Source organism: Hemiscyllium ocellatum, chromosome 47, assembly GCF_020745735.1.
Source record: "Hemiscyllium ocellatum isolate sHemOce1 chromosome 47, sHemOce1.pat.X.cur, whole genome shotgun sequence".
Taxonomy (NCBI): Eukaryota; Metazoa; Chordata; class Chondrichthyes; order Orectolobiformes; family Hemiscylliidae; genus Hemiscyllium; species Hemiscyllium ocellatum.
This window is the reverse complement of record NC_083447.1, coordinates 28,367,193-28,439,281: the sequence shown is the minus strand read 5'-3', so window position 1 is coordinate 28,439,281 and position 72,089 is coordinate 28,367,193.

Below are 72,089 nucleotides of genomic sequence, written 5' to 3'. Positions count from 1 at the left end.
CACTGGGCACAAACACGGCTGTGTCCTCAGTACCCTACTGTACTCCATGTCCGCACATAGCTGTGTGCTCAGCCCCCTACTGTACTCCCTGTACACACACATCTGTGCCCTCAGCCCCTACTGTACTCCGTGTACACACACGGCTGTGTGCTCAGCCCCCAACTGTTCACCCTGTACACACACAGCTTTGTCCCTCGGCCCAGACTGGAGTCCCTGTACGCATACAGCTGTGTCCCTCAGCCCCCTATTGTACTCCCTGTACATACACGACTGTGTCCCTCAGTCCCCTCGTGTCCTCCCTGTACACACACGACTGTGTCCCTCAGGCCCATACTGTACTCACTGTACACTCACGGCTGTGTGCTCAGCCCCATACTGTACTCCCTGTACACACACGGCTGAGTGCTCAGCCCCGACTGTACTCCCTGGACACACACAGCTGTGTCCCTCAGCCCCCTACTGTACTCCCTGTACACACACAGCTGTCCCCTCAGCCCCTTCTGTACTCACTGTACACAAACGGCTGTGTGCTCAGCCCCGACTGTACTCCCTGTGCACACACAGCTGTGTCCCTCAGCACCCGACTGTACTCCCTGTACGCATACAGCTGTGTCTCTCTGACCCCTACTGTACTCCCTGTACACGCACAGAAGTGTCTTTAACCCCCTACTGTACTCCATGTAACACAAGGCTGTGACCTCAGCCCACCTTAGTACTCCTTGTACACACACAGCTGTGCCCTCAGTCCCCTACTGTACGCGCTGTACACACCCGACTGTGTCCTTCAGTCCCTATTGTACTCCCTGTACACACACGGCTGTGTCCCTCAGCCCCCTACTGTAATCCGTGTACATACATGCCTCTGTCCTCAAAACCCTACTGTACTCCCTATACACGCATGGCTGTGTGCTCAGTCCCCAACTGCACTCCCTGTACACACACGACTGTGTCCCTCAGCCCCTACTGCACACCCTGTGCACACACGACTATGTCCCTCAGCCCCCTACTGTACTCCCTGTACACACATGGCTGTGAGCTCAGCCCCCAACTGTACTCACTGTACACACAAGACTGTGTCCTCAACACCTTACTGTACTCCCGGTACACACATGGCTGAGTTCCCTGTCCACGACCTAACACCCTGTACAGACACAGCTGTGTCCTCAGCCCCCTACTGTACTCCCTGTACAAACACGACTGCATCCCTCAGCCCCTGACTGTACTCCCTGTACACACAGGGCTGGATTTTCAGCCCCCTACTGTACGAAGTTACAAACACGGCTGTGTCCCTCAGTCCCCTCCTGTCCTCCCTGTACACACACGACTGCGTCCATCAGCCCCTACTGTACTACAAGTGCACACACGGCTGTGTGCTCAGCCCTCTACAGTACTCCCTGTACACACGCGTCTGTGTCCTCAGCACCCCACTGTACTCCCTGGACACCCATTTCTGTGTCCTCAGCAGACAACTTTACTCCCTGTACACACACGACTGCATCCCTCCGTTCCTGCTGTGCTCCCTGTACACACACGGCTGTGTCCCTCATCCTCCTACTATACTCCCGGTATACCCAATGCTGTGTCCTCAACCCCCTACTGTACTCCCTGTACACACACGACTGCATCCCTCAGTCCCCTACTGTACTCCCTGTACACACAGGTCTGCGTCCTCAACCCCCTACTGTACTCCCTGTACACACACAACTGCATCCCTCAATATGCTACTGTACTCCCTGTACACACAGGGCTGTGTCCTCAGCCCCCTAGTGTACTCCCTGTACACACACGGCAGAGTCCTCAGCCCCAATTGTTCTCCCTGTAAATACGGCTGTGTCCTCTGCCCCCTAGTGTACTCACTGTACACACAGGGCTGTGTCCTTGACCCCTTACTGTGCTCCCTGTACACACATGGTTGAGTTCCCTGTCCCCGAATTAACTGCCTGTACAGACACAGCTGTGTCCTCAGGACCATACTGTTCTCCCTGTACACACGCGACTGCATCCCTCAGCCCTCTACTGTACTCCCTGTACACACAGGGCTGGATCTTCAGCCCCCTACTGTACACTGGTACAAACACAGCTGTGTCGCTCAGTCCACTCCTGTCCTCCCTGTACACACACGACTGTGTCCCTCAGCCGCTACTGTACTCCAAGTGCACACACGGCTGTGCCTCAGCCGCCTACTGTACTCCCTGTACACACACGGCTGTGTGCTCAGTCCCTGACTGTACTCCCTGTACACACACAGCTGTGTCCCTCAGCACCGACTGTACTCCCTGTACGCATACAGCTGTGTCCCTCAGCCCCCTACTGTACTCCCTGTACACACACAGAAGTGTATTTAGCTCCCTACTGTACTCCCTGTACACGCATGGCTCTGTCCTCAAAACCCTACTGTACTCCCTGTACACACACGACTGTGTCCCTCAGCCCCTACTGCACTCCCTGTCCACACACGACTGTGTCCCTCAGCCCCCTACTGTACTCCCTGTACAGACATCGCTGTGTGCTCACACCCCTACTGTACTCCCTGTGTACACACAACTGCATCCCTCAGCCCCCTACTGTACTCCCTGAACACACACAGAATTGTCTTTAGACCCTTACTGTCCTACATGTACACACAAGGCTGTGTCCTCAGTCCACCACAGTACTCCCTGTAAACATACAGCTTGGCCCTCAGTCCCCTCCTGTACTCCCTGTCCACCCATGGCTGCCTCCCACAGCACACTACTGTACTCCCTGTACAGACACGACTGCATCCCGCAGCCCCTGACTGTACACACTGTAAACACACGACTGCATCCCTCAGCCTCCTATTGTACTCCCTGTACATACAAGGCTGGATCTTGTACACTGGGCACAAACACGGCTGTGTCCTCAGTACCCTACTGTACTCCATGTCCGCACATAGCTGTGTGCTCAGCCCCCTACTGTACTCCCTGTACACACACATCTGTGCCCTCAGCCCCTACTGTACTCCGTGTACACACACGGCTGTGTGCTCAGCCCCCAACTGTTCACCCTGTACACACACAGCTTTGTCCCTCGGCCCAGACTGGAGTCCCTGTACGCATACAGCTGTGTCCCTCAGCCCCCTATTGTACTCCCTGTACATACACGACTGTGTCCCTCAGTCCCCTCGTGTCCTCCCTGTACACACACGACTGTGTCCCTCAGGCCCATACTGTACTCACTGTACACTCACGGCTGTGTGCTCAGCTCCATACTGTACTCCCTGTACACACACGGCTGTGTCCCTCCGCCCCTACTGTACTCCCTGGACACACACAACGCAGTCCCTCAGCCCCTACTGTGCTCCCTGTACACACACGGCTGTGCCCCTCATCCTCCTACTATACTCCCTGTACACCCAATGCTGTGTCCTCAACCCCCTACCGTACTCCCTGCATGCACAAGACTGCATCCCTCAGTCCCCTACTGTACACCCTGTACACACAGGGCTGTGTCCTCAACCCCCTACTGTACTCCCTGTACAAACACAACTGCATCCCTCAGCCCGCTACTCTACTCCCTGTAAACACACGGCTGCGTCCTTCAGCCCCCTACTGTTCTCCCTGTACATTCACGGCTGTGTCCTCAGCCCCCTACTGTCCTCCCTTTACACACACGACTGTGTCCCTCATCCCCTACTGTACTCCTTGTACACACACGGCTCTGTCCCTCAGCCCCCTACTGTACTCCCGGTACACACACGGCTGTGTCCCTCAGCCCCCTACTGTACTCCATGTACACACACGGCTTTGTCCTCAACCCCCTACTGTACTCCCTGCACACACACGGCTGTGTCCTCAACTCCCTACTGTACTCCCTGTTCCCACACGACTGCATCCCTTAGCCCCCTACTGTACTCCCTGTACACACATGGCTGTGTCCTCAACTCCCTACTGTACTCCCTCTACAAACACAACTGCATCGCTCAGCCCGCTACTGTACTCAGTGTACACAAATGGCTCTGTCCCTCATCCCCCGACTGTACTCCCTGTCCACACACGGCTGTGTCCGCAGCCCCCTACGGTACTCCCTGTACATCCACAGCTGTGCCATCAACCCCCTACTGTACTCCCTGTACACACGTGGCTGTGTCCTCAGTCCCCTACTGTACTCCCTGTACACACACTGCTGTGTCCCTCTGCCTCTCCTGTACTCCCTGTACACACATGACTGCGTCCCTCAGACCCCTACTGTACTCAGTGTACACAAATGGCTCTGTCCCTCATCCCCCGACAGTACTCCCTGTAAACACACGGCTGTGTCCTCAGGCCCCTACAGTCCTCCCTTGACACACACGACTGTGTCCCTCAGCCCCTACTGCACCCCCTGTACACAAAAGGCTGTGTCCCTCAGCCCCCTACTGTACTCCCTGTACACACACATCTGTGTACCTCAACACCCTACTGTACTCCATGTACACACACGGCTTTGGCCTCAACCCCCTACTGTACTCCCTGTACACACACGGCTGTGTCCCTCTGCCTCTACTGTACTCCCTGTACACACACGACTGCGTCCCTCAGACTCCTACTGTACTCAGTGTACACAAATGGCTCTGTCCCTCATCCCCCGACTGTACTCCCTGTAAACACACGGCTGTGTCCTCAGCCCCCTACAGTCCTCCCTTGACACACACGACTGTGTCCCTCAGCCCCTACTGCACCCCCTGTACACAAAAGGCTGTGTCCCTCAGCCCCCTACTGTACTCCCTGTACACACACATCTGTGTCCCTCAACACCCTACTGTACTCCATGTACACACACGGCTTTGGCCTCAACCCCCTACTGTACTCCCTGTACACACACGGCTGTGTGCTCAGCCGCCTACTGTACTCACTGTACACACACAGCTGTGTGCTCAGCCCCCTACTGTACTCCCTGTACACACATAGCTGTCCCCTCAGCCCCTTCTGTACTCACTGTACACAAACGGCTGTGTGCTCAGCCACGACTGTACTCCCTGTACACACACAGCTGTGTCCCTCAGCACCCGAATGTAATCCTGTACACATACAACTGTGTCCCTCAGCCCCCTACTATACTCCCTGTACACACACATGAGTGTCTTTAGCCCCCTACTGTACTCCATGTACACACATGGCTGTGTCCTCAGCCCACCACAGTACTCCCTTTACACACACAACTGTGCCCTCAGTCCCATACTGTACTCCCTGTATGCTCACGACTGCATCCCTCAGCCCCCTACTGTACACCCTGTACACACAGGGCGGTGTCCTTAATCCCCTACTGTACTCCCCGCACACAAACATCTGCATCCCTCAGCCCGCTACTGTACTCCCTGTACACACACGACTGCGTCCATCAGCCCCCTACTGTTCTCAGTGTACACAAAGGGCTCTGTCCCTCAGCCCCCTACTGTCCTCCCTTTACACACACGACTGTGTTCCTCAGCCCCTCCTGCACTCCCTGTACACACAAGTCTGTGTCCCTCAGCCCCCTACTGTACTCCCTGTACACACACAGCTGTGTCCCTCAGCCCCCTACTGTACTCCATGTACACACACGGCTGTGTGCTCAGCCCCCCACTGTACTCCCTTTACACACATGACTGCGCCGTCAAAACAATACTGTAGACGCTGTGAACCCAAGTCTGTGTCCTCTTCGGCCTACTGTACTCCCTGTACACACACGGCTGCATCCCTCAGCCCACTACTGTACTCCCTGTAAACACAGGGCTGTATCTTTAGCCCTCTACTGTACTCCCTGTACACACATGGCAGTGTGCTCAGCCCACTACTGTACTCCCTGTACACACACAGCTTTGTACTCAGCCCCCTACTGTACTCCATGGACACACACAACTGTGTTCTCAGCCCCCTACTGTACTCCCTGTACACACACAGCTGTCCCCTCAGCCCCTTCTCTACTCCCTGTACACAAACGGCTGTGTGCTCAGCCCCGACTGTATTCCCTGTACACACACAGCTGTGTCCCTCAGCACAGGAGTGTAATCCCTGTACACATACAGCTGTGTCCCTCAGCCCCCTTCTGTTCTCCATGTACACACACGACGGTGTCCTCAGCCCACCACAGTACTCTCTGTGCACACACAACTGTGCCCTCAGTCCCATACTGTACCCCCTTTATGCACACGACTGCATCCCTAAGCCCCCTACTGTACTCCCTGTACACACAGGGCAGTGTCCGCAGCCCCCTACTGTACTCCCTGTACACACACGACTGTGTCCCTCAGCCCCTACTGTACTCCCAGTACACACACGACTGTGTCCTCAGCACCCTACTGTACTCCCTGGAAACACATCGCTGTGTGCTCATGTCCCCTACTGTACACCCTGGACACCCACTTCTGTGTCCTCAGCAGCTCAATTTACTCCCTGTACACACACGGCTGTGTCCCTCATCCTCCTACTATACTCCCTGTACACCCACGGCTGTGTCCTCAACCCCCTACTGTACTCCCTGTACACACATGACTGCGTCCCTTAGTCCCCTACTGTACTCCCTGTGCACACAGGGCTGTGTCCTCAACTCCCTGCTGTACTCCCTGTACACACACAACTGCATCGCTCAGCCCGCTACTGTACTCCCTATCCACACACGGCTGTGTCCGCAGCCCCCTACTGTACTCCCTGTACATCCACAGATGTGCCATCAACCCCCGATGGTACTCTCTGTACACACGTGGCTGTGTCCTCAGTCCCCTACTGTACTCCCTGTACACACATGACTGCACCGTCAACCTCCTACTGTAGTCGCTGTGAACACACTTCTGTGTCCTCTTCAGCATACTGCACTCCCTGTACACACACAGCTGTGTGCTCAGCCCGCCACTGCACTCCCTGTACACACACAGCTGTGTCCCTCAGCAAAAGTCTGTAATCCCGGTACACATACAGCTGTGTCCCTCAGACACCTACTGTACTCCCTGTACACACACAGAAGTGTCTCTCAGACCCCTACTGTACTCCATGAACACACACGGCTGTGTCCTCAGCCCACCACAGTACTCCCTGCACATACACAACTGTGCCGTCAGTCCCCTCCTGTACTCGCTGTACACACACAACTGTGTCCTTCAGCCGCTATTGTGCTCCCTGTACACACACGACTGTGTCCCTCAGCCTCCTACTATACTCCCTGTACACCCATGGCACTGTCCTCAGCCCCCTACTGTACTCCCTGTACACACACGACTGTGTCCCTCAGCCCCTACTGTACTCCCTGTTCACACACGACTGTGTCCCTCAGCCCCCCACTGTACTCCTTGTACACACCCGGCTGTGTCCCTCAGCCTCCTACTATACTCACTGTACACACAAAGCTGTGTCCTCTTCACCCTACTATACTCCCTCAAAACCCACTTCTGTGTCCTCAGCAGCCCATGTTACTCCGTGTACACACACAACTGCATCCCTCAGCCCGCTACTCTACTCCCTGAACACACACGACTGTGTCCTCAGCCCCCTACTGTACTCCCTGTACACACGCGGCTGTGTCCTCAGACCCCTACAGTACTCCCTGTACACACACGACTGCATCCCTCAGCACCCTACTGTACTCCCTGTCCACACACAGCTGTGTCAACAGCCCCCTACTATACTCCCTGTACATCCACAGCTGTGCCATCAACCCCCTACTGTACTCCCTGTACACATATGACTGCGCCGTCAACCACCTACTGTCGTCGCTGTGAACCCACTTCTGTGTCCTCTTCAGCCTACTGTACTCCCTGTACCCACACGGCTGCATCCCTCAGCCCACTACTGTACTCCCTGTACACAGAGGGCTGTATCTTTAGCCTTCTACTGTACTCCCTGCACACACAGGGCTGTGTGCTCATCCCCCTACTGCACTCCCTGTACACCCACAGCTGCCCCCTCAGCCCCTACTGTACTCCCTGTACACAAACGGCTGTGTGCTCAGCCCCGACTCTACTCCCTGTACACACACAGCTGTGTCCCTCAGCACCAGACTGAAATCCCTGTACACATACAGCTGTTTCCCTCAGACCCCTACTGTACTCCATGTACGCACTCAGAAGTGTCTCTCAGACCCCTACTGTACTCCATGTACACACACGGTTGTGTCCTCAGCGCACCACAGTACTCCCTGTACACACATAACTGAGCCCTCAGTCCCCTCCTGTACTCGCTGTACACACGCGACTGTGTCCCTCAGCCGCTATTGTACTTCCTGTACACACACGGCTGTGTCCCTCGGCCTCCTACTATACTCCCTGTACACCCATGGCTCTGACCTCAACCCGCTACTGTAGCACCTGTACACACACGGCTGTGTTCGCAGCCCCCTACTGTACTCCTTTGAAACCCACTTCTGTTTCCTCAGCAGCCCACTTTACTCCCTGTAGACACACGACTGCATCCCTCAGTTCCTACTATACTCCCTGTACACACACGACTGCATCCCTCAGCCCCCTACTGTACTCCCTGTACACACAGGGAGGTGTCCCTCAGTCCCATCCTGTCCTCCCTGTACAAACACGACTGTGTCCCTCAGCCCGTACTGTACTCCCTGTACACACACAACTGCGTCCCTCAGCCCCTACTGTACTCCCTGTTCACACACGACAGCATCCCTCAGCCCCCTACTGTACTCCCTGTACACACATGGCTGTGTGCTCAGCCCCCTACTATACTCCCTGTACACACACTGCTGTGTGCCCAGCCCTCTACTGTACTCCCCGTACACGCACAGCTGTGCCCTCAACCCCTACGGTACTCCCTGTACACACACGGCTCTGTGCTTATCCCCGACTGAACTCCTTGTACACACACAGCTGTGTCCCTCAGCCCCCGACTGTACTCCCTGTACACATACAGCTGTATTCCACAGCCCACCACAGTACTCCCTGTGCACACACAACTGTGCCCTCAGTCCCATACTGTACTCCCTGTATGCACACGTCTGCATCCCTCAGCCCCCTACTGTACTCCCTGTACACACACGGCTGTGTCCCTCTGCCTCTTCTTTACTCCCTGTACACACACGACTGCGTCCCTCAGCACCTACTGTACTCAGTGTACACAAATGGCTCTGTCCCTCATCCCCCGACTGTACTCCCTGTAAACACTCGGCTGTGTCCTCAGCCCCCCGATGTTCTCCCGGTACACACACGGCTGTGTCCTCAGCCCCCGACTGTACTCCCTGTACACTCACGGCTGTGTCCTCAGCCCCCTACTGTCCTCCCTTTACACACACGACTGTGTCCCTCAGCCCCTACTGCACTCCCGGTACACACAAGGCTGTGTTCCTCAGTCCCCTACTGTACTCCCTGTAGACACACGGCTGTGTCCCTCAGCCCCTACTGTACTCCCTGTACACACACGACTGCGTCCCTCAGCCCCCTACTGTACTCAGTGTACACAAATGGCTCTGTCCCTCATCCCCCAACTGTACTCCCAGGAAACACTCGGCTGTGTCCTCAGCCCCCCGATGTTCTCCCTGTACACACATGGCTGTGTCCTCAGCCACCGATGTTCTCCCTGTACACTCACGGCTGTGTCCTCAGCACCCTACTGTCCTCCCTTTACACAGACGGCTCTGTCCCTCAGCCCCTACTGCACTCCCTGTACACACAAGGCTGTGTCCCTCAGCCCCCTACTGTACTCCCTGTGGACACACGACTGTGTCCCTCAGCCCCCTACAGTACTCCATGTACACACACGGCTTTGTCCTCAACCCCCTACTGTACATCCTGCACACACACGGCTGTGTGCTCAGCCCCCTACTGTACTCCCTGTACACACACAGCTGTGTCCCTCAGCCCCCGACTGTACTCCCTGTACACGTACAGCTGTATTCCTCAGCCTACCACAGTACTCCCTGTACACACACAACTGTGTCCTCAGTCCCATACTGTACTCCCTGTATACACACGACTGCATCCCTCAGCCCCCTACTGTACTACCTGTACACACAGGGCGGTGTCCTTAACCCCCTACTGTACTCCCCGTACACAAACATTTGCACCCCTAAACCCGCGACTGTACTCCCTGTACACACACGGCTGTGTCCTCAGCCCGCTACTGTACTCTCTGTCCATCCTCAGCTGTGTCCTTAAACCCCTACTGTACTCCCTGCACGCACACGGCTGTGTACCTCTGCCTCTACTGTACTCCCTGTACACACACGACTGCGTCCCTCAGCCCCCTACTGTTCTCAGTGTACACAAATGGATCTGTCCCTCATCCCCCGACTGTACTCCCTGTAAACACACGGCGGTGTCCTCAGTCCCCGATGTTCTCCCTGTACACACACGGCTGTGTCCTCAGCCCCCGACTGTACTCCCTGTACATTCACGGATGTGTCCCCAACCCGCTACTGTCCTCCCTTTACACACACGATTCTGTCCCTCAGCCCCTACTGCACTTCCTGTACACACAACGCTGTGTCCCTCAGCCACCTACTGTACTACATGTACACACACGGCTTTGACCTCAACCCCCTACTGTACTCCCTGCACACACACGGCTCTGTGCTCAGCCCTCTACTGTACTCCCTGTACACACACGGCTCTGTGCTCAGCCCCCCACTTTACTCCCTGTACACACACGACTGTGTCCCTCAGTCCCTACTGTACTCCCTGTTCACACACGGCTGTGTCCCTCAGTCCACTCCTGTCCTCCCTGTACACACTCGACTGTGTCCCTCAGCACCCTACTGTACTCCCAGTACACACACGACTGTGTCGTCAGCCCCCTACTATACTCACTGTACACACATGGCTGAGTGCTCAGCCCCCTACTGTACTCCCTGTACACACACTGCTATGAGCCCAGCCCTCTACTGTACTTCCTGTACAGACACAGCTGTGCCCTCAACCCCTACAGCACTCCCTGTACACACACGGCTCTGTGCTCATCCCCGACTGTACTCTCTGTACACACACAGCTGTGTCCCTCAGCCCCCGACGTGCTCCCTGTACACATACAGCTGTATTCCTCAGCATACCACAGTACTCCCTGTACACACACAACTGTGTCCTCAGACCCATACTGTACTCCCTCTATGCACACGACTGCATCCCTCAACCCCCTACTGTACTACCTGTACACATAGGGCGGTGTCCTTAACCCCCTACTGTACTCCCCGTACACAAACATCTGCATCCCTCAACCCGCGACTGTACTCCCTGTACACACACGGCTGTGTCCTCAGCCCCCTACTGTACTCCCTGTACATCCTCAGCTGTGTCCTTAAACCCCTACTGTACTCCCTGTACACACACGGCTGTGTACCTCTGCCTCTACTGTACTCCCTGTACACACACGACTGCGTACCTCAGCCCCCTACTGTTCTCAGTGTACACAAATGGCTCTGTCCCTCATCCCCCGACTGTACTCCCTGCAAACACACGGTTGTGTCCTCAGCCCCCGATGTTCTCCCTGTACACACACGGCTGTGTCCTCAGCCCCCGACTGTACTCCCTGTACACTCACGGATGTGTCCCCAGCCCGCTACTGTCCTCCCTTTACACACACGACTGTGTCCCTCAGCCCCTACTGCACTTCCTGCACACACAAGGCTGTGTCCCTCAGCCCCCTACTGTACTCCCTGTAGACACACGGCTGTGTCCCTCAGCCAACTACTGTACTACATGTACACACACGGCTTTGACCTCAACCCCCTACTGTACTCCATGTACACACATGGCTTTGTCCTCAAACCCCTACTGTACTCCGTGCACACACACGGCTTAGTGCTCAGCCCCCTACTGTGCTCCATGTTCACACGCGGCTGTGTCCCTCAGTCCCCTCCTGTCCTCCCTGTACACACACGATTGTGTCCCTCAGCCCCTACTGTACTCCCATACACACACGACTGTGTCCTCAGCCCCCTACTATACTCCCTGTACACAAATGGCTGTGTCCCTCAGCTACTACTGCACTCCCTGAACACACAAGTCTGTGTCCTTCAGCCCCCTACTGTACTTCCTGTAGACACACGGCTGTGTCCCTCAGCCTCATCCTGTACTCCATGTACACACACAGCTTTGTCCTCAACCCCCTACTGTACTCCCTGTACACGCACAACTGCATCCCACAGCCCCCTACAGTACTCCCTGTACACATAGGGCTGTGTCCTCAGCCTCCTACTGTACTCCCTGTACACACACGACAGCATCCCTCAGCCCCCTACTGTACTCCCTGTACACATACGACTGCATCCATCTGCCCCCTACTGTACTAACCGTACACGCACAGGGCTGTGTCCTCCGCCCCGACTGTACTCCCTGTAAACACACGACAGCATCCCTCAGCCTCCTACTGTACTCCCTGTACACACACGACTGCATCCATCAGCCCCCTACTGTACTAACCGTACACACACAGTGCTGTGTCCTCCGCCCCGACTGTACTCCCTGTAAACACACGACAGCGTCCCTCAGCCCCCTACTGTACTCCCTGTTCAGCCACGACAGCGTCCCTCAGCCCCCTACTGTACTCCCTGTACACACATGGCTGTGTGCTCAGCCCCCTACTGTACTCCCTGTACACACATGGCTGTGTGCTCAGCCCCCTACTGTACTTCCTGTACACACATAGCTGTGCCCTCATCCCCTACGGTACTCCCTGTACAGACACGGCTCTGTGCTTATCCCCGACTGTACTCCCTGGACACACACAGCTGTGTCCCTCAGCCCCCGACTGTACTCCCTGTACACATACAGCTGTATTCCACAGCCCACCACAGTACTCCCTGTGCACACACAACTGTGCCCTCAGTCCCATACTGTACTCCCTGTATGCGCACGACTGCATCCCTCATCCCCCTACTGTACTCCCTGTACACACGCGGCTGTGTCCCTCTGCCTCTACTGTAATCCCTGTACACACACGACTGCGTCTCTCAACCCACTACTGTACTCAGTGTACACAAATGGCTCTGTCCCTCATCCCCCAACTGTACTCCCTGTAAACACTCGGCTGTGTCCTCAGCCCCCAATGTTCTCCCTGTACACACACGGCTGTGTCCTAAGCCCCCGACTGTACTCCCTGTACACTCACGGCTGTGTCCTCAGCCCCCTACTGTCCTCCCTTTACACACACGACTGTGTCCCCCAGCCCCTACTGCACTCCCGGTGCACACAAGGCTGTGTCCCTCAGTCCCCTACTGTACTACATGTACACACACGACTTTGTCCTCAGCCCCCTACTGTACTCGCTGTACACACACGATTGCATCCCTCAGCCCCCTACTGTACTCACTGTACACAAATGGCTCTGTCCCTCATCCCCCGACTGTACTCCCTGGTAACACACGGCTGTGTCCTCAGCCACCGATGTTCTCCCTGTACACTCACGGCTGTGTCCCTCAGCCGCCTACTGTACTCCCTGTGGACACACGACTGTGTCCCTCAGCCCCCTACTGTACTCCCTGTACACATACAGCTGCATTCCTCAGCCTACCACAGTACTCCCTGTACACAGACAACTGTGCTCTCAGTCCCATACTGTACTCCCTGTATGCACACGACTGCATCCCTCAGCCCCCTACTGTACTCCGTGTACACACAGGGCGGTGTCCTTAACCCCCTAATGTACTCCCCGTACACAAACATCTGCATCCCTCAACCCGCGACTGTACTCCCTGTACACACACGGCTGTGTCCTCAGCCCCCTACTGTACTCCCTGTACATCCTCAGCTGTGTCCTTAAACCCCTACTGTACTCCCTGTACACACACGGCTGTGTACCTCTGCCTCTACTGTACTCCCTGTACACACACGACTGCGTACCTCAGCCCCCTACTGTTCTCAGTGTACACAAATGGCTCTGTCCCTCATCCCCCGACTGTACTCCCTGCAAACACACGGTTGTGTCCTCAGCCCCCGATGTTCTCCCTGTACACACACGGCTGTGTCCTCAGCCCCCGACTGTACTCCCTGTACACTCACGGATGTGACCCCAGCCCGCTACTGTCCTCCCTTTACACACACGACTCTGTCCCTCAGCCCCTACTGCACTTCCTGTACACACAAGGCTGTGTCCCTCAGCCGCCTACTGTACTCCCTGTAGACACACGGCTGTGTCCCTCAGCCACCTACTGTACTACATGTACACACACGGCTTTGACCTCAACCCCCTACTGTACTCCCTGCACACACACGGCTGTGTGCTCAGCCCCCTACTGTACTCCCTGTACACTCACGGCTGTGTCCTCAGCACCCTACTGTCCTCGCTTTACACACACGACTCTGTCCCTCAGCCCCTACTGCACTCCCTGTACACACAAGGCTGTGTCCCTCAGCCGCCTACTGTACTCCCTGTGGACACACGACTGTGTCCCTCAGCCCCCTACTGTACTCCCTGTACACATGCAGCTGCATTCCTCAGCCTACCACAGTACTCACTGTACACAGACAACTGTGCTCTCAGTCCCATACTGTACTCCCTGTATGCACACGACTGCATCCCTCAGCCCCCTACTGTACTCCGTGTACACACAGGGCGGTGTCCTTAACCCCCTAATGTACTCCCCGTACACAAACATCTGCATCCCTCAACCCGCGACTGTACTCCCTGTACACGCACGGCTGTGTCCTCAGCCCCCTACTGTACTCCCTGTACATCCTCAGCTGTGTCCTTAAACCCCTACTGTACTCCCTGTACACACACGACTGTGTCCCTCAGCCTCTACCGTACTCCCTGTTCACACACGGCTGTGTCCCTCAGTCCCCTCCTGTCCTCCGTGTACACAAATGGCTCTGTCCCTCAGTCCCCTCCTGTCCTCCCTGTACACACACGACTGTGTCCCTCAGCCCCTACTGTACTCCCAGTACACACACGACTGTGTCCTCAGCCCCCTACTATACTCTCTGTACACAAATGGCTGTTTCCCTCAGCTCCTACTGCACTCCCTGAACACACAAGTCTGTGTCCGTCAGCCCCCTACTGTACTCCCTGTAGACACACTGCTGTGTCCCTCAGCCTCATCCTGTACTCCATGTACACACACGGCTTTGTCCTCAACCCCCTACTGTACTCTCTGTACACACACGAATGCATCCCTTAGCCCCCTACTGTACTCCCTGTACACACAGGGCTGAGTCCTCAATTCCCGACTGTACTCCCTGTACATAAACAACTGCATTGCTCAGCACCCTAGTGTACACCCTGGACACACATGGCTGCGTGCTCAGCCCCCGACTGTACTCCCTGTACACACACAGCTGTACCTTCAGCCCCTTCTGTACTCCCTGTGCACAAACGGCTGTGTGCTCAGTCCCGACTGTACTCCCTGTACACACACAGCTGTGACCCTCAGCACCTGACTGTAATTCCTGTACACATACAGAAGTGTCTTTAGCCCCCTCCTGTACTCCATGTACACACATGGCTGTGTCCTCAGCCCACCACAGTACTCCCTGTACAGACACAACTGTGCCCTCAGTCCCCTACTGTACTCCCTGTATGCACACGACTACATCCCTCAGCCCACTACTGTACTCCATGTACACACAGGGCTGTGTCTTTAATCCCCTACTGTACTCCATGTACACACACAACTGCATCCCTGAGCCCACTACTGTACTCCCTGTACACACACGGCTGTTTCCCTCAGCCCCCTACTGTACTCCCTGTACATCCTCAGCTGTGTCCTTAAACACCAACTGTACTCCCTGTGCACACACGGCTGCGTCCGTCTGCCCCTACTGTACTCCCTGTACACACACGACTGCGTCCCTCAGCCCCCTACTGTACTCAGTGTACACAAATGGCTCTGTCCCTCATCCCCCGACTGTACTCCCTATAAACACACGGCTGTCTCCTCAGCCCCCGATGTTCTCCCTGTACAAACACGGCTGTGTCCTCAGCCCCCGACTGTACTCCCTGTACACTTATGGCCTTGTCTTCAGCCCCCGACTGTCCTCCCTGACCACACACGACTGTGTCCCTCAGCCCCTACTGTACTCCGTTTACACACACGGCTGTGTCCCTCAGCCCCATACTGTACTCCCTGTACACACACGACTGTGCCCTCAGCACGCTACTGTACTCCCTGCACACACATGGCTGTGTGCTCAGCCCCCTACTGTACACCCTGGACACCCACTTCTGTGTCCTCAGCAGCTCACTTTACTCCCTGTACACACACGGCTGTGTCCCTCATCCTCCTACTATACTCCCTGCACACACAGGGCTGTGTCCTCAACTCCCTACTGTACTCCCTGTACACACAAGACTGCATCCCTCAGCCCCCTACTGTCCTCCCTGTCCACACACGGCTGTGTGCTCAGCCCCCTACTGAACTCCCTGTACATCCACAGCTGTGTCGTCAACCCCCTACTGTACTCCCTGTACACACGCAGCTGTGTCCTCAGTCCCCTACTGTACTCCCTGTACACACATGACTGCGCCGTCAACCCCCTATTGTAGTCACTGTGAACCCACTTCTGTGTCCTCTTCAGCCTACTGTACTCCCTTTACAGACACGGCAGCATCCCTCAGCCCACTACTGTACTCCCTGTACACACAGGGCTGTATCTTCAGCCCTCTACTGTACTCCCTGTACACACATGGATGTGTGCCCAGCCCACTACTGTACTCCCTGTACACACATGGCTGTGTGCTCAGCCCCCTACTGCACTTCCTGTACACACACAGCTGTGTGGTCAGCCCCTTACTGTACTCCCTGTACACACAAAGCTGTCCCCTCAGCCCCTACTGTACTCCTTGCTCACAAACGGCTGTGTGCTCAGCCCCGACTCTACTCCCTGAACACACACAGCTGTGTCCCTCAGAACCAGACAGTAATCCCTGTACACACACAGCAGTGTCTCTCAGACCCCTACTGTACTCCATGTACACACACAGCTGTGTCCTCAACCCACCACAGTACTCCCTGTACACACACAACTGTGCATTCAGTCCCATCCTGTACTCGCTGTACACACACGACTGTGTCCCTCAGCCGCTACTGTACTCCCTGTACACACACGGTTGTGCCCCTCACCCTCCTACTATACTCCCTGTACACCCATGGCTCTGTCCTCAACACGCTACTGTAGCCCCTGTACACACGGATGTGTCCACAGCCCCCTACTGTACTCCCATGAAACCCACTTCTGTGTCCTCAGCAGCCCACTTTACTCCCTGTACACACACGACTGCATCCCTCAGTTCCTACTATACTCCCTGTACACACACGACTGCATCCCTCAGCCCCCTACTGTACTCCCTGTACACACAGGGAGGTGTCCCTCAGTCCCATCCTGTCCTCCCAGTACAAACACGACTGTGTCCCTCAGCCCGTACTGTACTCCCTGTACACACATGACTGCGTCCCTCTGAGCCTACTGTACTCCCTGTACACACACAGCTGTGTGCTCAGCCCCCTACTGTAATCCTGCACACACACGACTGTGTCCCTCATCCCCTACTGTACTCCCTGTACACACACGACTGTGTCCCTCAGCCCCCTACTGTACTCCCTGTACATCCACAGCTCTGCCGTAATCTCCTACTGTACTCCCTGTGCACGCAAAATTGCATCCCAAAGCCCCCTACTGTACTCCCTGTAAACACAGGGCTGTGTCCTCAGCACACTACTGTACTAACCGTACACACACAGGGCTGTGTTCCCCGCCCCCGACTGTACTCTCTGTAAACACACAGCTGTGTCTTCAGCCCCCGATGTTCTCCCTGCACATAAACGGCTGTGTCCTCAGCCCCCGACTGTACTCCCTGTACACTCACGGCTGTACCCTCAGCCCCCTACTGTCCTGCCTTTACACACACGACTGTGTCCCTCAGCCCCTACTGCACTCCCTGTACACACAAGGTTGTGTCCCTCAGCCCCCTACTGTACTGCCTGTACACACACAGCTGTGTCCCTCAGCCCCCTACTGTACTCCATGTACACACACGGCTTCGTCCTCAACCCCCTACTGTACTCGCTGCACACGCACGGCTGTATGCTCAGCCCCCCACTGTACTCCCTGTACACACACGACTGTGTCCCTCAGCCCCTACTGTACTTCCTGTTCACACACGGTTGTGTCCCTCAGTCCCCTCCTGTCCTCCCTGTACACACACGACTGTGTCCCTCAGCCCCTACTGTACTCCCAGTACACACACGACTGTATCCTCAGCACCCTTCTGTACTCTGTGGACACACACGGCTGTGTGCTCAGCTGCTCACTTTACTCCCTGGACACACACGGCTGTGTCCGTCATCCTCCTACTATACTCCCTGTACACCCACAGCTGTTGTCCTCAACCCCCTACTGTACTCCCTGTACACACACGACTGCATCCCTTAGCCCCCTACTGTACTCCCTGTACACACAAGGCTGTGTCCTCAATTCCCTACTGTACTCCCTGTACGCACACAACTGCATCGCTCAGCACCCTACTGCATTCCCTGGACACACATGGCTGCGTGCTCAGCCCCCGACTGTTCTCCCTGTACACACACAGCTGTACCCTCAGCCCCTTCTGTGCTCCCTGTGCACAAACGGCTGTGCGCTCAGTCCCGATTGTACTCCCTGTACACACACAGCTGTGACCCTCAGCACCCGACTGTAATTCCTGTGCATATACAGAAGTGTCTTTAGCCCCCTCCTGTACTCCATGAACACACATGGCTGTGTCCTCAGCCCACCACAGTACTCCCTGTACAGACACAACTGTGCCCTCAGTCCCCTACTGTACTCCCTGTATGCACACGACTGCATCCCTCAGCCCCCTACTGTACTCCCTGTACACACAGGGCTGTGTTCTTAAACCCCTACTGTACTCCATGTACACACACAACTGCATCCCTCAGCCCGCTACTGTACTCCCTGTACACACACGGCTGTGTCCGTCTGCTCCTACTGTACTCGCTGTACACACACGACTGCGTCCCTCAGCCCCCTACTGTACTCAGTGTACACAAATGGCTCTGTCCCTCATCCCCCGACTGTACTCCCTGTACACACACGGCTGTGTACCTCATCCTCCTACTATACTCCCTGTACACACAGGGCTGTGTCCTCAACCCCCTACTGTACTCCCTGTACACACACGCCTGCATCCCTCAGCCTCCAACTATACTACATGTACACCCATGGCTCTGTCCTCAACCCCCTACTGTAGCCCCTGTACACACACGGCTGTGTCCTCAGCCCCCTACTGTACTCCCTGGATACCCACTTCTGTGTCCTCAGCAGCCCACTTTACTCCCTGCACACAAACGACTGCATCCCTCAGTTCCTACTATACTCCCTGTGCACACATGGCTGTGTGCTCAGCCACCGACTGTACTCCCTGTACACTCACGGCGGTGTCCTCAGCCCCCGACTGTCCTCCCTGACCACACACGACTGTGTCCCTCAACCCCTACTGTACACCCTGTACTCACACGGCTGTGTCCCTCAGCCCTCTACTGTACTGCCTGCCCTCACCCGGCTGTGTCCCTCAGCCACCTACTGTACTCCATGTACACACATGGCTTTGTCCTCAACCCCCTACTGTAATCCCTGCACATACACGGCTGTGTGCACAGCCCCCTACTGTACTCCCTGGACACACACGGCTGTGTGCTCAGCCCCCCACTGTACTCCCTGTAAACACACGGCTGTGTCCCTCAGCCCCCTACTGTACTCCATGTACACACACGGCTTTGTCCTCAACCCCCTACTGTACTCCTTGCACACACACGGCTGTGTGCTCATCCCCCCACTATACTCCCTGTAAACACACGGCTGTGTCCCTCAGCCCCCTACTGTACTCCCAGAGCACACACGACTGTGTCCTCAGCACCCTACTGTACTCCCTGGACACACATGGCTGTGTCCCTCAGCCCCCTACTGTACACCCTGGACACCCACTTCTGTGTCCTCAGCAGCCCACTTTATTCCCTGTACACAAACGACTGCATCCCTCAGTTCCTACTATACTCATTGTACACGCACGACTGCATCCCTCAGTTCCTACTGTGCTCCCTGGACACACACGGCTGTGTCCAACATCCTCCTACTATACTCCCTGAACACCCACAGCTGTGTCCTCAACCCCCTACTGTACTACCTGTACACACACAACAGCATCCCTCAGCCCCCTACTGTACTCCCTGCACACACAGGGCTCTCTCCTCAACCCACTACTGTACTCCCTTTACACACACGGCTGTGTCCTCAGCCCCCTACTGTACTACCTGTACACACACAACAGCATCCCTCAGCCCCCTACTGTACTCCCTGCACACACAGGGCTCTCTCCTCAACCCACTACTGTACTCCCTTTACACACACGGCTGTGTCCTCAGCCCCCTACTGTACTCCCTGGATACCCACTTCTGTGTCCTCAGCAGCCCACTTTACTCCCTGTTCACAAACGACTGCATCCCTGAGTTCCTACTATACTCCCTGTACACAAACGACTGCATCCCTCAGCCCCCTACTGTACTCCCTGTACACACAGGGCGGTGTCCCTCAGCCCCCTCCTGTCCTCCCTGTACACAGACGACTGTGTCCCTAAGCCCCTACTATACTCCCAGTACACACACGGCTGTGTCCTCAGAACCCTACAGTACTCCGTGGAGACCCACTTCTGTGTCCTTAGCAGCCCACTTTACTCCCTGTACTCACACGACTGCATCCCTCAGTTCCTACTGTGCTCCCTGTAAACACACGGCTGTGTCCCTCATCCTCCTACTGTACTACCTGTACACCCACAGCTCTGTCCTCAACCCCCTACTGTACTACCTGTACACACACAACTGTGTCCCTAACCCCCTACTATACTCGCAGAACACACACAGCTGTGTCCTCAGAACCCGACAGTACTCCCTGTACACACAGGGCTGTGCAATCTACCACCTACTGTACTCCCTGTACACACACGGCTGTGTCCTCAGCCCCCTACTGTACTCCCTGTACACACATGGCTGCGCCATCAACCCCCTACGGTAGTCGCTGTGAACCAACTTCTGTGTCCCCTTCAGCCTACTGTACGCCCTGTACACACATGGCTGCATCCCTCAGCCCTCTACTGTACTCACTGTACACACAGGGCTGTATCTTTAGCCCCCTACTGTACTGCCTGAATACCCACTTCTGTGTCCTCATTCCCCTACTCTACTCCCCATACACCCACAGCTGTGACCTCAGCCCCCTACTTACTCCCTGTACACACACAGCTGTGTCCTCAGACCCTACTGTACTCCCTGTCCACAAATGGCTGTGTGCTCAGCCCCCTACTGTACTCCCTGTACACACACAGCTGTGTGCTCAGCCCCCACTTTACTCACTGTACACACACAGCTGTGCCCTCAGCCCCTACTGTACTTCCTGTATACACATGGCTGTGTCAACCAGCCCCCGTCTGTACTCCCTGTACACATACAGCTGTGTCCCTCTGCCCCCTACTGTACTCCCTGCACACACACAGAAGTGTCACTCAGCCTCCTACTGTACTCCCTGTACACATACAGAAGTGTCTTTAGCCCCCTACTGTACTCCATGTACCCACACGGCTGTGTCCTCAGCCCACCACAGTACTTCCTGTACACGCACAGCTGTGCCCTCAGTCCCCTACTGTACACGCTGTACACACCCGACTGTGTCCTTCAGCCCCTATTGTACTCCCTGTACACACTCGGCTGTGTCCCTCAGCGTCCTACTATTCTCCCTGTACACCCATGGCTCTGTCCCCAACCCCCTACTGTTCTCCCTGTACACACACGGCTGTGTCCTCAGCCCCTTACAGTACCCCCTGTACACCCACTTTTGTATCCTCAGCAGCCCACTTTACACCCTGTACACACACAACTGCATCCCACAGTCCCTACTGTACTCCCTGTACACACACGGCTATGTCCACAACTCCCTACTATACTCCCTGCACACACACGACTGCATCCCTCAGCCCCCTACTGTACTCCCTGTCCACACAGGGCTATGTCCACAATCCCCTACTATACTCCCTGCACACACACGACTGCATCCCTCAGCCCGCTACTGTACACTCTGTACATCCACAGCTGTGCCGTCAATCCCCTACTGTACTCCCTGTACACACAGCGCTGTGTCCTCAACCCCCTACTGTACTCCCTGTACATACACATCTGCATCCCTCAGGCCGCTGCTGTACTCCCTGTACACACAGGCTTGTGTCCCAAGCTCTCTACTGTACTCCCTGCACATCCACAGCTGAGCAGTCAATCCCCTATTGTACTCCCTTCACACACGCGGCTGTGCCGTCAGCCCCTTACTGTACTCCCGGTACACACACGGCTGTGGCCGTCAGCCCCTACTGTCCTCACTGTACACAAACGACTGCATCCCTCAGCCCCCTACTGTACTCCCTGTATACACACAACTGCATCCCTCAGCCCGCTGCTGTACTCCCTGTAGACACACGCTGTGTCCGCAGCCCCCTATTGTACTCCCTGTACATCCAGAGTTGTGCCGTCAACCCCCTACTGTACTCCCTGTACACACGCGGCTGTGTCCTCAGTCCCTTAAGTACTCCCTGTACACACATGGCTGTGCCGTCAACCCCCTACTGTAGTCGCTGTGAACCCACTTCTGTGTCCTCTTCAGCCTACTGTACTCCCTGTACACACATGGCTGTGTGCTCCGACCCCGACTGTACTACTTGTACACACACAGCTGTGTGCTCAGCCCCCTACTGTACTCCCTGTACACACACAGCTGTCACCTCAGCCCCTACTGTACTCCCTCTACACACACGGCTGTGTGCTCAGCCCCCTATTGTACTCCCTGTACACACACAGCTGTCACCTCAGCCCCTACTGTACTCCCTCTACACACACGGCTGTGTGCTCAGCCCCCTATTGTACTCCCTGTACACACACAGCTGTCACCTCAGCCCCTGCTGTGCTCCCTGTACACACACGGCTGTGTGCTCAGCCCTGACTGTAATCCCTGTACACATACAGCTGTGTCCCTCAGCCTCCTACTGTACTCCCTGCACACTGTCTGAAGTGTCTTTAGCCCCCTACTGTACTCCACATACACACACGGCTGTGTCCTCAGCCCACCACAGTACTCCCTGTACACACACAGCTGTGCCCTCAGTCCCCTACTGTACTCCCTGTACACACACTGTTGTGTCCCTCACCCTCCTATTATACTCCCTGTACACCCATGGCTCTGTGCTCAACCCCCTAATGTAGCCCCTGTACACACACCACTGTATCCTCAGCCCCCTACTGTACTCCCTGGGCACACAGGGCTGAGTCCTCAGCCCCCTACTGTACTCCCTGTACATCCACAGCTGTGCCGTCAACCCCTACTGTACTCCCTGTTCACACGCGGCTGTCTCCGCAGTCCCCTTATGTACTCCCTGTACACACATGGCTGCGCCATCAATCCCCTACGGTAGTCGCTGTGAACCAACTTCTGTGTCCCCTTCAGCCTACTGTACTCCCTGTACACACACGGCTGCATCCCTCAGCCCGATACTGTACTCCCCGTACACCCACAGCTGTGTCCTCAGCCCCCTACTGTACTTCCTGTACACACACAACTGTGTGCTCAGACCCTACTGTACTCCATGTCCACAGATGGCTGTGTGCTCAGCCCCCTACTGTACTCCCTGTACACACACAGCTGTGTGCTCAGTCCCCTACTGTACTCCCTGTCCACAGATGGCTGTGTGCTCAGCCCCCTATTGTACTCCCTGTACACACACAGCTGTGTGCTCAGCCTCCGTCTGTACTCACTGTACACATACAGCTGTGTCCCTCTGCCCCTTACTATACTCCCTATACACACACGGAAGTGTCTCTCAGCCCACCACAGTACTCCCTGTACACACACAGCTGTGCCTTCAGTCCCCTACTGTACTCGCGGTACACACCCGACTGTGTCCCTCAGCCCCTATTGTACTCCCTGTACACACACGGCTGTGTCCCTCAGACTCCAACTATACTCCCTGTACACCCATGGCTCTGTCCCCAAACCCCTACTGTACTCCCTGTACACACTCGGCTGTGTCCTCAGCCCCCTACTGTACCCCCTGTACACCCACTTATGTATCCTCAGCAGCCCACTTTACTCCCTGTACACACACAACTGAATCGCACAGTCCCTACTGTACTCCCTGTACACCCACGGCTATGTCCACAACCCCCTACTATACTCCCTGCACACACACGACTGCATCCCTCAGCCCGCTACTCTACTCTGTACACACATGGCTGTGTCCCTCATCCACAGCTGTGCCGTCAATCCCCTAATGTACTCCCTGTACACACACGACTGCATCCCTCATCCCGCTACTGTACTCCCTGTACACACAGGATTGTGTCCTAAGCCCTCTACTGTACTCCCTGTACATCCACAGCTGAGCCGTCAATCCCCTACTGTACTCCCTATACACTCACGGCTGTGTCCTCAGTCCCCTACTGTACTCCCTGTGCACACATGACTGTGCCGTCAACCCCCTACTGTAATCGCTGTGAACCCACTTCTGGGTCCTCAGCCCCCTACTGTACTCCCTGTACACACAGGGCTGCAACCCTCAGCCCCCTACTGTACTCCCTGTACACACAGAGCTTCATCTTTAGCGCCCTACTGTACTCCCTGAATACCCACTTCTGTGTCCTCATTCCCCTACTGTACGCCCCGTACACCCACAGCTGTGTGCTCAGCCCTCTACTGTAGTCCCTGTACACACACGGCTATGTCCTCAGCCCCCTACTGTACTCCCTGTACACCCACAGCTGTGTCCTCAGCCCCCTACTGTACTCGGGTACAAACACGGCTGTGTCCCTCAGACCCCTACTGCACTCCCTGTTCACACACGACTGCATCCCTCAGCCCCCTACTTTACTCCCTATACACACACGGCTTTGTACTCAACCCCCTACTGTACTCCCTGTACACACACGGCTGTGTCCTCAGCCCCCTACTGTACTCCGGTACACACACGGCTGTGTCCTCAGCCCACTGCTGTACTCCCTGTACACACACGAGTGTGTCCTCAGCCCCCTACTGTACTCCCTGTACACACAGAGCTTCATCTTTAGCGCCCTACTGTACTCCCTGAATACCCACTTCTGTGTCCTCATTCCCCTACTGTACGCCCCGTACACCCACAGCTGTGTGCTCAGCCCTCTACTGTAGTCCCTGTACACACACGGCTATGTCCTCAGCCCCCTACTGTACTCCCTGTACACCCACTTATGTATCCTCAGCAGCCCACTTTACTCCCTGTACACACACAACTGAATCGCACAGTCCCTACTGTACTCCCTGTACACCCACGGCTATGTCCACAACCCCCTACTATACTCCCTGCACACACACGACTGCATCCCTCAGCCCGCTACTCTACTCTGTACACACATGGCTGTGTCCCTCATCCACAGCTGTGCCGTCAATCCCCTAATGTACTCCCTGTACACACACGACTGCATCCCTCATCCCGCTACTGTACTCCCTGTACACACAGGATTGTGTCCTAAGCCCTCTACTGTACTCCCTGTACATCCACAGCTGAGCCGTCAATCCCCTACTGTACTCCCTATACACTCACGGCTGTGTCCTCAGTCCCCTACTGTACTCCCTGTGCACACATGACTGTGCCGTCAACCCCCTACTGTAATCGCTGTGAACCCACTTCTGTGTCCTCAGCCCCCTACTGTACTCCCTGTACACACAGAGCTTCATCTTTAGCGCCCTACTGTACTCCCTGAATACCCACTTCTGTGTCCTCATTCCCCTACTGTACGCCCCGTACACCCACAGCTGTGTGCTCAGCCCTCTACTGTACTCCCTGTACACACACGGCTATGTCCTCAGCCCCCTACTGTACTCCCTGTACACCCACAGCTGTGTCCTCAGCCCCCTACTGTACTCGGGTACAAACACGGCTGTGTCCCTCAGACCCCTACTGCACTCCCTGTTCACACACGACTGCATCCCTCAGCCCCCTACTTTACTCCCTATACACACACGGCTTTGTACTCAACCCCCTACTGTACTCCCTGTACACACACGGCTGTGTCCTCAGCCCCCTACTGTACTCCGGTACACACACGGCTGTGTCCTCAGCCCACTGCTGTACTCCCTGTACACACACGAGTGTGTCCTCAGCCCCCTACTGTACTCCCTGTACACACAGGGCTGCATCTTTAGCCCCCTACTGTACTCCCTGAATACCCACTTCGGTGTCCTCATTCCCCTACTGTACTCCCCGTACACCCACAGCTTGTCCTCAGCCCCCTACTGTACTCGGGTACAAACACGGCTGTGTCCCTCAGACCCCTACTGCACTCCCTGTTCACACACGACTGCATCCCTCAGCCCCCTACTTTACTCCCTATACACACACGGCTTTGTACTCAGCCCCCTACTGTACTCCCTGTACACACACGGCTGTGTCCTCAGCCCCCTACTGTACTCCGGTACACACACGGCTGTGTCCTCAGCCCCCTACTGTACTCCGTTACACACGTGGCTGTGTTGCCAAATTCCAAGCAATGTCAACTATAAGTTTGCTGATGTCATCACCAAAGGAAGAAGGATATCAAACAATGATGAGTCTGAACACAGAAAGGAGGTCGTGGGTTTGGTGGCATCGTGGAATGATAATAACCTCCTTCTCAATTTCGGCAAAAGTAATGAACTGATCATTGACTTTAGAATGAAAGGAGGGGAACAAGCCACTATCTCCATCAACAGTCGAGAGAGTACAGATCGTCAAGTCCCTCGGAGTGATCATAACTGCCAACCTACCCTTGACTTCTCACATAGGTATGACAGTCAAGATGGTTCAAAAACGTCTCTCCTTCCTCACTTGGCTCAGGTTATTTAGCATGCACTATTTCTACCGATGCACTATTGTGAACGTACTGTCCGGGTGCGCAATGGCCTGCTACGGCAACACTCTGCCAAGGACCATCAGAAATTACAGAAGATTGTGTTCACAGCCCAGACTATGACAGACTCCAATCTCCCAACCATTGACTCTATTTACACGCCTCGTTGTCGCAGAAAGGCTGCCAACATCTATTCTAGATTACTGAGGGAAGGGAGAGAGAAAATAGCTAGGGCCTTAACAGATACCTTTGTAACATGCTTGAACACAACTGAGGTCCTGGAGGACTGGAAATCTTCTAATAATCTTGTTTAAGAAGGGTAGCATGAATAAACCAGTTAATTATAGACCCCTCATGTCAGGGGTGGAGAAGCTGCAAGAGAAGATACTGAGGGATAGGATCTATTCTCATTTGGATGAAAATGGTATTATCAATGAGAGGCAACATGATTTAGTACAGGGAAGGTCATTTCTTAACTACTTAATAGAATTATTTGAAGAAGTGACAAAGTTGATTGCTGAAAGAGGGGCTGGAAATGTCATGTACATGGACGTCCGGAAGACATTTGATAAGATTTCCCATGGTCGGGTCATGGAGAAAGTGAAGTCACATGGTGTCCAGGGTGTGCTAGCTGCATGCATAAACAACTGGCTTGGCAACAGGAGACAGAGCATAATAGGGCAAGTGAGTTTCTCAAAATGGATAATTGTGACCAGTGATGCTTCATCTTAGATGTTTCGGGTAATTTACATGAATGGGCCGGGAGCGTAGGAAAACAGACATTTAGGTAGAGATGGAGGATTTGGATTGGCGCAGGCTTGGACTGCCGAATGGCCTGTTCCTTAACTGGAATGTTCTTTGTTCTAACATTACCAAAGACCCATCACATGCCTCTAAAGTTCTCCCACAACCTCTTGCACCAGACTAAAAGATACAGATGCTTTAACACACGAGGAACAAGTTCAGGAACAGCTTCTTCTAGGCTGTTAATAGCCTGATGAATGGACTCTCTAAGCTCAGATAATGCTGATTTTGTTCATATTGACCTCATCTAGCACACGCCCCGTGCAGCGTAACCTATATGCCTCTCAGACATGTTTGACAGCCATCGTTCACTATATCCATTCTTACCATGATCTTCCTGGACATCTTGGCACAGGACAAAATAAATCCTCACCTCCCTACCCCCATCTCCCTCCAGTGCTCACGCCCAGGTCTCTCTGGTCCTCACCCCCAGCTCCTCCCATTCACCCCCAGCTCCCCTTGACCCTATCCCCAGCTCCCTGTGACTTTTGTCTCTCACTGTTTCCCTCACACTGCCTATTTCCCTGTGTTTTCCTTTTCCCTGTCTTCTGTTTCTTTCCCTGAACCTATTATCTTTCCTGCTCCCTGCACATGTGACTGTTTGTTTCCTTGTTTTGTTTCCTTTCTATCTTTGACTGACTGTCCATCTGTTTTCCTCGATGTGTTCTCTCTCCTTCCCTTTGTTTCTGTCTCTTTCTCCTTCGTTGTGATGGTGATGGCTTCTCTATTCGTTTGTAGTATGTGATGGTTCATTGGTTCGATGTTGGAAATACAATACACTCAACAGGGTTTTGGTATAGAGGAAATAATTTAAAATTATCAGTTAACTTTCAATTGTTGTCAAAACAGCAACCAGGACGTGGGTATCCATTTAACAGCCAATTGTTACATGTAATTATTTTGAAACCGCCCGTCTCCCAGTGCTCTGTATACTGGCAACTCAAAGCATTCTATTCGGGTGCATAATGACCTGGCATGGTAACTGCTCTGCCGAGGACCAAATGAAACTACAGACGGTTGTGTGCACAGTCCAGACCATCACGGAAGACAACCTTCTGTCCATTTGTACTTATCATTGTCGCAGAAAGGCTGGCAACATCAAAGATCTCTCTCAAACTGGTAATGATCTCCTACAACCACTTCGAACAGGGAGGTGATACAAAGGTTTGAAAACATGGACCAGCATGCTCAGGAACACTTCCTTCCCTACCATTATTAGACTGACAAATTGACATCTCTAACTTTTCAAATAATATTAATCTTGCTAATGTCGATCTTACTTTGCACACCTCCTGAAGCTGTAACCTTGTATGCCTCACTCTGTCCAAGTACCCTGTGATCTATGTTTTCTTGTTTAGGGTCATGTCCCTGCACTACAATAAAAATAAACCTTTCCATTGTACATTTGACTAAAATAAATGAAACCAAATCAGATCAAACACGTGGACTGCATTGGCTCAAGATCTTCTAAAGGGTAACTGGAAATTCTCAAGGGTAACTGGAAAAATGAACTCATGCTGCCCCAGTCAGAGATACCCATATCTAATTAATGGATAGAAGAAGATGACCACACTTAGGAAGGACAGATAGAGGTAATCAAATCACTTTAAACATGATCTTAGATATATACAGGTTTCCCTCAATATTTGTAAGTAGAGTGTTCATACGAAACTTCGCAAGCTGATATTTTGTAAAGTGCAGTAGCACTAATTTATATGGGAAAAAATTTGGCTTTCTTCGTCAAAGTGAAAATCTTCTTCGGATTTCTTTTGGTTAGCGAAACAATGACCTAATGAAAGTCATTCGAAAAGGGAAGTGATGAAAAGCAAACTTTTGAAAAGCGGTGGAGATCTGTATTTACAAGGGCATGATATTCAGGAAGATGGGAAAGGTGAAAAATAAATGAGGTGAATCTCACATTTTATTTCCAGCCCAACTGATCATCATTCTCTTTATTTGCTCTTTTTCTTCTATATCTCTTTTTCTCCATTGATTCCTTCTCCCCTTCAAAACAGACTTCCCCGTCAACGGTATTAAACACACTCCTTTCCAGTTGCTTTCAGTTCAGGAAAGTTTCCCAGCACTTTCTGTTCATTTCTTTGCATTTCTTTCTAAAATTTCAGATTTTCAGCATCTTCCTTTATTTGCTTTCACCTTCAATTGTGTTATTTCGTGGGATGTTGTCACCTCTGCCAAGGGCAGCATTTGGTGACCATCACTAGTTGCCCTGACTCTGAGGCCATTCCACAAGCCAATATAAAGTTAAGCAGATTGCCATGGGTCTCAAGTCACAATTAACCCTGACCGCGTAATAACATTAGATTTCTTTATCGAAGGTGATCAGTGAAAGAAGAAGGTTTTCAGACAAAATGTTGCGTTTATGTTTGTTTTTCGTGAAATTCACTTTTATTCCAATTCTTATCATTTTTATTTAAGTTCTGCCATCAGCCGTGTGAGGACTTAAAACAAATCACTTGAAACAACATCTTTAGTTTAATCAGCTTTGCTCCTGAATTACACCCAGCGACATTCCTACATTCATACATTGTCCTAATCATGAAGTAACGTCCGAGACAAGAACAATTTTGTGATTGAAATATTTGTAATCAGGAAAGTGGTCAGCAGAGAGCTTGAAACATTAAGTCTGAATTTTACCAACGTGCAGCCAATGGTTTTTTCCGCAGCAGCACTGACACAGTGCTGAAGATTGGGGATATTAGGAGCTGGGAGTGGACAGGTTTGGTGACAGACAGAACACGAGACATAAACCAGTTCAGGGCAAAAAGGGATCTCGAGGTTGTGCACAGTTTTGTTCGCAGATGTTTGTGAGGGAGTGGTCTGCAATTCATGGGTAATGAATGGAGACTGCAATTGAAACTGAAGGCAATCGTTTCTTTCTCTGGCAAATATAGATAACAGAAACTGCAACGAAGTTCAAACTTGTTTATGGGATTAATGAATGCATAGAGGTAGAGAACATCAACAATAGCGAGAATAGGTTAGTACTACACCCTTCACCCCGCCCAGAATAATCATCAGCACTGCTGATATCCGATATGGTAGAAATCCCCAAAAGCGGGAAATCTTGAAAAGACTCTTGGAAAACTTCCTCTCCATTGTTGTAATGTTCCAGTCCGTTATTCTCAGATTCAGATCTATGCAGCTGTTAATCTCTGTAACTGTTGGAGCTGATGCATCTGTTACTACAGTGGGATAGCGCACTGAATGAAGCCTCTTGCTAATAGGATAGGGAAACCCTCCAATGAGACGTTTGCATTGCATGGAGACTGATATCAATCACAGTCAGAGCAAACAGTCCCAGCTTCCAATACAGCACATTCAGTTCACCATATATCTGGACTGGACTACATGTTGACATTCTGGATAAGTGGTGCTGGATGAGCACAGCAGTTCAGGCAGCATCCAAAATGCAGGGAAATCGACGTTTCGGGCAAAAGCACTTCATCAGGAATCAAGGCAGTGAGCCTGAAGCGTAGAGAGATAAGCTAGAAGAGGGTGGGGGTGGGGAGAAAGTAGCATAGAGTATAATGGGTGAGTGAGGGAGGAGATGAAGGTGAATAGGTCAGGGAGGAGAGGGTGGAGTGGATACGTGGGAAAGGAGCTAGCAGGTCAGACAAGTCCGGACAAGTCATGGGGACAGTGCTGAGCTGTAAGTTTGGAACTATGGTGAGGTAGGGGGAGGGGAAATGAGGAAACTGTTGAAGTCCACATTGATGCCCTGTGGTTGAAGTGTTCCGAGGCAGAAGATGAGGCGTTCTTCCTCCAGACGTCTGGTGGTAAGGGAGCGGTGGTGAAGGAGGCCCACGACCTCCATGTCCTCGGCAGAGTGGGAAGGGGAGTTGAAATGTTGGGCCAAGGGTCGGTGTGATTGATTGGTGTGGGTGTCCCGGAGATGTTCCCTAAAGCGGTCTCTAGGAGGCGCCCAGTTTCCCCAATGTAGAGGAGACCGCCTCGGGAGCAACGGATACAATAAATGATATTAGTGGATGTGCAGGTAAAACTTTGATGGATGTGGAAGGCTCGTTTAGGGTCTTGGATAGAGGTGAGCTAGGAGGTGTGGGCACAGGTTTTACAGTTCTTGCAGTGGCAGAGGAGAGTGGCAGGATGGGAGAGTGGATTGTAGGGGGGTCGTGGACTTGACCAGGTAGTCACGGAGGGAAAGGTCTTCGCGGAATGTGGAAAGGGGTGGGGAGGGAAATATATCCTTGGTAGTGGGGTCTTTGTGGAGGTGGCGGAAATGTTGGCGGATGATTTGGTTAATACGAAGGTTTGTAGGGTGGAAGGTGAGTACCAGGGGCGTTCTGTCCTTGTTACGGTTGCAGGGGTGGGGTCTGAGGGCGGAAGTGCGGGATGTGGATGAGATTCGTTGGAGGGCATCTTTAACTATGTGGGAAGGGAAATTGCAGTCTCTAAAGTGTGGTCATCTGGTGTGTTCTATGGTGGAACTGGTCCTCCTGGGAACAGATACAGCAGAGCCGGATGAATTGGAATATGGGGATGGCATTTTTGCAAGAGGTAGGGTGGGAAGAGGTGTAATCCAGGTAGCTGTGGGAGTCGGTGGGTTTGTAAGAAATGTCAGTGTCAAATGTGTCGTCATTAATGGAGATGGAGAGGTCCAGGAAGGGGAGGGAGGTGTCAGAGATGGTCCAGGTAAATTTAAGGTCAGGGTGGAATGTGTTGCTGAAGTTGATAAATTGCTCAACCTCCTCGCGGGAGCACGAGGTGGCGCCAATGCAGTCATCAATGTAGCGGAGGAAGAGGTGGGGAGTGATGCCAGTGTAATTATGGAAGATCAACTGTTCTACATAGCCAACAAAGAGACAGACATAGCTGGGGCCCATATGTGTGCCCATGGCTACCCCTTTTGTCCCTCTGTGATGACCTGGTCAGGTCCAACTCAACAATTCAACTCCCCTTCCCACTCTGCGAGGACATGGAATTCCTGGGCCGCCTTCTCCACCACTCCCTGACCACCAGACGCCTGGAGGAAGAACGCCTCATCTTCTGCCTCGGAACACTTCAACCCCAGGGCATCATGTAGACTTCAACAGCTTCCTCATTTCCCCTTCCCCCACCTTATCTTAGTTTGAAGCTTCCTGAGACATTGTCCTCATGACTTGTCCGGAGATGTCCGACCTGCCTAGCTTGTTTTCCACGTATCCACTCCACCCTCTCCTCCCTGACCTATCACCTTCATCCCCTCCCTCACTCACCCATTGCACTCTATGCTACTCTCTCCCCACCCCCACCCTCCACTAGCTTATTTCTCCACTCTGGAAGAGACAATGGGCTGAGTTCCCCCCACTTTTGCTGTAAATAATTCTGTGATATGTAATCAAAGCCTTTGGAGAGAGGGTAGACAAGCTAGTTCAATGAAGGACACAGAGTGCTCCACCATCAATAATCTATTCCTATTATCTCATGAAATTTCAGCTGCCTCTGAAATGTCTTTTCAAACAAAGTGGAGTTCCTGAGATTTACGGGATCATAAGAAAAAATATCCTTTTTTCTTTTGATTCTTAAAGAATAAACAGATTTCGGCCGTAACACAGATGACACAGACACACCAACTATAATAGGAACAGGAAAGGACTACATTGTCCATATGTAACCAAATTCAGCATGTAGCTCTGTCAAGAAACATGAAATATAGTGATACGGAAACATGAAATACAAACAGAAAATGATGGTAGAAGCGCAACAGATGAGGAAGTATCTGCATAGAGAAACAGAGTTAATATACCGAATATGATGTGACACTGTTCTGAAAAAGTCATATTGAAATCAAAGGTTAATTCTGTGTATCCCTGCTCAGAGGGTGCCAGACCTGTTGAGTTTCCCTCTATCGATTACGTTTTCTTTCTGAACTGTGACAAATTGACTGATCTGAACGATATAAGTAAAGGTGCTATCTCAGTTGAATCTCGAATATTTGTTTATGGACATTAAATGAGAAATTACAAAGTTCCTACGTTTGACAGAGCTCTAAATATCCATGACATATTGCATTGTGAGACAAAATCATTGTGAGACATTGTTGAAACAAAAACCGAAGTTGCTGCAAAAGGTCTGCAGTATCTGTGCAGAGAAGAGAAATCAGAATTAATGTTTCTAATTCAGTGGCCCTTCCTCAGAACGGATGGTAGTCCTGAAAATGTTGATTAATATACAGCAGAGGCTGAATAGCTGTTAATGGAGATTGTTAGTAGCTAACAATAGGGGGTGAGTAATGCTAGGCCACGTGAGAACTAGGCCTGGTGTATGGGTCGGAGGCATTGAGGAGTTCAGTCCCTAACATTATTGACCATTATTTTGAGTGTGAATGGCTGTGGGGTCCACCCACGGAAAATGAGGTGTTGTTCTACCAGCTTGTGTTGAAATGTCCTGGAACACTGCAGCAAGCCTGACGCAGAGATACTGGCCAGCGAAAAGGATAGAGTATTTAACTGGCAGGTAACTGGAAACTCAAGGTTTTTTGCAGAGGTAAAGCTTGGATATTCAGTGAAGTAGTCACCCAGTCTACCTTGAGTTTCCCCAATGTAGAGCAGATCACAATGTGAGCAGATAATGTAGTAGACTGGGTTGTGGGAAATGATTGTAGGATACTGCTTCACCTGGAAGGTATGTTTGTCCCTCAGATAGTTATGAGGGAGGAGGTAAGTGGAAAAGTGTAACACCTCCGGCAGGGGAAAGTGAAGTGTACCTGTGGTGGGGGCTGGGGGAAATCGGGGGGAGGTGTGGGCAATGAATAACGAGTAGATCAGGGTGTCCTGGAGGAAATGGTCACTCCAGAAGGCGGAAAAGGGAGAGGAGGCAAATATGTGTCTGGTGGTGGCATCTCGCTGGAAGTCGGGGAATGCAGACTGATGATCTTCTGCATGTGAACGCTCGTGGGATGGTAGATAAGGACAAGGAAAACTCTAATGCTGTTGCAGGAGGGAGGAGAGAGGGTGAGGGTAGAAGTGCAGGAAGTGGGTCAGAACTGGTTGAGGGCGCTGTCGAGAACAGTGCTGGGGAATTCTCGGTTGAGGAAGAAGGTGGACATTTAAGAGGCCACATTTTTGAAATTGTCATCATCAGAACCAATGCGATGGGGACGGAGGAACTGGGGGAGTGGAATGGAGTCTTTGCAGGAAACAGGGTGTGAGGATGCATACTCTAGGTATCTGTGGGAGTCGGTGGGCTAATACTGGATATCAGTGCCAGGTCTATCCCCAGAAATAGAATTAGATATGTCGAGGAAAGGAAGGGAGGAATCAGAGGTAGACCAGCTGAAAGTGAGGGAGAGGTGCAAATTGGAAACAATGAACTTTTCCAATTCTGGACAAGAGAGAGGAGCAGCAGCAATGATACAATCTACGTATCAGAGAAAGTGTTGTGGATGAGGGCTGGAATAGAACTGGAACAAGGAATGGTCTACGTACCCCATGAAGGAACAGGTATAACATGGGCCCACATATGTATACATATACCACCTCGATGTGGCAGGAGCAGGCTGAAGCAATGGGTCTGCATGGGCAGTTCTGTTTGTGGATTTTCAGGAGGAGATAAAAGCGAACTCTGCTATCAGAGGACCATCAGCTTCGGGACTTTTAGGTGGGGGACAGTGGAGGGGCGAGTGGGTGGGAATCTCCAGATGGAATGTGTTCATATTTAGTTAATAAAAGTAACCTGACGTGCTATGGTAGGGTTATGGACCAGCAGGTGACATGTGGAGGTATCTCAGAGCTGGCACTCAGCCTCTGAAATGTAGAGGTGAGTCCACCAGACTGCAGCAGCACCTCCCCTATCGGCACAGGCTGAATAACATAATCAGGGTTGGATCGAAGCATACAGGGTACAGTCTGTTCATAGGATGATAGGTTGGATAGGGAGAGGGGATAGAGATTATTCAAGACAACCAAACTCACATGGAGCGTTCTCAATGAACAGATTGAGTTCAAGTAAACTCCAGAGGAATGGGTCCAGGTGGAGGGCGAGTGATGGAGTTGGGGGAAGGGTCTGTGGGATGGGAAGTGGACTCTTGCCCAAAGAAATGGACACCGAGGAGAAGACGGTGGAAGAGAAGTTCAACATTATGTCATTACTGGAATTCATTAAAGTGGGGGCACAGAGGGATAAAGCTGAGACCTTTGCTGAGTACAAAACATTCAGCATTAACGCGTGGAAGGTTAGGAGGGATGGTGAATACACGACAGGAGGTGGGCTTGGGGGAGGGGATGGACTCAGATTGCAGGGCATAGGTCGGTTTGCAGGTTCCAGAGGCTCACAGGCATCTCTAAGTTACTCCATCTTGTGGGCCTCGTATATCTGGCGAACACAGCAAATGAGCTGGAGAATGAAGTAGAATTGGGGAATGGTGCAGCCTTGAGCCAATGTGATGTGATGTTGTCGGACAGAGAAACTACTATTGATCTCAGTGGCACTGACATCGCACGACCAGTCCTCAGAAAATAACTGATTGAAAATAATCGGAATCGTTATCTTATTGTAATCCTCTGATTTAATTGGGGTGACACTCAACCAGCAAGGTCTTACTTTTCTGAGACTTTAGATCAAACTGTGAAAACAGAATGTATCTTGATATTATTAATAAGACAAATCCATCCATGGTGTTGGAAGGCACTAGGAAGGGCAGAGTTTATTTTTCATTCCCAATAGCTCTAGTGAAGGTCTCATTTTTCCTTGAAAAAATTACCAGCTCAGAATTTCCTCTGATTCCCATTAACCACAGTTTGCTGAGGTTTAATGTTGCTACATGAGTCAAATATTACTTTGATGCAAGGGGTGTTACTCTGATCTCACCTGAAATGAAATTGGAAAATCAGTTAAAATTGTAAAGAGCAAAATGATAGAACACGGCTTATTTGAAAAATGTGGTCACTGTCCTCACAACGTTTTACCGCTAATGGAGTCAGGTCTTTACCGCTAATGGAGTCAGGTGTTACTAGGGGACATAGCTTTAAATTAAGGGGTGGTAGGTATAGGACAGATGTTAGGGGTAGATTCTTCACACAGCGGGTTGTGAGTTCATGGAATGCCCTGCCCGTATCAGTGGTGAACTCTCCTTCTTTATGGTCATTTAAGCGGGCATTGGATAGGCATTTGGAAGTTATTGGGCTAGTATAGGTTAGGTAGGATTCGGTCGGCGCAACATCGAGGGCCGAAGGGCCTGTACTGCGCTGTATCCTTCTATGTTCTATGTTCTATGTAACGTTTAAGGAAAAACTGATGCATGGACTTCTGATTCTGAGGAGAGATTCATCCAATTTGTGATGAGGCTGTTTGGTTACGCACTGTGACACAGAGACAGAAATAAAGTTCCACTCTCTATGGGGAACAAAACCACCCTGTTCACGGTGCATTGGACAGTGACAGACACACACACTACTGGACATTGATCATCCAGATCTCATCATTGACTGATGACCAATAGCAGCACAGAAGCCAGCAGTTCCCATCAAGCAAAAAGGGAAAGGAATGGCCAGTGGAAGTGGGAGTAACTAGGGAACTGGTGTAACTTACAGGGGGAGTGGGAGAAGAAAGATGTGAAGAGATATTATCAGTGGAAGACTATGTAGCAACAGAAGGGGTAATGCAAGGGAAGTAGGAGTGTAAAAAAGAGTAGGAAGGCGAAGAAATAATGGCTAATGAAGTTTTAGTGACTGGGAAAAAACTTGCTTTTGCAAAAGTGAGGTTGGGTGAAAAACGTGACTGTTCAGGAAAATTGGGATCTGGTCCCATTGAAAATTAAGTTTTGTTGGACTTCTTTTTCTATCACTTGATTCTTGTTCAGATTGCACATTCACTCTGTATTTCTGCATCTCCATCAAAAGCAGATAACATGTTTCTTTTTCTACCCTGGTATGGTGTATGAATATTATTTGATTTTTTTTATTTACTTCCAATTCAAGGTAGACATGAGAATATGATTTGATCTCCTGCAGTTTGTCCATAATGTTAAAGTTAATTGAGTATTCGTCCTCATCACATTAACTGATTCAAGCAATGAGTCTGTCTCCATCCTGCAGATGAAAATTTTTTTCAGTTCTGAAAATTCTAACGAAAAACAGTTCCACATAAAATACTTATGTTCCAAACCATAGTTCATTCTAAATTAGATACACAATTTATGAATAAGACATGCTGAGGCGCAGAGTGTAAAAGGTGAATTCAACTCTATGTCGAAAAACCTATTTGCTGCTCCCTCAGAATAGGTGTTAACTACATCACTCTGTAAATTTCCCGAAAGAAGAATAGCAAGAGACTGAAAATCTTAATTCCTCCTCTGTGAATAACATGTGGAGAATAGGAAGAAAATCAAGGTTTGTTTGTGAGATTCATAAATGATGATGGTGAGAATGTGGAAGATGGATGGAAGTGGAGTGATAACTAATGTTGGGGATGACACAAAGATTAGCTGGATGGTTCACAGTGAGGAGGACAGGGTTAGGCTACAGGACGATATAAACAGATGATTTCTATATCCAGATTAATGGCCGATGAAGTTTAACACTGATAAATGTGAGATGATGCACATCTGAATTAACAAGACAAGTGAGTACTCAGACTGTGAAGGGCGAGGGCTAAATTTGCTCCTTTTTTCATTGCAGCGGCGAAGGTTGAGGAGGGAACCTGGTACAGATATACAAGAAGAAGAAAGCGAGGACTGTAGATGCTGGAGATCAGAGCTGACAAATGTGTTGCTGGAAAAGCGCAGCAGGTCATTTAGCATCCAAGCAGCAGGAGAATCGACGTTTCAGGCATAAGCACTTCTTCACGACTGAAGAAGGTGTGCCGAGCAAGCTAAGATAAGAGGTACGGAGGAGGGACTTGGGGGAGGGAAGTTGGGAATGCGATAGGTGGAAGGAGGTTAAGCTGAGGGTGATAAGCTGGAGAGGGGGTGGGGTGGAGAGATCAGGAAGGAGATTGCAGGTCAAGAAGGCGGTGTTGAGTCTGAGGGTTGGGACTGAGATATGGTGGGGGGAGGGGAAATGAGGAAGTTGGAGAAATCTGCATTCGTTCCTTGTGGTTGGAGGGTTCCTAGGCGGAAGATCAGGCGCTCTTCCTCCAGGCATCGTGTTGCCATGGTCTGGCGATGGTCCATCGCCCCTCCCCCAACATTATCTCAATCCCAACTTTCGGACTCAGCACCGAACAGACAGCAGCTGTTTCCCTTACTCGAAGGGTCAAAAACAAAGGGACACATAGTTAAAGTGAAAGGCAGGGGATTGAGAAACGATTTGTGAGTCTGTTTTGAGCTGAGAGGCTGGAACAGACATAGAATATAAAATTCCTACAGTGTGGAAATAGGCTCTTTGGCCCAACAAATCCACACTGACCCTCCAAAGAATAAACCACCTAAATACGCTCCTCCTATATTTACCCCGACTAATGCAACTAACCTACACATCCCTGAGCACTATGGACAATTTAGTATGGCCAATTCACCGAACCTGCACATCGTTGGATTGTGGGAGAAAACCGAAGTAGCTGGAGGAAACCACACAGACACAGGGAGAATGTGCAAAATCCATACAGTCAGTCGTCCGAGGCTGGAATCAATCTTGGGTCCCGAGCACTCTCAGGCAGGCTTGCTCACCACTGAGTCGCCATCCTGCCCCTGGTGACATGTGTCTGGAATGCATTGCCTAGGCGGGTGATTGAGCCAGTAGTCTCACAAACTTTCTAAAAAGCCTTTGGATATGCACTTGGTCGTGCAGGCTAGCATTTTCATTCAATGATTCTATGTGGTGGCAGCCATGAACACTCTGATATATTCTGAAGCAATAGCTAATGGCAGTTGCTGGTTTGTTCCATTGACTGTACTCAGTCAGTGAGCCTCCAGTGAAGTGCTGGTGTTATCTTCCACTTTCTATTTAAGTGTTCCTGGTTCCTTGTGTTGGTAATGTAATTTCCGGTGTCGATGATGTCATTTCCTGCCCTTTTTCTCAGAGGGTGGGAGATGGAGTCAAAATTCATGTGTTTGTTGATGTAGTTCGAGTTGGAATGCCATGTTTCTAGGAATTCTTGCGCTTGTCTCTGATTGCCATGTCTTATGATGGATATGCAGACCTAGTCAAAGTGGCGTACTTCCTCATCAGTACGAAAGAAATAAAGTTTGGGGTCACGTGGCTAGTTGATATTCATATATCCTGGAGACTAGTTTTCTGTTTGTTTTTCCGTTGTAGTGTTTGTTAAAGTTCTTGCAAGGCTTGTTGTTCCTGGAGCAGAACAGACAAAGATGTGAATTTATTGCAGAGCTCAAAAGTATGAAAAATGTTGTTGAGTAAAAAAACAATGCTCATTTAGTTAGCATTACAGCATCAATGAATTCTAATTTCAAGATTGTCAGCAAAAGCGCTAGAAGTGAAATAAGGAAAAACGTCTTTATTTAGAGAGTTGTTATGAATTAGAATTGACCGGCTGGGAAAGCTATGGATGAAGATTCAAAAGAGAACTGAATATATATTTGGAAATTATGAATTTAACGGGCAACAGAGAGAGGGCTGGCAAATGGGAGGTGCTTGGGAGATATCTTTGGAACTGATGCATACATAATGGCCAATGCCCTCCTTCTGTACTTTACAAGTTTGTATTCTATCATGTGCCAGCTGTGAATAACAGTCAGTATCTAATTATTTCGCTGCGTAAATGCTCGCAAATATCTGATTATTTGGTGCAGCATAAGCATTTAAAATGCAAATATTGCAAGGTCACTTTCATTATGAAGTCGAATTATTACTCAGAACATGAATATTTTACATGTTGTATTCCCATTACTAAAACATACATATCATTGCTTTGGCACAAAACTCTTTGGAAAGCTCTGACTTTTCACTGACACTATATTATGTTCGTTTTTTTTCCCTGTCCAAACTTCAGATGAAACTTAGTTCATTCTAAAAAATGCAAGTTTTTAAATTATTGTTCACGCAAATTTGATAACACAAATAATTTATTTAGTTTAATATTCACAGTCCATGTTTAATTATTATCATTTTTAAAATGCTGATAAGTAGCTGAAGATCAAAAATTTCAGTGAGAAATTAAATTGATTGTTTATATATAAATGCATAAGTAAGCTAATTCTATTTGTATGTACAGTCGTTTGCTCACTCTGAACATGTGATCATTCAGAAACCAACCACTTTAAAAATATTGGAGTGGCAAAACATTGCTTTGAATCCTGACATTGAATATCTAATTCTGATCACCACAAGAGTTATGTTCTTTCTTCGATAAAATAAAATGTACATACTTTATTTCTGTGTTAGAAAATCTTGACAGGAGTTTATATTTTAGTTCCATAAATATAGAATCAACAGAATTGATTGAAGAGATTCTAGGTCAGTTGAATGATTATCGTTCACATCTTATTTTTGCCCAATTCATGGAATATAGCAAACATCCGACTATTGTTCGGCTCCGTAAACTCACCACCTTGCAATGAGCTACGCTGAAAATTGCTTCCAATAGATCTGAAATCATTTAAATAGTTATTGGACCTCACAGCAGCCTGAGATACACAGAGACTCAGTCGCCTTTTTCAAAATCTGTACGTTGAGTTTCTAACCTGGTTCGGGGCAGTCAGTCAAACATTACTTCAAAACAAATAATTTGGAATCCACCTTGGGCAGGGGGAGAACCCGCCAACGACTATCACTGGTCTCAGTATAGTTACAAATGTTGTCCAGGTTAAATACTAATGGCTGACCAGCAATCAAGTTTGAAAATTCATCTTCAGCCAAAGCCTGGCCCAGAGAGCAGACGTGTTGACATGGAGAGCCAGAATCACACCATGCAAGTTACCAATGGTGATGAAATCTGACATGCCTCCAAGATTCCATTCACCTCCACCCCGGGTGAAGACGTTAACAAGTTGACAATCTATTGCAGTGCCTTGTGCCTCACAAAGAAACCTCTAAATCCATATCCAATAAATGGCACTTTCACATTCTCCAGTATCAAATTAAAATTGTACATCTCTGTGAATGGTCAGAGATTACTACATGGATCACACAGTAGAATGTATGTGAAGTAACCAGCAGCAAACGGCAAACCAAAAATCACATTAATAACTGAACTTGGCGGATTCTGTCTGGTCTAAGTAACCACACATATTATACTGGCTTTCAGATGACTGTAACAATGCACATCATAACTGGAGGTTTTGGCCTTACACCGCTCCAAAGCTTCCTGATCTCACACACATCACTGCCTCACACATTCAACAATTGATGGCAATCCACAAGCTGGGTGAACCTGGAAACACAGAACAGTGCAGCACTGTACAGGGCCTTCGGTCTCTGACGTTCTGTCGACCTTTGATCCTACTCTAAGATCAAACTAACCTACATACCTTTCATTATACTATCATTCATGTACCTATCCAATTATATATCCCTAATACAGTTGACTTCACTACAACTGCTGGCTGTTCATTGTACACTCCCATCCCTCTGTGAAAGAACCTACCTCTGACATCACCCCTAAACCTTCCTTCAATTACCTTACAATCACACCCCGTCGAGAGTCATTTCCACCCTGGCAGAAAGTAAATGGCTATCCACTCTATCGATGTCTCTCATCATCTTGAACACCCCTGTCAAGTCACGTTCCATTCTTCTTCGTTCCAATAAGAAAAAACCCGAGCTCCCTCAAATTTTCTTTGCAAGACATGCCCTCCAGTCCAGGCAGCATTTTGATAAATCTCCTCAGCACCCTCACCAAAGCTTCCACATCTTTCCTATAACCAGGCAACCAGAGCTGATCACAATATTCTAAGTTGGTCTCACCAGGGCTCCATAGAGTAGCAGCATAACTTGGCAGCTGTTAAACTCAATCCTTCGGCTAATGAACGCACCAAACACATCCTTAACAACCTTATTAACGTGGGTAGCAACTTTGTGGGAGCTATGTCATGAACCTTATGATCCCCCGTTCCTCTACAATGTATGAATTCTGCCTTTAACCCTGCATTCTGCATTCAAATTCGATTTTCCATAATGAATCGTATTCCATTTTCCATATTGAACACCATCTTCCACTTCGCAGCTGGGTACTGCATCCTGTCAATGTCCCTGTTGCAAACTACAACAGCCCTCCACTCTATCGACAGTTCCACCAACCTGTGTTACATCATCAAACTTACGAACTTACCCTTCCACTTCGTCATCCAAGTCACTTATCAAAATCACAAACAGCAGAGGTCCCAGAACCGATCCTTACAGAACACCACTGCTCACCTAGTTCCACACTGAATACTTCCCATTTACCACCACCCTCTGTATTCTATGGGTTAGCCAATTCTGTATCCAGACAGATAGGTCTCCCTGTATACCATGCCTCCTTACATTCTGAATGAAACTACCACGGAGAAGTTTATCAAACACCTTGTTAAAATCCATGCACTCCGCATTCACTGCTCTACCTTCTTCAGTGTGTTTCATCCAATCCTCAAATTATCCAATAAGAGTTGTGAGGTATGACCTGCCCCTCATAAATCCATGCTGACTATTTCTAATCAAATCTTGTTTTTCCAGAATCCTCTCCAATAGTTTGCACAATACTGATGTAAGACTCACTGGTCTGTCATTCTCAGGAAAATCCCTGTTTCTTTGCCTGAACAAGGGACTACGTTTCCCACCCTCCAATCAACCGACACCACTCAAATGGAGAGTGAAGGCGCAAAGACCATCGACAAAGGCACAGAAATCTCTTCCCTCTCTTCCTGTAGTAACCTAGAGTGTATCCCGTCTGGCCGAGGGATTTATCTATCCTTATGTTTGTACTTCAAACAGTCTGTATTTCACCTCAACATTTTACTCCCTGTCAAATCAAATGATTGACTGCTTTCCATTTCAGGGCTCTGTACAGTGCTGCCTTCCTGAGCAAGTATGGTTCCCAATATCCTGTGTATTATGGAATGGAAAACATGGGAAGCTTTGACTCTGCTGCTCCTCAGATGCAGCCTGACTGCTGTGCTTTTCCAGCACCACAATTTTCGACTCTGATCACCAGTCCTCACTTTCTACAGACTGAGTTCTGTCCCCTCTACACACTGAGCTGGGAACTAATCAGCAGGAAATCGTTGTATCTGGAGCTGACTGTTCAGTTCTGGAAAGTTGCATTTGATAAACACATTTACTAAAAACGAATTTCAACTTCAACAAATATTCATTCAGTCCCAGTGTGACAGTTTTAGTTCATGAATTGGACAGGTTGATAACGAACAGTGAATGATTGAAGAACTCCGAGGTACAGAGTATTCCAGGTGATATATTCCAGGTTGGATGTGCTTTACCTTAATGCTGGTAATATTATCAGACAGACAGATATAAGGAAACGAGGTGACATGCGGAAGTGTGACATTTTTGCCATTACAGAGATGTGTTTGAGGGAGGTCGGGGCTAACAACTCAATATTCTTTGGTATCAGAACAAGAGTCAGGACAGAAGAGAGGGTAAAAGAGGAGGTGATGTTGCTTTATTAATTATAGAGTTAGTTACTAGCGTAAGAAGGGACGATATCTTGAAAGGATCTTCTAAAGAGGCTTGGTGGTTAGAGCTCAGGAGCAAAACCATGACAGAAACGCTGCTAGGGATATATTGCAGACCCCCAGATAAAGGAAAGTACGGGAGCAGGTATATAACCAAGTTATTGAGGAGTGTCAAACAATAATAGGATAGTTATATTCAAGGAATTGAATTCCAAACATTCATTCGGTCAGTGATAAATTTTTAAGAGGGGGCAGGTGTTTTGAAATTTATTCCAGAGAGCTTCTTATATCAACACAGAGCAGATACAACAATGGGCAGTGCAGTGCTGGGCCTCACTGTGGGGAATGAAGCCTGTCAGCTGTTCCAGGCAGAAGTGTGAGAGCATTATAGGACCAGTGAACGTGATATCACACATTTTGACTTTGTGAAGGAAAAGACCCCAAACATGTTAGAAAAATAAAAGCTTTTTGCATTGGGGAAACAGATTTTATGGAAACAAATGACAGGATCTGGCCAAAGTGGAGTTGCTTCTCGGTGAAACTGTAACAGATCAAGGTGGGGCGGAGATTTGGGGAATCATTTGTTTAAAATGGAATTGATGACAGCGTCGGCCCAGCATGTTACACCGAAGATAAAATTTAGGAACACAAACCCAGTGAACCTCAGATGTCAAAACAAATTCTGAACACGATGGAAAGAGAAACTTAAATCTGGTACCAAGTGAGCAGGTCAGTGAAGGTCCTACAAGAATATAGCAAGTGCAGGGCTAAACTTGAACAATCAGTGGAAGAGCAGAAGGAGGGGTGATAAAACTTTAGCGGGTAAGATTAGCAAGAATCCACAGTCATTTTTTTTTTGGTTTATTAAAGGGAAGAGGATAACGCTGGAATGAATGGGCGTATTAGAGACTGAGGGAATAGCCTGTTCACAGAGTCAGAGAATATGTTATACATACCCTAAAAATCGATCTTCAGTTTCGAGAAGCAGTTCCTGGATTCAGGGAGAGTGACCGTTTGACCCTTGAGCAAATTGACACAAGGGTTGAGGAAGAATTGGAATTTAATGCAAAATGGAATGGGCATATCACCAGATTAAAGACCACCAATTCTCACATCAGTAAAAGGGAAACAATTGTAGAAAATTCGGAGGACTGTTGAGGCTGGATCATTAAATATCTTCAAGTCTGAGACAGACAGATTTTTATACAAGCGTTACGGAGAAATCACAGGAAAGTGGAATGGGGGATTAACAAAATAAATATAACCTAATCGAAGGAAAGACAGACTCGGTGAGCAGATAGACATATTGTAAACCTACGTCTAATGGTGTTCTTTTCCAATAACCTTGTATTCACAAGAACATCAACCTCTCTTACTATGGAGTGAGACACAGTTTGGAATGCAATCGAGGGATTCAAGGAATTCATAAACGCAATACAAATGGACAGAAAGTACGAGAGGACTGCAATAACACGGATTGCCTTTTAGGGTGAGGATTTGCATCGACACAATCACCACTACCAGAAGGAAGACCTCAGCAAGTCACCCTCCAAAGCTAAGAGCAGACCTGCACTGGGGCGCAGGTTTCAAGGAGTGCTGAAGGTCTAAATACTATATCATTGTCATGTCTCCTTACCCTTCCATGTAGATTTTTTTTTACGCAGAGTTAGCATGTCCACTGATCATCTTGTACACTCTGAGGCAGTTGCCAAACTCCCCCTATGCTTTTTGTTACTAGTTCAACGAAACTTCCAGGCTTGTCTTGTTATCCTACAGCTGGATTTCTCCCAGCTCACCAACACTGTGAATTTGTGTGGCCCACTTTATTACAATGAAAACACCATAGTATTTAAACTTCTTTGTCCCCCTCGAGGTTTTCTTTATTACCGTAGTAAATTATCCTTACATTCTACACAGTGATCTACATTTCCCTTTGAACATGAGGATAGTTCTTTGCTCCAATTTCTGTCCCTCAGAGACCAGAACTGGTTCTGGAAAGCAAATCAAGTTTATGGACCAGTTCATAATCATCAGCCATTTCAGCAGCTAACCTTGCTGTTTGCACTCTCTGCTCTTCCAACTGAGTTTGCACTACTTCAGGTAGTGGATTTTTGAATTCCTCCAAATACTAACCTCTCTAGGTGCATTATAGCTTTGCCTGAATTTTAAGGCTCTTATCCAACTATCGAAATTAGTCCCTTTGATCCTTAGAAACTCAGTGTAGGTTTGACCAGGATCATCACAACCAAGACTCCCGCCCATCCTCTGAGGACCCCTTCTCCCGCCTCCAACACCCCCCATCCACCTGGACACCCCGTGCTGGCCTCTTACCCGCCCTCGACTTCTTTATAGCCAACTGCCGCCACGACATTAACCGACTCAACATGTCCACCCCTCTCACCCACTCCAACCTCTAATCCTCAGAACGTGCAGCCCTCCACTCACTCCGCTCCAATCCCAACCTCACTATTAAACCAGCAGACAAGGGAGGCGCGGTAGTAGTTTGGCGCACCGACCTTAATACCTCTGAGGCCAAACGCCAGCTCGCGGACGCCTCCTCGTATCGCCCCCTTGACCACGACCCCACCTCCCACCACCAAACCATCATCTCCCAGACCATCCATGACCTCATCGCCTCAGGGGATCTCCCATCCACCGCCTCCAACCTCATAGTCCAACAACCCCGCACCGCCCGTTTCTACCTCCTGCCCAAAATCCACAAACCTGCCTGCCCCGGCCGACCCATTGTCTCAGCCTGCTCCTGCCCCACCGAACTCATCTCCCAATACCTCGACACGGTCCTGTACCCTTTAGTCCAAGAACTCCCCACCTACGTTCGGGACACCACCCACGCCCTCCACCTCCTCCAGGATTTTCGCTTCCCCGGTCCCCAACGCCTCATTTTCACGATGGACATCCAGTCCCTGTACACCTCCATACCCCATCACGAAGGACTCAAAACCCTCCGCTTCTTCCTTTCCCGCCGCACCAACCAGTACCCTTCCACTGACACCCTCCTTCGACTGACTGAACTGGTCCTCACCCTGAATAACTTCTCTTTTCAATCCTCCCACTTCCTCCAAACTAAATGAGTTGCCATGGGCACCCGCATGGGCCCCAGCTATGCCTGCCTCTTCGTAGGATATGTGGAACAGTCCATCTTCTGCAACTACACTGGCACCACACCCCACCTTTTCCTCCGTTACATCGATGACTGTATCGGCGCTGCCTCGTGCTCCACGAGGAGGTTGAACAGTTCATCAACTTTACTAACACCTTCCATCCCGACCTCAAATTCACCTGGACTGTCTCAGACTCCTCCCTCCCCTTCCTAGACCTTTCCATCTCTATCTCGGGCAAACGACTCAACACAGACATCTACTATAAACCGACTGACTCCCACAGCTACCTGGACTACACCTCCTCCCACCCTGCCCCCTGTAAAAACTCCATCCCATATTCCAAATTCCTTCGCCTCCACCGCATCTGCTCCAGGAGGACCAGTTCCAACACCGCACAGCCCAGATGGCCTCCTTCTTCAAGGACCGCAGATTCCCCCCAGACGTGATCGACGATGCCCTCCACCGCATCTCCTCCACTTCCCGCTCCTCCGCCCTTGAGCCCCGCTCCTCCAACCGCCACCAAGACAAAACCCCACTGGTTCGCACCTACCACCCCACCAACCTCCGCATACAACGTATTATCCACCGTCATTTCCGCCACCTCCAAACGGACCCCACCACCAAGGATATATTTCCCTCCCTTCCCCAATCAGCGTTCCGCAAGGACCACTCCCTTCGTGACTCCCTCGTCAGGTCCACACTCCCCACCAACCCAATCTCCACTCCCGGCACCTACCACTGCAAATGCAGGAAATGTAAAACTTGCGCCCACACCTCCACACTCACTTCCCTCCAAGGCCCCAAGGGATCCTTCCATATCCGCCACAAGTTCACCTGTACCTCCCCACACATCATCTATTGCATCCGCTGCACCCGATGTGGCCTCCTCTATATTGGGGAGACAGGCCGCTTACTTGTGGAACGCTTCAGAGAACACCTCTGGGCCGGCCGGACCAACCAACCCAACCACCCTTGGCTCAACACTTTAACTCTCACTCCCACTCCACCGAGGACATGCAGGTCCTTGGACTCCTCCACCGGCAGAACACAACAACACGACGGCTGGAGGAGGAGCGCCTCAACGTCCGCCTGGGAACCCTCCAACCACAAGGAATGAATTCAGATTTCTCCAGTTTCCTCATTTCCCCTCCCCCCACCTTGTCTTAGTCGGTTCCCTCAACTCAGCACCGCCCTCCTAACCTGCAATATCCTTCCTGACCTCTCCGCCCCACCTCACTCCCGCCTATCACCCTCACCTTGACCTCCTTCCACCTATCCCACCTCCATCGCCCCTCCCCCAAGTCCCTCCTCCCTACCTGTTATCTGAGCCTGCTTGGCAAACTCTCCTCATTCCTGATGAAGGGCGTATGCTCGAAACGTCGAATTTCCTATTCCTGAGATGCTGCCTAACCTGCTGTGCTTTAACCAGCAACACATTTTCGGCCAGGATCCTCATTAGATTCCTGAAAGGTTGCCTATGTTGACTTAATGTTTTTTTTAATCTCTCCAGACTCCCCAGATTCCTCCTCTGATAGGGATGTGAATACCTCACCAGTCCTACCTACAAGTTTCCTTTGGATCAACAAAACTCACAATGCTTCTGGCCACTGCATTTGTTGAGCCACCTTTTCAAATGAGACGAAAAGTCATCACATTCTTCTCATCAAGTTGAGGCAATGCTTGAACATACTCAAACAAATTCTCACTAGGCTTCTGACTACCAGGAGTTGCTCATCCGCACTCTCTTCCTTACTAAGCCTACCCTCAGTCGTTTTCTCCAGTGTTTAACACTGACTTCCCTTTTTAAATGTCAGTTTTTGCTCTTCAAAAGCTCTCTGTTTCTCTCTCCCCTGCTGCTTTCTCTTTTGCCATTCTTTCTTTTTTCCTCTCTTTTCCCCCTTCTTCTGCAATTTATTGAAAGTCAAATGTTTCATTTTGGCTGCCCTTTCCTTAAGTCTCGCCGCTAACTCAAGATATTTCATTTGCAACTGAATTCTTCCCATCTCTATAGATTCGGATGGTTTCTCCGGAAAGTTTAATTGACGATCTACTGCTGTAATTACCTCTCCTTTCCTCACAGAAGCAGTCAGTTCCAATTGCAAATTGGTCTTATTCAATTTTTGTAAAATATCCAAAGTCACTGCATGCACACCGAGGAAACGTTTGGCGAATGAAATTGCCATTACTATTCGAAGCTTTGTCAACCCAGTCAAATGAATACCCGAACTAAAGACACTAACACCTCCCACTCGCTGTTGAAAATCTAGCAATGAGCCCCCAGTCTGTTATGGACGAGGCTAGACCACTCAAAAAATTCTTAAGTAAGCAGCCCAGAGCATAACTTTGCAGTTTGTTTTGGTAATTATCCAATGAAAATTACCCGGAGTAATTTAGCTAGGGTGACTCAATTCACAAAATTACACAATGAAACACAATGAACAGAATAATGAACCCTTACAGAATTCAACCTATCCAGCTAGACTTAATTATGCTATTCCAAATACACACAATAGTCCCAAAAATCAAACTCACTTGAAATAACGTCATAATGGAATGCATGTTTCCAGACTGAAGCTAAATGGCAGAAAAGAGACAGAGTTTCCACACAGCTCCCAGTTGAAAATCCCAGTTCAAAACTCAACTGAAAACTGCTCAGCTCAACTCAACTCAGCTAGCTCAGCTAAAAGAGTTGACAACTCCCCGTTCATTATACACGTCACTTCGAAAGCATGACCACTTTGGCCTGTAGTTTCATCTGTTTACATATAAATAAAAGACCTCTGAAAATCCCTTTTATGTCTGTACCAAAACCACACTGATCATAGCCTGGCCCCGTTTTACTGATGCTCGATAAAAAAAATTAAGGACAGAGTCTACTTGAGCCAATGAACAGCTTTTAGCAAAAAAGAAGGATTGGTTTGTGACAGAGAAGACAGGTTAGTGTTATGTATGGAGGTCAGAATCTGGTGGGAATCGCTAATACTGTCAGAGTGTGGCTGATGACAGATTTGTGAATAACATGACGTTCAATGCAAGGTCACACACCAACTGTACATCCAGACGGTGATAGTTCATTCAGAACCTGGAGCTCTCTCTCTCAACCAACATGGAGGCTCCATAGAGCTCTGTAAATTATCACAGAGTCATAGAATCCTATAGCACAAAGACAGGCCATGAGCACAAACTCGTTCATGCTGATCAAAATGTCCATCCATGCTTACCCCATTTCCCTGTGCTTGGTCCATGTCCTTCTAAACCTTTTCTATCTATATATTTGTCCAAATGTGAAGACACATATCATGGAAAACATGTTATATCTAATGCTATCCGTGTTTTGTTTTGGAAATAATGAGTGTTGATTGATAACACTCCTGTGTAAATGCAATCACGTTTTTATTCTTTTTGTAGCGTTACAGATTAAACACTTATTTCCTTCACACCCTCCTCATGGTACCATCACTGCACGGAATTGTCTGATGAAGCTCCATTACACAATCTCTCTGGAGCAAGAAGATCATTGATTATAAATGAAAGAAAATACTGCCTCAAGTACACTCCACAATTCGGGACGATGTCTTCACTCTTATACTTTAATCATTTTGTAATGAACGATACTACTGATTACTGTGCTGATTACTTACTGAGTCATGGAGTGATACAGATGCACAACATGGAAACAGATCCTTCGGACCGACCCGTCCATGCCGTACAGATATCCCAATTCAATCTAGTCCCACCTGCCAGTACCTGACTGCTCTGTAGGGTTTCTGTTAGTGCCTCATGATCAAAGACATCCAGCTCCTTTTCACCAAGAGCACTTCCCATCATCTCTCCTTCTCAAAAATACAAAATGAGAAGGATTACACTGTTTGCCAATCATTTATTTGCCTTATGAAGCAAATTCACACCAACAACAACATCACTATTGCCATTGGAGTTGATTGGAGATACTGAGGAGGCGATTATCCTGCTGTATTATCTCTGAGTATGAATCCAGGGAATCAGGTTATTATCCAGACACCGGATCCGAATCACACAATGGCAAATGTTGGAAATTGAATTCAATAAAATATCAGCAATTAAGAATCAAATGAAACAATGAAACCATTGTCGATTGTCCTACCTCGCACCCTCATGACCTTCAGGAAAGGAAATCTACATTCTTCATCTGGTCGGGCTTACATGTAACTCCAGACCCACAGCAATGTGGTTAACTCTCAGTTGTTGTTTGAAATGGCCAAGCCAGCCACTCAGTTATATCACTCACTTCAAAGCCTCAAAGAAGTGAAACCGCATGGACCTGAGCACTGACTACTTACAGCCCACGGACTGCAGTGGGTCAGGAAGGCAGCTCACCACCACCTTCTCAAGGACAATGAAGAAAGGGAATTAAATACTGGGCCAGCATCCAATTAATACATAAAAGAAGATGATCACACTCAGGGAAAAGAGAAAAACCGACATAAATAATGTTAAACAGGAACTTGGACATATACCTTACATGGTCATTATTATCAGTAATATGGGAACAGGAGAAACATAAGTAAGGTTTAATTTCATTTTTTATTTCCATCCCAGCTGATCATCAACAATTTCTTTGCTTCTTTCTCTCTATCTCTCTCTTTCTCCATCTATTCAACTCAGTCCTTCTCCCTTTCAAAACAGATGTCGGTGTCACCAACATCGATCACGCTATTTCCCAACTGTGTTCAGTTCTGATGTATGGTCATTAGAATCGAATTGCCAATTCTATTTTTCTCTCGACCCGAGGGGGCTGCCAAATCTGCTCAGTTTGTCTGGCACTTTCTCGTTCTTTATTGTTTCTGACCTGTTGCATCATTCTTTGCTTTATTTAACCTTTAATTTTGTTATTACTTGGAATGTCTGTATCACTGACAGGGGCAGCATTTTTTGACCTAACCAAATGTCATTTACTGTGAGGTCATTCTTTCAGGCAGGACAGAACCAAGCACATTGCTGTGGGACTCACATCAATCTTAAGCCAGACCAGATAATAACGCAAGTTCTATTTACCAAAGCACATCAGTGAAATAGATAAACGTATAGACAAAATGCTGGAAATGTTATGGATGTTATTTCCAATTCCTGTCTTTTGTATTTACTTTCTGACATCGTCTCTGGTGGGATGTGGAATAGTATCTTTCTGTGTAATAGCCTATGCATATAATGGTGACTGGGCATATAATCGAGCTGGTAGTGGATAGGTTTTGTGATGGACAATATACCGAGACACAAATTAATTTTATTTCTTTAAATTCGGGATTGTGAACAGTTTCGTTCTCAGATGTTTGTGAGGGCGGGGTTGTGGGCGGTTCTGAAATTTGTGGGTAATAAATGGAATTTGCGTTTGAAACTGAAGACAATAGTTTCTGTCTTTGTCAAATATCGATAATAGAAATAGCAAAGATCATTCCAGACTATTCTCAGATGTTTAAATCTCCTTTTTCTGTCTCTGCAGCTGCTGATCCCTTTGAGCGTTGGAGTTAATGCATCTTCTGCTACAATGGCATAAACCATTGCAAGAGGCCCCTTACTAATAGGAGATGGAAAACATCCAGTGACATAGCTAGGATCCATGGAGACGAGCATCACTCACAGCCGCAAATGTGTTGCTGGTCAAAGCACAGCAGGCCAGGCAGCATCTCAGGAATAGAGAATTCGACGTTTCGAGCATAAGCCCTTCATCAGGAATAAGAGAGAGAGAGCCAAGCAGGCTAAGATAAAAGGTAAGGAGGAGGGACTAGGGGGAGGGGCGATGGAGGTGGGATAGGTGAAAGGAGGTCAAGGTGAGGGTGATAGAGTTTCTGTGCAGAGGAGATGACCTGGGGGGTGCAGTGAGAGAGGGACTCACTGAAATCCTTGTAGAGGGAGGAAGGGAGCTTCTTCAAGGAAGGCATCCTTGTAAGAGGATTCGCAGTAGGTTAAAATCTTCGAGTAAAAAATGAGGTCTGCAGATGCTGGAGATCACAGCTGCAAATGTGTTGCTGGTCAAAGCACAGCAGGCCAGGCAGCATCTCAGGAATAGAGAATTCGACGTTTCGAACATAAGCCCTTCATCAGGAACAAGAGAGAGAGAGCCAAGCAGGCTAAGATAAAAGGTAAGGAGGAGGGACTAGGGGGAGGGGCGATGGAGGTGGGATAGGTGGAAGGAGGTCAAGGTGAGGGTGATAGAGTTTCTGTGCAGAGGAGATGACCTGGGGGGTGCAGTGAGAGAGGGACTCACTGAAATCCTTGTAGAGGGAGGAAGAGAGCTTCTTCAAGGAAGGCATCCTTGTAAGAGGATTCGCAGTAGGTTAAAATCTTCGAGTAAAAAATGAGGTCTGCAGATGCTGGAGATCACAGCTGCAAATGTGTTGCTGGTCAAAGCACAGCAGGCCAGGCAGCATCTCAGGAATAGAGAATTCGACGTTTCGAACATAAGCCCTTCATCAGGAATAAGAGAGAGAGAGCCAAACAGGCTAAGATAAAAGGTAAGGAGGAGGGACTAGGGGGAGGGGCGATGGAAGTGGGATAGGTGGAAGGAGTCAAGGTGAGGGTGATAGAGTTTCACTCTACAGCCACTGAACAAACAGTTCCATTTAACCCCTTTCAGTATGGTTCCTTCAGTTCACAAAAACTACTGGATTGGATTCAATGTTGGCACCATAGTCTATTGATCACATTTCCCATCACCCATTGCTCTCGTGAAGTTAGTAGTGAGGGAGAATGATGCATATTTTCTTATCGCAGGCGAGATGATTCTGCTGCGTTGTCCATTTGCAATACTGTAACCGGCTGAACCTCGCACCACCACCACCCTCAAAAACCACAATCTACATGCTGTTACCGTGCAGATCTCTCCTCGACTAGAACAAGCACCAGCCAATATGTTTACAGTGGATATATTTGCACTCCAATACATAGAAAATGTGAATTTGCCTGGACATTCCTTTAATTGGTCTAATAAGGCAATTTTGCATCTTCAACATTCAATGTGCTTCAGCACTTTTTTAAATATAAACTCACAAGAACCTTAACACGCTTTATTAAGCACAAGTTTCTTCCCATTCTCTTCATGGTAACATCATGCCAGGGTTTAGTCTGGTGAAACCCCTTTGCAGATTAAACCTGTACACAATACATCTAACAGTCTCTCAACAAAACACTATCATTGGGAAAGATACATTTACTCTGGTACTTTAATCATTTTGCATGACCAGCCACATATCATTTACTTACTGCTGTGTAAAAAATCTATTTGTGACTTAAGACTAAACACATCCAGGTCTGTTTCAACAACAGCACATCCCAACCTCTAACTATTTAATGAACATAAACGTGAATGATGATATTTGTTGTTCATATCTGAAATATCTTGCAAAGAGCTATTGGCCAAATACTGATCCTTCTGATACCCCAAAGTCTTCACTCCAGATAATTATACTACTCTCTCCATTCTCTCGATTATCCAACTTTTAATACATTTGGTGTATTACACCCCTACCTACCCATGGACTCTAACATTCCCCACTCACCTCTATTCAACTATGTCAACCGTCTTTTGAAAATTCAAATACTTCATTTCCACTGGTTCTCAATTGTCGATGTCACAACGGTCAACCTCCACAATATCCAACAGGTTTATCAAAGATCAAGATCATTTCCCCTTCCTGAATCTAGATTGATTGTTCCGAATCATGACATTACTTTCTAACTGTCTAGTTGTCACATTCCTTACAAAAGGTTCCAATGTTTTTCTTGCAGCTTACATCAACCTAACCACTGTTTAGTTTGTTGTTTGCGCTCTCCGTCCTGTTTTAAATATTTAGGTTTACAATCATTGCTTTCCAGTCTGGAGGATCCTTTCCAGAATCTAACCAGCTTTGAAGAATAATCTGTAAGTTGTTCACTAGCTCTACTGCCACCTCCTCAATACTCTGGGATGTAGCCCATCAGATGCAGCAACATACCAACCTTAAATTCAGTGAGGTTTTGAAAGACGTACCTTTTATTAATTCTAATTTCCTGCTGTTCCCCATTTTCACCAGTCACTCTGTTCCCCTGTATTTCTGGAAGTTTCTTTCTGTATCTTCCTCAGGGAGATGGACACAATATATTGTTCTCAGCGGACAGATGGGTTCTGTCAGCCAGTGAATATATCAAAGGACTACACTCCAGTGATGATGGATATGTTATTCACACCTGCCTGGAAAGTTCCAGAATTAATCAAGTTTAATTCATGGTTAGCATCAGCACGGTCCTGTCACTGGTGTGAGGCTACACAGTATACAGAAGGAGGGGACACAGCTCAGTGACCACCTCAATTTTGGTTTCATACCTGACACCTGGTCCAACTTAGACAAATGTCCCGGGAAATCCCAGGAAAGATAATGCACTGTCCTGTATCTCCCTATTTATAGAGCTTCCCTTCTGTGGAGCCTCATCTCCATTTGTTTACCATGGACCCAGACACTCTGTAAATGCAGTGTACAGAGTGGGGTCACCAGACCCAGCAGCTGACAATACAAACCCGAGATAAGCATCCACAGAAACTCCACTGATTTTCCAATGACAGGAGCAAGTCAATTCCCCACATGGAATGCGCACGCGCTCAGTGTTGAAAATTATTTCCACTCCTGAGATTCTCTTCCTGGTTGAGAAAGCCGTTGCATATCTGCACTCTCCCACACTAACAGTTTCTCTCTCCAAAGAATCAGTTGACAATGTAACATTACCTTTCTCTACATCTCAGCAACTACAAGGGCAGCACCAGTATTGCTAATGGATTTGATCATCACACTCAGAGGATTGGGAGGTACAGGGAACCTAACTCACTTTAAACAGGGACAAATCTAAACGGATGCAATATTCAGGAATATGGGAAAACGGGGAATAATTTGCCATTTTGTTTTCCTTTCAGTTCATCATCAGCAATCCCTTTGCTCACTTTTTGTTTCTTTTCCTCTCTTTATCTGGCCATTTCTCCACCCGTTCAATTTAAACCTGCCCCCCACCTCTCTCTCCAACCTAACCATCCATGATACCAGGATAAATAATATTATTTCCCAGTTTGCTTTCAGTTGTGAAACAGGGTCACTGGAATCAAACGGTTATCTGCATTTCTCCTGACAGAGGCTGCCATACCTGCTGAGATTCTCCAACACTTTCAGACGCTGGAGAATTTTATGTTCGATCTCTAGCACCCACCGTTCCTTGGTTTATTTTCACCTTTCATGCTGTTGTTTCTCGGGATGCCAGCATCACGGGCAAAGGCAGCATTTGTTGTCCATCACTAATTGTCTGTGACTACGCGGCCATTTGTCAAAATGAAATGGAACCCACAATGTTGTTGTGGGTCTGAAGTCACACCGAGTTCAGACGAGGTAATAATGTTAAGTTTCTTTAGCAAAGACTATCAGGGAAATAATGAAAATAAATTTGAATGGTTTCTGGTTTCCATAAGTGAAATTAGGTTTCAGTCCAATTTCATTCGAATTTAAGCTCTGTCATCGGCTGTGGTAGGCATTTAAACACTGCCTTGGATTCACAGCCCGTGCCTCTGAATAACCCGTCTAGTTACATGATCATTCTGATACAGAGTCCTTATTGCCTAGTCCGTATTCCTTAGTTCCTGCCAGAGAGAGATGGCGGGGATATCAGTTTAACTACCAACAATCAAATGGATTTTGGGGCAAAAAGCGAAAGAGAGATTGAGAGACAATTTCATGTAAGATCACAGGTTTCAGTATGCTGAAATGAAGACATTTCATCCTACAACATGCGCCAGTATTCCTAGGAATGATAGGTGAAGGGGATATTGGCGTCAATAAAGATGAGCGAGAGTTTTAGATGAACATTTGTTCTGCAACTTTGTAACTGGGTGTGGGTTCATCAGAGTCTTCGACTCATTGGGCTGAATCTAACAATAGTTTGTCTCAGTGACATTTTTATTGAGTGTGACAGAGGGATTGTCTGTACCAGGCTGACTGAATTTCATGGTGCTATCTTATCGAACTCACCACATTAACTACCCACTCAATCTCATAATGTTCCTCGCATTCAATGCCACCCCAATTCTCCAACGCAACATGGCTGGAGGGACTCACCATCGCACTGAAACCTCTGGCTATTCTATAATCACTGACACTTGTGCCATCTTTCAAAGGCCAATGGGCACACTTTTGTACTTCCTCAGTTTGGAGCCACCCTGCACAGGTGACCCCGAGCATGGCAGATAAGGGGAACTAACATCACGATTTTTCAACAGGGGCACAAAGCTCCTTGTGGATGGGCTAGTATAGGGGGTCCATTCTCTTCCCAGAGGAGGCCCGAGCATGGTCTGAGTTCACCACCCAGCTCAGTGCAGTACCTGCGGTCTCTCTCTCTCCCTCATACACTCGCACACACTTTAATATGAATTCCAGGTAGTGTTCCAAAGAATTCCCATTTTCGGATACAGGGACTTTGAGCCATTCAACCTCCTGGGTTCCTGCAAAAATATGCACTTATTTTATATCCAATCACAATTAGTAATTCTGGCTATTTCACTTTGTCTCACTTTATTGTATTCAGCCAAACACTGCTTCTAAACATTTGTTCTGTTATGAAATACATTTTTGAGCAGAGAACGTTTTATCCTCAGGTGTTATCATGACCGTTATCTGAATTGTACCATTTTCCTTGTTAGGAAAGTTTCTCTTGCCCTTTGCCTGTGCCTGTTTCTGTCTGTAACCGTTGCACTGTCTCCCACTCAGTTAGCTGGATGGCTGGTTTGTGATACAGAGGGAGGCCACCAGAGCAGGTTCAATTCCCCCATACTGACTGGGATTACCGTGAAGGGGACGCTCTCTCAGCAAAGGGCCATCGAGCATGCTCAATCCACTCTAAGCTGCGCATCTCTGTACTCTGGAGGAAACTGGAGCATTGGGAGTGAACCCACACAGATATGTGAAGAATGTCAAACTCACCTGAGTTTGGAATTGAACCCAGCTCCTTGGTGATGTGCGGCCGCTATGCTAACCACATATCCATCATAGTCCTCAGTTGGTTCTGTTAATAACTTGTAGCTGACTGAAGAAATCCAACTGGCTTATTCTGATAACTGAACCTGACCTAGTCTTAGACCTTTATCATCGGTCATATCGCCAACCTGGTTACATTTAAAATTTGTTGTGAGCAGTGGAGGAATGGGACTAGAAATGAAAATAGTGACACCCTCCAACCTCAGTCAGAACCAGAACGAGGAGGAATTCACGAATTGGGAATTCATTCAAGTGGGAATTCTCTCACCCAGAAGATTGGGAGGGCTGAATCTTTATATTATATCGAGGCTGACTTTGTCTGATTTTCCAGAGACAGGCGAATCAGGGATCATTGTGAAATCAGAGAAAAGTGCAGCTTGGAACAAATGAGATGAATCATAACCTTATTGATTGGGGGAATAATGTCAAAGGGCCGAATGGCCCAGTTATGTCTATCAGCCCTATGTTCTGATGATACATTTAGCCCTTCGGTCCTGCTGTGCAGGAGCAGATTGAGGCCACTTCGATGGTTTGGTATAGTTTGGCAAATGTATTGGAAAATCCAGGCTGGGTCAGGCAGTGACCCCCTTCCCCCATTCCCTCTTTTCAGGGTTCTCCTCTCAGTCACTTCTGCTCCTGATGTAGGTCATGCCATCGGACTGATATTTGTGGTACTCCAGTAGATACTTTTTCTTTCATAAAGTTCGATGAGGCGTGAGTCTCCGATTTCTAAGTGTTTACCAAGTGTCATCCCATTCTAATGCATTATCCACCATACTATGAGCTTCTGTCTTGCGTAAGAACCTTTATTTAGTGATATCTTGCGGATAAACTCTGGAAAGCCTCGTGTCTACCAGTTCTCCTTTATCAAGTCCACTTGTTACAGTCTCATGGATTTCCAGAAAAACTTTGCATGCTTTTACAGGCAACATATAGTTCGCCTTTAACAAGACCATGCTGACTCTGTGTGAAGCTTTACGAAATGCTCTGCAGTCCCTTACTTCATATCAGACTCTCACAGATTCCCAGCAATAATGGTTAGGCTAAGTAGTTCCTTCTTCCAGTCTCGCTCGTTTCTTGAAGACAGGCGCCACATTGGAGGGTCTCCAGTTTCACTGGAACACTCCTTTAATCCAGAGAGTTATGGAGTATTTCACACAGTGCCACCAGCCACTCTGAGACGACTTCTTTTAAAACCAGCCATGAATTTCTGATGACCTGTTTATCCTTGGTCTTGTGTGTTTGAGAAATGTCTTGTTCCTTCTGTTACAGACAGTTCAAGATCTTCCCTCCTATTACCATTTTGTTTATACCATTGAAATATTTACAGCACATTCCTCTGTGAGGAACGATGTTTAAGATACTGGTGTAAATTGTCTGTCTGTTCCCTGTATCCAGTTTTCCAGTCACACCCTCCAAATGTCCTCAATATACTTTCCTGACTTTCTTTATATCAAAAGATCACACACACCTCTTGAACTCTTCTCACATACATGGAAAAGCTCGTGCTGCTTGTTTTTATATTTCTTGTCAATTTGCTTACATCACATCTTCTCTTCCCTTTTCTTCGCTTTCTATATTCATACAATCATATCACATACAAGCACACTCTTTGGCCCAACTTGTTCAGGACGGCCAGATTTCCCAAACTAAACTATTCCCATCAGCTTGCATTTGGCACATATGCCTCTAAACGGTTCGCATTTATATGTTTGTCCAAATGTCTTTTGAATATTGGAGCTGTACCTGCATCTGCCAGTCTTCCGCTGGCATCTCATTCCATAAACACATTACTCTCTGTGTGAAAAAAAGAAGTTCCCTCTTCCTCCCTTTAAATTCTTCCCTCTTCCAGCATAAACCAATGGCTCAATGATTTAATTTTCCTATCCTGTGGAAAAGATCTTGGCTTTTCATCCTGACCATACCTCCCCTGATTTTGTAAATTTCTATAATGTCACCCCTCAACCTCCTACTCTCCATCTGATACTAACTTCAAGAACAAGCATTGAAAGTTAAGCACTGTAAATTTGAAACAATGTTAAAAGTGACAGGTAAACAGCCCTCTGCCCAAACTTCGTACTGTCATTTGTTTTCTTCTTCACATTACAATACTAAGGCAGCATGAAAATCTTACTTGTGCCAATAAGTCGGCAAGCACCTGAATTCCTTTGTGTGATTCCTGTGATGATTTCTCCAGTGAAAATGTATCTCAGGCCAGATCTATGTAATTCTACATGTTCAACATTCTCCCTCCTGGCCTCCATATGACTTTATGTGGTTGTGTTTTCTTTATCTTGCACTCAATAGAGAGAATCTCTAACCTCATTCTCATCTTAATTTAAATTCATTTTATATCATGTTCTCGTTCACCACAGCTAAAAGCCTATTCATCTGTTGTCACACCCTCAGTTCCCTGTCACCTACCCCCCCACCGCCCACCTCTGGCAAGGAACTAAAATGCCCAGTTTCCAATCCTTTTCAGTTCTGAACAAGTGTCCAGTGGACCTGCTTAGTTTCTTGAGCAATTTGTGTTTTTCAACATTATCCAAAGATGTGTGTTAAATCTGCTCAAAAGCCTGTCCAGCACAGAGCGCTGTACATTGGGAAGTGAACAAAAACGCAAAGTGCACAGGTTCATTGGCTCTGAAACGACATAAGGCTGGCATCACTGACGCGACAGAGGTCTTAATCATGGTCAGGGAGAAAAACAGAGGAAAAAACATTTACTTCAAACATAGAAGATGGTATTACTGGAAAGCAAATGATTCAGATCAATATGTTAAAGTATCTAAGTAATGTAACAAATTGGAAGCGTGACATCAGGGTGAGACCCTCAGCAGGATGAGATTATGGAACTGGATGTGTTCTCACATCAGAAACCAAGTTAGGTCATTGAGTACAGAGCTGATGGGTGAATGGGTCTCGGTGTGAACTGGGGGGAAGTCAGTAGTATTGAGTTGCAGATATTGCAGCTCACACTGGGTTATCATTTGATGCTGCAGATCTCAACAGCAGCCGTAACGGAATTGCATTCAAACACAATCCATAACTTTTACCCCAGGATAATCCATCATTATCCCATTATTATCAAGCCGATCTATGTTCAGTGACGAGTTTGGGGGAACATGCCAGAGTCAGAACCATGTGTATCTAAACCTGATGACAACCCGTTAAAGCAACCACACTTGACTGGTTACATTCCAAACAGCGGAATGACCATCTGATGGAGAGGGGGACATGATCCCAACACAAACTGATATGATCGAAACTCTGTAGTCAAGCCACATCCAATCATCAATGTCGATGGACTATTAAACAACTTACAGGAGGAGAGGACTCCACAAATATCCCTAGCCCTGCACATCAGTGTACAAGACAAAGTTGTAGTATTTGCAACATCCTGAGACAGAAGTGTTGAGTCGATAATCCACCTCACCCTCCTCATGATGCCCACAGAATCACAGATGCCAGTCTTCAAACAAATCGATTCGCTACTCGTGACATGAAGAAACAGCTGAACACAGTAGATATGACGACGGCAATGGGCCTGGATACCATTCCTGCAATAGGAATGAAGATTGTGCTGCACAACAAGCCGTGTCCCTGGGGAAGCTGTTTCAATCCAGCTCCAACTCCGACATCTGCCTGGCCAAGTGGAAAGTTCCTCAACAATATCCAATCCCACGACAAGGGAAGGACTACAGTCTGACCATTTACCACGCCCTCAGTCCCGTCACGATTATCACATTGGTGGGAGTGCTTTTTGACCGAGCTGTTAAGCAACACAGAAATAATGTGCTCTGTGTGGTTTCCGATAGATCCCCATGTGGAGATGGTGCTGTTGTGCAAATGTCACTGGATCACTGGTCCAGACCGCGATAATGCTCTGGCAGCTGGTGGAAGTTGCAAACAATTCACAAAATATCGAGACATAAAATCTGGTGCCAGTAATATTGGCCTTCAATCAAATGTCTATTGTAAACATCTGTTCCTTCCCCAGTGTACTTTCAGAAAGTTAATCTCCGGTGCTTCCTGGTCTGGCCTACAAGTGTCTCCAGACACACAGACATGTGATAAACTCTACAATGGTCTCTGATTCCGCCAAGCAAGACACTTAATTGTATCAAATTGTTCTGAATTCTTAAAGGATAAAATCATACAGAACACGGCAACAAGCTTGGTTTTGGAAAAGGGAACGGGAAACACAGTCCTGTCGACCAGACAGATGCTGCCTTAATGTTTGAGAGCTTGTGACAACAATGACAGAGCTTTCCCCCAGACTGCACAGAAAGATCAGGAAGGGAGCAGGGTATTAGGCACTTTTACCTTTCCTTGTTCTAGCTCATGGAGACAAGTTTACTTTTATAACCCTAGATAATACATTCTTCAGAAGCTCATCAATTCATGTCTTATGCTGCTCAATGATTGACCGTTCCAACCCATACAATCACAGAAGCACTGGCTTTGTACTGTCATAAATACAGCACGATCTACATTAGTCCCACTTTCCAAAATGAGGCCCATACCCATGTATGTTGTGGCACATCAAGGGCACAACCACGTATTTATTAACGGTTGTGAGGTTACCTGCCCTCTCAGAAAGTGCATTCCTGTCCACAACAGGCTCTGGATGAAAACCAATCGTCAAATCCTCACTAAACATCAATCCCTTCACTTTAACATGGTACTCTCTTGTTCTTCGCCCTTTGACTAAAAGGAACAGCCGCTGTCTATCCATGCTGTCCAAGCCCCTGGTAATCTTATCCTTCTGAAGCACATCCCTCTCAGCCTTCTCTGCTTCAAAGTAAACAACCCGAGCTGATTTACTCCCTTCAACGGAACATCCTGGTGAATCTCTACTGCACCCTGTCCAGTGCAATCACATACGTCCTGTTTTGTGGCTCCCAGAACTTTGGCCTCACCAAAGTTCCACATAGCTCTTGTAATCTGTGACTCCATGAATAAAGGCTATGTTTATGGTCGCTATGCTTTGACAACTTATCCATTAACTTGTTTAATCACATTCAGGGATGTTTCCAGCACCCTCTGAGCTTACTAGGACATTGCGTCCTCCCCTGTCTGGTTCCTTCTTCCAAAGTACATCACCTCATATTTATCAGGGATACATTCCATCGGCCATTGATCCACCCATTTGATCATTCCATCTGTATCTTCCTGTAATATAAGGCCTTCCTCCTCACTGCCAACCAACCAACCAAACTTTGTGTCAAATGCAAACTGATTTATCACACTCACCCTAAACCCCTGCAAATTCACAGCTGCATCATTTATGAATGCTACAAAGAATAAGGTTAAAAAATCACACAACACCAGGTTATAATCCACTAAATTCGCACGCACTAGCTTTCACAGCACTGTTTCTTCATCACGTGATTATGTTATTCGAAATGTCGTTAAATAAACAGTTGGACTATCATCGAGTGTTCTGTAAATTTTTAACTTTGCCCAAGCCAGTCCAACACTGGCATCTCCGAATCACAAATAAAATGGGACACAGCACTGATCCCTGTGGTACACGATTGGATACTGATCTCCAGTAAAACAAACAGATTTCTACCAGCAGACCTTCTGTCTCCTACCACTAAGTTGATTTAGATACACCTTGGCAAATTACTAATAAGTCCTACCTGTTCCCTGGTTATTCTGTTCCACTTGACGTACCTGTAGAATATCTGGGGATTCTCCCTAATCTTGCCTTGCCAGCAGGTTTCCATGTCGCAGTGTTCGTCAGCCCCTTCAAATGAAGAATTGTCTTCTAATTGCAGTCTGAAATGGTCTATCCTTTGCCTTAAATGTAGATTAGACAGCCAGAGAAAAATCCTGTTTATTTCCAACTTGTCATATGTATAGTGACTTCTCTAAATTTCACTATGATCACTTCTCATTCTTTGAAACGGTAAAAAACACAGGCCGAGTTCCCACATAAGGCTATATCGCCATCTGAGGGATTAATCTGGACAATGTCCATTGCACACCCTCCGTGGCCGTTATATTCTTTCTCAGATTGGGTCACCAGCACTGGACTCAATCCTCTATGTACAGTTTCATTAGCAAGCTGTGAAACTGCTTCAGCATGACCTTCTAACAATGTTCTAATTCTCTTAAATGAAGGCGAATCTGACTTTAACTTTTCACTTTTATATATTCCTCCAATTATCGTTCACATTACTTTACTTATGAATTCACTGCATGAGTTCTTATAAAAAAAGCCTTCTGAAAATCGAAATACGCCATTTCTATTTTGCAATAAACAAGTTCAAATCATTCTGAAGTTTGTCAAATATGAAGACTCTGTCAGACTCTGTCAGTGTATACTGATTCTCTCCAATGTTGCTGATAATTTCTAAATATCCAATATCAGATCCTACATAATAGGTAACATCAGTTTACCTACAGATGTCAAGTTAATTGGTCTGAAGCTCTCCACACTATCTCTTCTTCCCTTTGCAGATGCTTGAATCCCTTCCACTTATCTCCAACGCTTGAAACACATTTACTAACTTCGAGCCTCTGCGGAATGTACAGGAAAATAAAACAGTAATCGACAGCACAATAAATGCGTCTATTGTTGATTAATTTCTAATATTTTGATACGAAATACAACTGGCTCATCAGACTTAGCAATGCTCAATCCAGCTGCAATACTACTATGCCAGCCTTGAACTATTACCTTGTTATTGATCTGCATTGACTTTATGTCTTTCGTTCCATGTGATCATTTGGCATTACTCAGCGATTTTAAGGATTTTCCTCCTTGATGACAGATGCAAAGGAACTGGTTATTTTCTTGGCCCCTAATAAGCCTGTCTGGTCCCATTTAAATAATATGAGGCAACACCATTTCCAGTCTCAGCGCCAGGGTCTTGGACAGAATCTTGCAATCTGGTTTTAATAGGGAGATGGTGCTGTATGAGGCACATTCCTCAGGAACCTTCCCCATCTCAAGAATTAAGGAAATATTAGCTTCTCTCAAAGATGATAATAGGCAATCATATAGGACCGATTGGGCATCTCTAACATCGGCCCTGACAGAATCCCTAGAAACTCCTTATAAAACTCGCCCAGAGGACCATCACGGCCAGGCGCTTTCTCACTCTGAAGTTGCCTTGCAGTATCCTGTATTTCGCGAACTGTCCAGGGGCTATTAAGGAGAGCGACCTGTTCCAAGGTTGCCCCTGGGAGGACAAGGTTCTTAAAAAAAGGTTTAAATTTTATACCTCCTGTTTTCACAACAGTCAAACCGATACAATTCAGAGTAAAAGCTCCATAAAACCTCATTAATCTGTTTAGCACCATATGTATGGATCCCAGCGCTATGTATGATTGCAGTAATTGATGGGGGAGCATGCTTTTTCGAGTCAGATATGCTAAATACTACACTGGCCTATCCCCATATTCGAACACCCTTTGCCTAGCAAAGGCAAGTTCTTCCTTTGCGTATTGTGTCAGTATTGAATTCAAGGCAGACTGAAAGGCCGTGATCTGCTGTAGGTTAGATACCATAGGCGGCGCAATACGTCCCACCTCCACGACTTTCAACCACGTCTCAAGTAGACGCTGCTGTTCCCCCTTCTGTCATTTCTCGCTAGCCGAATCGGAAAAATCTAATCCCAAGCAAAGAATTTTGCAGTCTCCCATTGCATGGACAGACTACTAGCCATGCCCGAGTGGATAGTCAAGAATTCCTGAAAGTCCTTCAAAAAGTATTGCACAAATTTGGAATCCTGAAGGGGAAAAGGTCCCAAATGCAGTGCCGCAAACCTAGCCCTTCAGTCTTGGCCTTAACCTCCAAATGGACTGGTTCGTGATCAGCGATAGCTATATTCACAACTTTGCAACCAATTATAGAATCCAGAAGGGCGAGAGAGTCAGAAAGAGGCCAATCCTTGTGTGACATTTTTGTTGGTTTGAAAAAAGGTGAAGTCCCTGCCGGTAGGATGAAGACATTTCCAAATATCCACCAGCCCAAACTCCTCCTATAAGCCAACCTCCTGCTTGGCCTGTAAAGAAATAGTTGGGGGCCCACAAGGCATCCTGTCCACTGTCAGATTCAAAAGAGGCATGATCTTTAGCATCGCAGATTGAAGATATACTGATGGCTATTCAAGCTGATTACTATATTAACTTTGCTATAGCCGGTGTTCCAGGTAAGTCATTCGAGTGGTCTAGTGAAACGGTCTGAACTGAGGTTCTGTTCGCTGAGCTGGAAGTTTTTGCTGCAAACGTTTCGTCCCCTGGCTAGGGGACATCATCAGTGCTGTTGGAGCCTCCTGTGAAGCGCTGCTTTGATGTTTCTTCCGGTATTTATAGTGGTTTGTTCTTGCCGCTTCCGGGTGTCAGTTTCAGCTGTAGTGGTTTGTATATGGGGTCCAGGTCGATGCGTCTGTTGATGGATGTTCTTGCCGCTTCCGGGTGTCAGTTTCAGCTGTAGTGGTTTGTATATGGGGTCCAGGTCGATGTGTCTATTGATGGATGTTCTTGCCGCTTCTGGGTGTCAGTTTCAGCTGTAGTGGTTTGTATATGGGGTCCAGGTCGATGTGTCTGTTGATGGATGTTCTTGCCGCTTCTGGGTGTCAGTTTCAGCTGTAGTGGTTTGTATATGGGGTCCAGGTCAATGTGTCTGTTGATGGAGTTTGTGGATGAATGCCATGTCTCTAGGAATTCCCTGGCTGTTCTCTGTCTGGCTTGTCCTATGATAGTGGTGTTTTCCCAGTCAAATTCATGTTGCTGGTTGTCTGAGTGTATGGCTACTAGGGATAGCTAGTCGTGTCGTTTTGTGGCTAGCTGATGTTCCAGCGATTTGTGTACAAGAAGACAATATCTCATTTCCAATTTAAGCGTCGTAAATTTATGCTGCTTCTGATTAATTCAGTTGCAGTTTTCCATTGTTAAGCTAACTTTTCTCTCATTGCATGTTTTCTCACTACTCCCTTTTATAAACAGTGGGGGCACACTAACTGACCTCAAAGCCACAGATATTGTTTCAGAGTCGATAGAATATTGAAATATGACAATGAATTTACTCTGTTTAGACTCCACACTCTAGTTACAGAACGCCTTCGCTGCATTTAGGGTGACTTTAAGTACATTGGTGTTTGATACGCAGTTGGTGGAATTTCTTGTCTTTTAATCTCATCAATTTCCTAAACACCATCTCCCTGAAAATACTAATTCCCTTCAGTTCCTCCGTCACTTTTTCTTCCCAGCACTTTAGGAATATTACTTGTGTCATCAATTGTGATGACAGAACCAACATACATATTTCTTTGCTATGCAATATATTTATCCCACATTATTACATCCACTGTTTCTCATTGTAAGGGATTTGTTTTCAATAATCGTTTCTTTCTTCCTTCGTTTAACTTCAAGAGCTTTAACAATTCAATATTTGCTTCTCTCAAGCTTACTGTCAAGCGAGATTTCGCTCTGCATTAATTCTTTCTTCATCTTGAGCTGACATATGAACTGCTCCCAGTCTTAATGCCTGCTGCTATTTTCAGCCACCTCGTCAGTCTCCTTCTTGAGTGCAGTGCTATGCCCTCATATCCCCAGTTAGCCATGACATGCCCACATTCCCAGTTTACTTTGTGTCTGACAGGAGTGAGAAGCAGTTGCAGTTCCTGCAAATGCTTTTTAAGTACTTATCATTTCTTAAAATTATGTTCCCTATTTCGCTGTACTCTGCTCACGCTTCATATCAGTGTCATTTGTTCTATTTAGATTTCGGCTCATAATCTCAGTCAGCTCTATCACTCCACCTTTATAAAGATTTCTCTCACTGACTTCTGCAATCTTCCATGAGGGACCGCATACAAATAGATTGTCAATTATTCCTTTTCATATCTAAAAATAAAGCTTTGAAATAAGTTCACATATTCCCAGGCCTGCTGTCTCATGTGTGTGTGTGAGAGAGAGAGAGAGAGAGAGAACACGCGAGTTGACTGATGGTGCTTTAACCTGAGAGTCGTTGTGCCTCAGGCAAGGCACAGGATTGAGAATGTGGGTACTTCACTCCTCTCTAGCTCGAGGTTAAAGCAGGTTTTCGTTGAACTCACAACCTAATCTTCCTCACTGTTCTCAAGCCGAGATGAAGTTTGAACTCCTTATATACAGACACGAGAACCTCTTTCAGTATACGTCCCGGAGAACATTACACTGTCGCAGTGTCATCAGAAGTGAGGAAGACCAAATATTCCCACACACTGCGAATTGGCACTTTTCAGGTTCACAGAGCCAACGAACCAATCGCTGTGGCTTCTCGAAATGATAAGGAAACATAATAAATAGCTCAGTCTCATATTGGTTCATGGAGTGCCGAGGCACCTTCTCCTTCTTTAAGAGGCTGGGCCGTTGACTCTGATGTTCGTAGATACATTGTTTGATTCGAAGCATTGAAAGTAATCCTATCACAGATGCCCATGTTGTTGATGCTGAACAAAACTGCCCTTACTGGGAATTGAACCCGTGCCGCAGTGGTAACAGTGGCAATTCAGAACGACGACACGACCAGGGACGAGTACAGCGGTCAGACGCACGTAGAGTGCCAGCTCTCAAACGCGTTGGATGCGTCCTTGGAAGAAACAACTGTTTGACTGTCCTCATTCCTTTTATGCATCCCTTTGCCTTGTATGCCTTATCATCACAAATACAGACTGAATGCCTCTGAGGGTTGTGTTGATTTCATTGCAATGAGTTTCAGATTTATCCACAATAATGGTGGATAAATTATTTGCTGCTTATCTTTTGAAAACTTTCTGCATCATACATTTAGTCTCCATCCCTTGGTATTTGAGGAGAGGAAACATTTCTTTCAGCCAATCTTGTCTTAACTCTCATTGCTTCCCACATTTCAATATGTTTCCTCGCAATCTCCGCTCCTCCATTGAGGTTAGAATGGGGAAACTGATCGTTTTTAAAAAATAAATCGTTGGCTGAACACTGCATTGTGTCCTCTTCCTGAGCCTGATGTTCCAGTGATCTCTGGTACATGTCAGTAAAAAATCCGAAATGAGCACTGATCTCACAACAGCAGGATATTAATGGATCGACAGATTGTAAGGTCCTAATTGTGAGATTGGGTCACGTTAGTCCAAGAACATTGACTGCAGCTGCACAGACAGAACAACGTCAATGCCAGTGCTTGATAGCCAAATGTCTCAGTGAAATTGGAGGATGGACCAAAAGCAGGGTTACTCATTTTGGGATGGGGAGAAATCTCCGAGAATGGGAGGGTTTGTATCCTAATACATAGAAAGCAGAGATGTGAAAGAGCCTCATCACCTCGACGAATATTTTCATGTTACAAAAGATGGATTCCATCCTGCATTTGTTAGTAATGTCTTACTATGCACAAAACGGTAACAAATGAGAATACTGTAAGTCAAATTGGAAATGACCTTTCTGCTGCCACAACACAAAGCGCTAACCACTGCACGATACCGGCACCACATGGAATAGCATTATGCAAAAAACAGTAACGATAGTGGCAGAGGATATGTTAGGAATAGGACCACATGAACAGTAGGAATACTTGACAGACAGTGAGTGAGACATGCAAGATCTTGGTGGGCTGAAAGGTTAACTTAAGTATCTCCAGAGCCGATGGATATTTCATCACTTAGTTTGTTGAAAGCGAAGATTGAAATACTTCTCCATAAAATGAAAGCATCAGCGAATAGCGCAGGGAATTGCTGGAATGTATTTCTGCAAAAGAAATGCAGTTTACCATCGGCTACTTTACCAATTTCCTAATTCAAGGAAGTGACCACTGTTGTGGAATATCGCATCGTTCCAGATTTCAGGCGTGGTACAAGAAACTGTGTGGTGCAGCAGAGAAAACTAAACTGGAAATGTGGATGGGGATGAGCTCGTGGGTACGGGTTCAGTAGTGACATCAGTGGGTGTGAAGTATTTCTCTGAAAGTGGAGAGTCACTTGAAATGCCAGGGACTGGGAGTTCAACGTTGCATGGAACAGCTATTGTTGAGGTGGTATACATCGCATGAGGCTGGGAGCTCCAAACTCAACTGCAGCAGTTTCCATTGACACGAAGCAGGGAGCATTGGGACATCAAGCTGGCATTTCCAACTTTTCCTGGAGCAGCTTCCTTTACATCTTCACAGAGAGAAACAGAGGAAACGTAGTTAAGCATTCCTTTTGTTTCAGGAGCAAGACTGGTATGCTTCAAAACCACATGCCTGCTAATATACCACATTGTTCCAAAGCCGAAATAAGGTTTGAATTTTTAACCTATTGGAGCAGACGTTTCCTACAATTGAATCATGCAAAACTGAGGCCTCTGTCTTCATTCCCCAACACAAAACCACTGCCTCGCAATTGAGTAGAGAGTGTGGTCTTGGAAAAGCACAGCAGGACAGGCAGCATTCGAGGAGCAGGAGAATCGACGTTTCAGGCAAGAAACTTTCATTTGCAATGAGGCTTGTGAGCTGAGGCGGTATAAAGACAAATCGGAGGAGGCAAGGTATCTGAGAGTGTGATAGGTGGGTTGAGGTGGAGGTAATGGTGTTAGGTCAAAGTGTAGGGTGGAGTGGATCGGCGAGAAGGAAGATGGACAGATAGGAAAGTTCATGAGAGCAGTGCCAACATGAAACGATCGAACTGGGATAAGATGGCGGAGTTGAAATGAGAAATATATTGAAGTCCACATTGATGCCGTGTGGTTGAACGGCCCCAATGTGAAAGATGAAGCCTTCTTCCTGGCGTCGTGTGGTAAAAGTATAGCGATGGTGGATGTCCAGTACCTGCATGTACTTGACTGAATGGGAGGGAAAGTTAATGTACTCGGCCACAGGCAGTGATGTCGCTTGGTGTGGGTGTCCCGGAGATGTTCTCTGAAGCGCTCCTATCTCTACAATGTAAAGGAGACTTCATTGTGAGCAACGGATAGAGTAAATATCATGTGTGGATTTGCAAGTAAAGTTCTGATGGATGTGGAAGAATCATTTGAGTATTTGGACAGAATTAAAGCGAAGGTGTGGGTGGATTTTGCATCTCCTATGATGGAATGGGAAGGTGCCTGGAGGGGAGGGTCGTTTGGTGGATGGCATGGACCTGACAAGGGAGTCACGGAGGGAATTATCTTCACAGAAACGGCTAGTGGTGGGGAACAAAATACATGTCTGCTGGTGGAGTCCGTTTGCACGTGCTTGAAATGGTGGAGGATGATATGATGTCAACGCAGATTGGTGGGGTGGAAGGTAATGACCAGGGGTATTCTATCTTTGTCATAGTTGGAGGGGTGGGTCCTGAGTGCGGAGTTGCTGGAAGTGGATGACATGCTCTGGAAGGCAGCATTGGACACGTTGGTGTAGAAATTGCCTCACCAATGACTCAATTTGTCCTTGACAATTGTCTGAGTCTGAACGAGTCACGTCATGACTATGGTGAGATGCTTCCCCAAGTCTGCACACTTGCACCTTATTAACATCATACGGCTCTTCGACGTCTCTGATCATTACTTTGGTCTAAACTATCCTCATGTCCTTCCATCCGTCCTCTCATATTCCCACTCTCATCTGGTCTCACGCCCTCTGCCGCGATGCATGCCTGTACTTGGTGGCTGTAGAGTGTTTTATTGTGACTTATCTGAATGACGTTTTTAGTACCGCCTATTTTCACGACTGTGTGCTGCTGCCTTCGCAGCTTTACCTTTCCACACGAGCTCCCACATCGTGGAAGGGATGAAGTTGCGGATTGTTCACCCAAAGATGCAATCCTGACGTCTTCGAACAAATATAATGCCCGTGGGAGAATTCACATCAGGGGTTGTTCATCCATCACGGCT